At 39.0% G+C, this 70816-nt stretch overlaps 6 protein-coding genes and 1 pseudogene across 7 annotated transcripts in view; 3 read left to right on the top strand and 4 right to left on the bottom strand.

Annotated features, from left to right (window-relative positions):
- The window catches only part of LOC144712440 (uncharacterized), a 699-nt gene extending 311 nt beyond the window's left edge, over positions 1–388 (bottom strand). Inside the window, exon 1 of the mRNA XM_078586712.1 lies at positions 1–388. This exon is cut by the window's left edge and continues 311 nt beyond it. Coding sequence (XP_078442838.1) covers positions 1–296 — 296 coding nt within the window. The 5' untranslated portion in view covers positions 297–388.
- Positions 389–3171: 2783 nt separating this feature from the next.
- Positions 3172–14603, bottom strand: SUT2 (sucrose transporter 2). 2 transcript variants are annotated; one of them, XM_078585927.1, is made up of 14 exons: positions 14037–14603; positions 13838–13903; positions 5918–6016; positions 5774–5838; positions 5617–5701; positions 5500–5533; positions 5317–5416; positions 5102–5177; positions 4595–4855; positions 4384–4527; positions 4069–4287; positions 3929–3992; positions 3803–3846; positions 3172–3436 (listed from the first exon to the last, which is right to left on the bottom strand). In XM_078585927.1, exons 1-14 carry the CDS (start codon positions 14334–14336, stop codon positions 3266–3268), a joined length of 1728 nt encoding a protein of 575 aa, XP_078442053.1. In that variant the 5' UTR covers positions 14337–14603; the 3' UTR covers positions 3172–3265. The 2 variants fall into 2 exon arrangements, with proteins under 2 accessions (XP_078442053.1, XP_078442054.1); XM_078585928.1 differs by lacking the exon at positions 14037–14603 and having other exon boundaries at positions 5774–5813; positions 13838–13888.
- Positions 14604–16310: 1707 nt separating this feature from the next.
- LOC144711759 (clathrin light chain 2-like) lies at positions 16311–19272 on the top strand. The gene is made up of 3 exons (XM_078585785.1): positions 16311–16898; positions 17860–18013; positions 18725–19272. The coding sequence occupies exons 1-3, from the start codon at positions 16420–16422 to the stop codon at positions 19103–19105; spliced, it is 1014 nt and encodes a 337-aa protein (XP_078441911.1). The 5' UTR covers positions 16311–16419; the 3' UTR covers positions 19106–19272.
- Positions 19273–39228: 19956 nt separating this feature from the next.
- Positions 39229–39957, top strand: LOC144712512 (secreted RxLR effector protein 161 pseudogene; annotated as a pseudogene).
- Positions 39958–47443: 7486 nt separating this feature from the next.
- Positions 47444–49902, bottom strand: LOC144711912 (S-adenosyl-L-methionine-dependent methyltransferases superfamily protein). The gene is made up of 5 exons (XM_078586052.1): positions 49638–49902; positions 49417–49559; positions 48775–48959; positions 47843–47956; positions 47444–47778 (listed from the first exon to the last, which is right to left on the bottom strand). Exons 1-5 carry the CDS (start codon positions 49878–49880, stop codon positions 47597–47599), a joined length of 867 nt encoding a protein of 288 aa, XP_078442178.1. The 5' UTR covers positions 49881–49902; the 3' UTR covers positions 47444–47596.
- Positions 49903–51192: 1290 nt separating this feature from the next.
- LOC144712329 (UPF0426 protein At1g28150, chloroplastic) lies at positions 51193–52453 on the bottom strand. Its single transcript, XM_078586573.1, has 3 exons — positions 52336–52453; positions 52101–52244; positions 51193–51543 (listed from the first exon to the last, which is right to left on the bottom strand). Exons 1-3 carry the CDS (start codon positions 52387–52389, stop codon positions 51367–51369), a joined length of 375 nt encoding a protein of 124 aa, XP_078442699.1. The 5' UTR covers positions 52390–52453; the 3' UTR covers positions 51193–51366.
- A 232-nt stretch (positions 52454–52685) lies between these two features.
- Positions 52686–58669, top strand: MIA40 (Cox19-like CHCH family protein). The gene is made up of 4 exons (XM_078586355.1): positions 52686–52789; positions 57416–57447; positions 57951–58076; positions 58293–58669. Exons 1-4 carry the CDS (start codon positions 52747–52749, stop codon positions 58467–58469), a joined length of 378 nt encoding a protein of 125 aa, XP_078442481.1. The 5' UTR covers positions 52686–52746; the 3' UTR covers positions 58470–58669.
- The last annotated feature ends 12147 nt before the right edge of the window (positions 58670–70816 follow it).

Here is a 70816-nt window from a genome sequence, read left to right as displayed (position 1 = left end):
GCGGGGGCCTGCGGGCCGGGCGGCGGCGCGTGGGGGGGCTGCGCCGGGGCCGGTCGTGGGTTCGCCGCGCGCGGGCGGCGGCTCGCCTTGCGGCAGCCGCCGACGGGAACGTTCCTCAGCGCGCCGCCGGCAGTCCAGTGGCGCTTACACGACTTGCAGAAGTGGCGCGGCTGCGCGCGGCTGTAGTTGTTGAAGTAGCAGAACTTGGTGTTGGTCGAGTCGCAGCGCGGGCACTTAAGCTGCTCGGCCTTTGTTGGCGGCGCGTCCGCCGCGGGTGCGCTCGCGGTGAAGCCCATCGCCGATGCAGAGCATCAGAGAGGAGAGAGAAAGAAGAGAGAGATAGAGAGAGAGAGAGAGGAGAGGAGAGGGCGTGTGGGGTTGCGACCCGCCCCCCTTCTTATGAGGCGGCGATCCAGAGGGAATAGATTCCACGTCTCCTGACAGTGGAGAGAGAGATGGGGAATAGAATCGGGGCGCTGTTCATGGGCCCGGTTAGAGAGAGAGAAGGCCAAGGAGTAGAGGCTGGAATGAGAGGGAGAGAGAGATCATGATGATGATGGTGGTGAGGTGAAGAGGAAGTGATGGAGAGAGAGATGTGGTTGTGGGTTCTGGGTTGGAGATGGAGACAGGGATAGATGGATAGAGAGAGAGGAGACGATGAAGAAGAGAGGATGCTGGTGCTGATATGGAGATGGAGAGAGAGGAAAATGAAGATGATGATGATGGTTTTGGAATGGAGATGAAGAGATGGAGAGAGAGAAAGAGATGCATCTGTCCATCACGCTTGGCATAAAGAAGAGAGAAAGACTGATGTATTCTCCAAATAGATAGATAGAGAGAGAGAGAGAGACTGCTGTATTCTCCACTCTCCAGATAGATAGAGAGAGAGAGGCTGCTGTATTCTCCAGATAGAGAGAGCGAGACTGCTGTATTCTCCTGACAGATAGATAGATAGACAGACAGACAGACAGACAGACAGACAGACAGATAGATAGATAGATAGATAGATAGATAGATAGATAGATAGATAGATAGAGAGATAGAGAGATAGATAGATAGATAGAGAGATAGAGAGATAGAGAGATAGAGAGATAGAGAGATAGAGAGATAGAGAGATAGAGAGATAGAGAGATAGAGAGATAGAGACAAAGAGAGAGAAATGCGAGTTGTTTTGAAGAAAGAGAGATGGGGAGAGAGAGATGTAGATGGATAGAGCGAGCGAGAGAGAGAGAGAGAGAGAGAGAGATGTGGAATCCAAACGTGGACCTGTTTGTTGGTTGGCCAAGAGATCGATAGAGAGAGAGGTGTAGATGTAGATGCGGACAGCCGAGATGGCGATCGCAGGAGAGACAGATGGGGAATATAAACATGGGCCAAACTGTAGACATAGGGAGAGAAAGGGCGATAGTGTCATAGTGTTACATGAAGATGCGAAAATGAAGATAGAAGAGAACACAAGAATACCGACCTATCGATAGGCCTAGAGACATTGATGAATGAAGAGAGAAAGAGAGAGAGAGAGAGAGAGAGAGAGAGAGAGAGAGAGAGGGCTAGAGGGAGACTGCTGTTCTCCGTCTCCCGTCAGCAGATAGAAACATGGACCTATCGAGAAACCTAGAGAGGGAGAGAGAGATGGACCCACATGTCGGATAGGGATGGAGAGAGACTGATGTGGACAGGAGTCGTCTTCCTGCGGCAGAGAGAAAGAGAGAGAAAACAGAGACATGCACCCATTACAGGACATGGGGTTAGAGAGAGATATAGACAACGCTTAGAGAGAGAGAGAGAGAGCAGAGGCATGCACCCATTACAGGACATATGGACTAAGCTTAGAGAGAGAGAGAGCAGAAGCATGAAGCCATTACAGAACATGGGGTTAGAGAGAGATATGGACTTAGCTTAGAGAGAGAGAGAGAGCAGAGACAGGCACCCATTATAGGATATATGGACTAAGCTTAGTGAGAGAGAGAGAGCAGAAGCATGAACCCATTACAGGACATGGGGTTAGAAAGAGATATAGACTAATCTTAAATATATATATATCTATGTAGAGAGAGAGAGAGAGAGAGCGGAGGCATGCACCAATTACAGGAAATGGGGTCAGAGAGAGAGATTTGGAATAAGCGTAGAGAGAGATTGATGCTGACGGGTGGGGTAGAGAGAGAGATGGGAGTGTTTCCACCGCCCACATGGTAACTGCCACTGGGGTCACGTGCCTGGGGAGGGGGGCCGTCAAAGTCGATCCTTTGCGTGTGGAGTGAAAAAGAAGCCGGTCGGCTACCATCTTAGACCCGAAACTCCACGCACCGGGTACCGTCCGGATCTTCTAGATCCGCAACAGCGTCCAAGATTTTCGGATCTACGCCATATGACAATTTTGCCCTCTTACAAAAGCAGGCTTTGCTCAAAGAAGAAGGGATAACATGGGAAATTTCGGCGGGGGGAGACCGGTCAACGCGGGATTCGAGATTTTGTTGGACTTTGGAGAGGATTTGCATGGGAAAAGAATAGTAAGCGCACGGGTGGGGCGGTCTGCGTGGTGACGTCAGCATGACGTCGGGGGTTTTTTGTCTAGGACGAGGGTGAGTGCGCGACAGGCCAGCTGGGGCCCGCCGTCCACGTCGACAGAAGGTCGCTGTGGCTGGCGCTGACGTGGCCCCTAGCCAACTATCCAACTGCAACAGTGCGAAGTCGGTGGTGCTGACGTCATCTGGGGAAAATAACGGCGCCAGTCCTGGGTTCTACCGTGGGCCCCGCTTTGATGCGGCGGCGGTCCTTCGTTATCAAATAACTGTATTTCGCCAGGTAGATTTTTCTCTCTCTAGCGCCCCCCAGACCTCTCTCTCTCTCTAGATGTCCCTATCAGAACCGCCTCACAAGTGGGGGCGCCCCCAGTTTACCTTATTTTACTAAATTTAATGCCAAAAAATGTTGAACTCCTATGTTTGTTTTTCTTATTCTTTATTAAAAAACAAATAAAACCGCCCATTGGCTCGGCCGGAGGGCTCCTGTGGTGAGCAGGCGCCCCCACTTGGACTGGCCAGAGCACAGATTGAAAATTCGAACCGCACCGCACAACAACAGTCCAATGACCGTGATAGGACCATCCCGCCCCCAGAACTGCTGACAGTGACGTTGCTGGCCGGCCCAAGAGTCAGCCCATTGGGCCTGTGAAAATAATTTTTACAGTGAGATAAATTTTGCTGTGAGTTTTAACCAATATTGGAGAATAAATATGGTAGATTAGTGGGGAGTTGACCGTGGGTCAACCGAACCCGTGGAAGGATGACGCGTGGGAGCCGCCGGAGAGCTTCGGCAGCTTCAAGAAGGAGATTATGCCAGCGGCGAGGGCGAAGGCTGCCGCCAGGGCAAATGCGGGGATATTCCCTCCCCCAAATAGTGCATCCCACGGTCCCGCCCCAAGGGACACAATCATCTGCCACCATTCAAATGAATATGTACTTTAGCTCAAAAGTTAGGTTGTGTGAACCTAGATTAATAAGGTAATTAAGGGGTACCATAGAGAACTTAAAACCTCTGATGGTCAAACCAGATTTATGAAATTAAACGGTTTCCATCTACCACGATTCCAGTGAGCAAATAATTAAGTTATTCAGCTATGAAACGGGTCGGAATGAAATCAAAACTCATGGCGTGCCAATCTAATTTAATTATTATTCAACGAACAGCAATGCATGAAAACATAAAACTTGGCATGGATGAAATAAAATTAATTAATCCAGTTCATAAACAGGCATTCTTATAAACTTAAATTTTGTGACGGGTAGACTAGCTGACATGCCTGGGGAACGACGATGGCGAGATTCAGAACTCCAGTGGCCAGGCCTGAGGGTAAAAAATGGTCTCACACGTGTTAGTGAAAGGATTAGGGTTTGGGTTTGAAGGATGAATGTAGGAGGGGGAAGACCTTGCCCGCCACCACTGCCAGCAGTCAACTCCGCGGTCATAGAGTATGGAACACTGTAAGTGATCTGCAGGAGGGTACCATCAGCTACACGGGCAGTCAACGGAGGAGAATCAGAGTAGAAAAGGCGGCAGGTGCCTTACCGAGAGAGGAAACCCGAGAAGGGCAAACAGGACCAGGGCCGCTGCTTTGTAGGGCCCACTTCCTCCGGCTACGTGCTGGACCCCGTTTGATAGCAGAGATATGATGGTTGTTGCCGTCATGCAAATACAGACAACAAAGTTGCTCAGCGCCCAGACTAGGCCCGGGCCGAGCCGCCGACACATGGGTTCGATGACGAGGGAGCTGAGCATGAGGACCACCTGGTCATGTGCAAAAGCCGATGGTCCAGTAAGCATAATAATGTGGCCAGGGCAATGAGAATTCAATAAGTGGAGGGGTTTTGGCTATGCTCTCACAGAATTCAGAAGCAGGCCAAATGCTCCGGCCCTAACGCCCTGTTGATAAAGGTCAACATCCTTGACATCGCCTCTTGGATTTCCATGAAAAACTTCTCGTCCCATCCAGTCCGTGTCAAAGAGGAAAAAGGGGAACCATGAAAGCTGTAACATGCCCATTAGTTATTGGTCAACGAAGATTAAAAATGATTTCATTGAAAGACATGCATACCCAAGTGAGAGACATGGCTTGGAGGACCGAGATCATGCCATCTGGCAGATGACGCATGCTGGTCAGAAGGTTGACCAAGACTGATGATGGAGATGGGTCAAATTCAACATTAAGCTTTTGACTTCTTGCTTCAGAGCCATTGGCAGTTTGAGGGTCAACTTTCAGAAGAGGGTCAGAATCCGAAGAAGCATCCTGGGACTTGCGAAGTGGGACTTCTTTTGCAAAATAAAGGGTGACTCCAGTGCATAGAATGAGGAACGCCTGTCTCGAAGGAAAAAATCAAAGAGTACGTCAGTTAAAAAAACATCGTCATTCGTTTCTGGTACGTTATGAATGACATGACTAAGACAAGGCTGCAATGAGATGATGACAAGATGAGTACGACTTTGTCATCAGATAATTTGTAATCCACTCGCCATCATCATCATCATCGTCATCATCATATTGGACATTAAACCCTACTGGTAACAAAAGAGAAATAAAACAACAGCACAATCTTGCACATACCACGGCAACCAAAAAGGCTGCTTTAAGGTTCCCGCAGGCTTCACAGCATGCTTTTGTTCTAAGGAAAGGAAACCACCTTTCAAGAAAAAAGCAAAAAAATCTATCAACATTTCGGATTGCAGAAGTCTTCAGATATATATAATAATGAAATCAACGAATATCTAAACAAGACTCAATGATAACTATTTAGTCATTAAACATGCATAACTTGGTACCTCTGCCACTGCCCGCTGGAACCAGCAGAAAACCCTAGAATATTTCCAACGGCCATCCATGAGCAGAATATAGCATTCGCAATGTTTTGTTGATTGGGCCCTGGCAAGAAGGAAGAACATCAATTATGAAGCACAGTTCTAATCTGCTCACTAACAAAGACAGATTCTGTAATGAAATTTTACCTGACAGATCTGCCAGAAGGGCACGAGCTGGGCCCTGAGGCAGACAATTGGAGGATTACAATTAACTCCTGGAGGATGAAATAAAATTATGCAGATAAATAATATATTAAAGCATACCTGAACTGTATTGTTAGCAAGATCTAGCATCCAAAATCCTAGGATAAATACAGCAGCTGCACGCCACCGAGGGCCTTTGTAATCTCTTAGCTCAAAACGAGGTTCAGCGTGAGAAGATGATCAGAGAGATGAAATTTAAGCAAAGGACGACGGCTACCTGCAGTGTTCCTTGGTATCCCCCAAGATATATCCTAGGTCTGCAGAAAAGCCAATTATAGTCACCTAGAATAAGAGACTGCAAAGAATCAAAAGAAGAGAACTCCAGCAGAGGCGAAGAAGAAGTCAATTTGTTGTTACTCACAGCACAACATATGAGAAGAGAACCAACGAAGATGAAGGGTCTCCTCCTTCCATACTTTGAATGGCAATTGTCACTCCATATTCCAACACACGGTTGAACCTGGAGAGGAAAGATGTAAGCCAAATTAAAATGTCTCCGAGTACTGTACTATTAATGGGATGATTTGAAAGGTAGAAAGTATGCAGGTCGTACGTATATAGGAAACAACGTTTCATCATCTGAATGAAATTGTTTATCTACATCATTGCATCTTAATGAAAATATGAGCGGATTCGAACCAACAAGGTAATGTAGATGTGCAATTCATCACTCAAATGTAAAATCAGACCGCCAATATACGATTAAAAATTTGTTTAAACTTTAAAAGTGAAGTAACCAAAAATATGGTCTGATTTTAGAACATTTCGTAGAAGGCCACTCAAAGTTGGATACGAAACAAAAGAGAGAGAGAGAGAGTGAGAGGAACAGAGTGAGAAAGAGAGAGGGAGAGAGGGAAAGGAACAGAGTGAGAAAGAGAGAGGGAGAGAGGGAAAGGAGCAGAGTGAGAAAGAGAGAGGGAGAGAGGGAAAGGAACAGAGTGAGAAAGAGAGAGGGAGAGAGAGGGAAAATGAGTGAGAGAGAGAGAGAGACGAGAGAAGGAAAGAATAGAAGATAGAGCAGCGTGGAGGGAGTCCCACCACCCTGGAGTTGGTCAAAGGTTGAACAATCTAAATTTAGATGCCATTACTTCAGGGGGATTCCTTACCCTTATATAGGAGAGAGAACCCTTAATAAAAATTAATTACATGTGAATATACAAGCCCTTATCCTAATGACATTGGCAATGAACAAAATCAATTTTGTCCTGACCAAGCTCATTCCCTTTGAAAAGGAGTTAGGGAATGTAACGCGATCCCAAATCCTATGTCTTTATATCCTACAACGTTTATCTCACCACTTAATGAATTCACTACCTAACTAAGATTGGACGAGTAGTGAAAAGCTTCAAAGAAACAAACGGAACTTCCAGTTATTTGAGTGGCTCCCTATAAATAAGATAACACATGTTGAAAATAAAAAAAGAATAAAATGTCTTTAGATTAGAGAAGCAACTGATTACTTTTAATGAATCTCAGCCAATTTTATATGGTTTCCCCTTATCTGCTATCCAACTCTCACACCAACGTTCCAAAGATAAGAAAAAAACTAAGTCTTTTTTGGACGTCAGAATATAAACACATTTGATGAGAGTCGAGGTTTTTGCGTCTAATGGGAGGAAACGTGATGCCTAATGCACAAAACTATCAAAACCATGTAATTTTAATTATGCCAAACTTGATCCTCTATCAGCACCGGCCTTCTCTTCCTCCCGTAACTCTCTGCTCATGTTGATCTGGCGGCTAGGGTTTGGACCAAACAGCAAAACACAATCAATAGTTGAACAAGATAGATTAGCTTAAATCAATAAATAGTAGGAGAGGTGGGCCCCTTATAAACTTAAGTGACTTATTTCCCAGGTGGGAATAAGTTATTTAAATGAGACAGAGCGGGCCATGTACTCCATGGATCCACATAGAGAGAAATGACAACAGTGGGCCACTTATAATCAGCGGCCCATCAGTACAAGAATAGACATATAACTAAGGCATAAATAGAAGCCTGTCTTAACCCCCCCCCCCTCACAAGTTGGGTGTGAATATTGATCATGACCAACTTGGAGACAAGTCTCTGTCAGGGGACCCTTCGTGAAGATGTCAGCAGCTTGCTTGAATGACCACACAAATTAGAGTGTGACATTTACAGTTATATTTTTTTCTTTAATAAAAAGGAGATCAATTTAAATGTGCTTGCTCCTGCCCTGTTGAACTGGTTTTGGGAGGCGGCGATGGCTGATCAATTATCACATCAAACTTTAATATCACCTTGAGAGAATAACCTAAATTTTTCCAGGATGCCATTGATCCATAGTGGCTTACGTACACCATGTGCTAAGGCTCTGAATTCTGCCTCTGCACTGGAAAGAGCTATCAATTTCTATTTCTTATGTCTCCATGTTACCAAACGGTTTCCAATGAAGGCACAATAGCCAGGTGGACCTTTTTCAGAAAAGTCTGCATCAGAGTTAATTTTTGCAGACACATCCCCATCTCTGGTGAATAAGATACCCCGTCCCACTGTATTTTTAAGATAATACAATACTCTGCGCTCCGCCTGAAGATTAACCTCACATGGGTTATTCATAAAATGGCTCAAAGTACTGATATCATATGAAATATCAGTCGTGCATGATTCAGGTAAACGAGTTTAAGTTTACCAATCAACCTTTCAAATAAATATTTAGTTACAGGAAGGCTGCCGTTCTCCTTACAGGAAGGGTGACATTAATGTCAACTGGGTTCCCAGTGGTCTACAATCAAATATACCTATTTCATGGAGCAGATCCTGAATGTATTTGTGCTGTGAAATGAAGATACCTCTTTTTGAGTATGCAACCTCAATACCCAGGAAATATGTGAGGGCGCAAAGTGCTTCAATATCAAACATCTCAGAGAGATTCAATATCCATCCACATGGACACTATGGATTGCCATGGAGCCAGAGGAACTATGCTTAATAAAGAGTGTATGATCAACAGTGCCCTGATGATATTCCAAACTTCTCATAGCTGAGGATAATTTTCCAAACCAGGCCCTTGGTGACTGTTTCAGTCCTTAAAGTGCCTCTCACAGTTTACACACAGCTCATGGCCTATCAGCTAATTGATAGCCAGGGGGAGTGGTCATATACACTTCCTCCTCTGAATCATGAATTTTCTGCCAGAGCAATCAAAATTCTGACAGTGTTGAACCTGGCTACTGGTACCAAAGCTTCAAAGTCATCAATGCCATACAATTAGGTATAGCCCTTGGAAATCAGTCTTGCTGTGTGTCTTCCCAGACTCCCATCAACCTTATATTTTGGTGCACATGCCCATTTACATCTAACAACCCTTCTTCTAAGGGATAATAAAACCAGGTTCGAAGAATAATTCTTCCTTATTGCCTCCATTTACTCATCAATGGTATCATTTGACTCTCTCATTTCCAGGGTTTCCTCAACATTCGTGGGAACATTAGTCTCTTTTAGGGCACACAATAAGGCCAGGTATTGTGCAAAAATATGTTTATTATTTTCCCCCTCTCTCTGCAAAATCGGTTCTTCCACTCTCTCTTGTACCTGTAGAGTATGCTCTGTGACCAGACGCAACTGTTCATCTAGCTCATCACATCTTGGCCATCAGACTCTGGTTGACCTGCTAGAGAAATGGGCTCACCCATACTTTGACCCCCTTTCCGCAGACATAGGAACTCAAACTCCTGCTGCAATACTTGAGAAACTATGCTTGTGTCTTCCTTCCCATGGGTAAAGAGCATCTGCTTCACTCTGAATATACATCTTTTGTGAGCAAAAATTTTCTGGACTCTGGCTGATAGTGCCTGTGACCCGTCTGGGTATCATAGAACCCATTGAACACACATCTGATTGTCCTCAGATCAAACTTTCTAATACATTATTGGAATGTGGCAGCCAATAATGACAACTGTATTTGGACTTCTACAAAGATTCTTCATATTTCAATGAAGCAGAGGTTCAGTGACAATCCAACAAGCGATATAGAAAGAGTGAGAGAAGAGAGGAAGAGGGAGAGTTTCCGTTGATGTCTGTCGAGCACGTTGTCCACAGTCCAATTGGAGACTCCAATGGGTGAGAAAGAGGAGGCGATTAAAAACGAGAGGTAGAAAGTATGAGAAGCAGAAATGATGGCGATTAAAGAGAGGAAGAGGCTCACGAGTTACTCTTGTCTTTCCAGAAGTCTTGCTTCCCTTAAATAATATGGGTTGAGTGTCGCTGGCCTAGGCCTATGATGCAGCCCAAACACAATCCACAAGAATCAAACAATTAATCACATGCAACTGTACAGTCAATTCATGATCGTCTTGCCACAACATCCAAACCTCCTTCAAGATGCAAGGAAGAAGCCCGCTGATGAACTTGATCGCCGACCGGTACAGTCTCCTCAATCGAGTGAGCGAGATGCAGCCTCTCGCCACAACTACACTAACTCCCTTACTGACAACCTCAATCATCAGGCATAGCCCTCACCGTAAGCTTACTCTGCCTCCCTCTTTCCTCTTCCAGTAACCTCTAAGAAGATGATCCCCATAATCCCCATCGTCCCACCCTATTGTATGTTACAAGCATTGGAGTCGGCACGACTCCTTGTCTTCCTTTTTACATATGTTTTCCATGGGATCTTAACAGCCTCCTTGGCCAGATAGAAGGGTCAAGATACAGTACCGGCTGCCATTTGGCATAATAATGGCCCGTTATCATATTACTTTCCTGCCTCCATGTAGACATAAGCAACACATCTGAATACCCTGGACATCAGTACGGCCCTCAATCTCACCAGAGGATATCTAGAAGACATCAGGTCAATCGAGCTCTTGTACCCCATTACCTTTGCTGAAGTTCTCTTGATGTGTTGGGTTGCAGAACGACACCACTTGGGCATATTTGCCTGAAAGAATAGGGACCTGACTTCTGCAAGTATATATCCAATCCTCGGTAAATCAGCTCACAAAATTGCCCAATCACAGATGATAATTCTGCCTTGGACTTCAGGAAGTACAAGCATCCACAAAAATCATAAACCATTTATGCCCCGAAAGGCTGGTCACTGACCATGGGCTCCACAAATCCCCATAAGTGGAATTAAATTTCAATCATTAAAACTTTTAAAAGATGCCACCCGGCAAGCATCACAACAAAGGTATCAAAACCAACTCCAAAAACAGAAGGAAAACACAGTTTGAGTAACTCAAGAGAGGGATGGCCCATTCTCTTTGCAGCAGCATAACCTGATCCACGATCAGCGGAGGCTTCATGGATGTGAGACTAGTGGTAGGGAGTCTTCGAGGAAAAGCAAGACATTCTCTCTTCGACACAATGAAGTCCTCTTCATCCACTGTCTTCAACTAATTTCTGCAATGAAATCCCTCTTGCCCTGAGGCCAGGTACAAGCAATAGCCACTTGACTGACCCAATACTGAGTTCAATATTCCCACTTCCTGAACAGTCAGAACTCCACCACCAACTGTGATTACCTTGTGTGGTTCAGTGACTGGTAAAGGGTCATATGGTCATATGACCCTTTAAAAGGTCATATGGTCAGTCGCCCCAGTGTCCAGGATCCAGGTGTTTACTCTAGGGACTTAAAAAGTTGTTACTCCAACCAAGACCAAGATTTTACCTGACTAAGCCAGGACATGGAGCCCAATAACCCTCTATAATTTTTTACCTCTTCCCATATTGTCTGAACATTCTCTGCAGGGTCTTCACCTGTTACACTCCCCTGGTTTTTCCCTGAGGCGGTTTCCCCAGTTTCTTGAGTTTCCAAGGTTGCTACATATACTTTCCAGTATTGCTGCAGTGGCTGCTGATTTTTTATTACTAGTTTTCAGCAATTATCGTTAGGATGATTTTGTTTCTTGCAATAGACACAGAAGAGTGTGCCCCTCAATTTAACTCTGTGTGACTGTTTTTGGTTTGATTTCCTACCCTGCTGAAGTTTTCTAATCGAGTCTGCCTGGACTGTCCTAGTATCACTTTTCTTAATGGTTTTAAAAAAAAAAAAATCACTTTTCTTAATGGAGAATGCTCCAGATGGTTCCCCTGCTCCTGCTGCACTTGGAGTTAGCTTGTCTCTTCTCCTCGTCCTGCGGCGCCATCCAGGTCTGAAGGGCTTCGAACATTTTTTGTATTCTGGATTGAGGCCCATGAGAAGGGTAGCGTGTCACTGCTTCAGAATATATATTCTCGCATTATATTGGGGATTCTGAACTGGCCAGTAATTATCAATCTCTCTCCAAACTCCCTTCGGCTAGCGAGCAAAAATCATGGCAGCCGCATCCTCTTGCTTTATGTGAACAATTTGTATGTTTATTTCATTTTTTCTCCAATCCATTCGTTGCTTGGAGCAGCTATTGATAATCTAATTCCAAATCTGCTTGACTGATTATGCATAGAGTTGGTTGTCCAACATATCTGGGGCTATATTCCCAGAAGCCATTGGTGGATCAGAGACTCCTCTAACTTCCAAATTTTCTACCATGGATCCCCTGGCTTCCAAGGGTCTTTCACAAGGTGATATCCAAGATACATGCTTTCCAAGGATCGGTCCACCAACTTGCAACACTTTTATGCATTGAGTCCAATGAACTTAATCTTGATAGCAGGGAGCACAATAGTGGCCCTGTCGTGATCTGTAATGCCCATAGTTGCAGAGGTCTTTCTCTGATCATCTATTTCAGATTTTGGGCTACCTTTTCACACAAAAGAGTCCTCTAGCAAGTAAGATTATGGGGCAGGAGGCGATGTCATTTCTGGAGAGAGGGCAGGCGCTACATACTCACCAGGATAGCTTTGATACAATGTCAAACTTGATCTTCAATCAGCATTGGCCTTCTCTTTCTCCACAACTCTCTGCTACTGTTGCTCTGGCGGGTAATGTTTGGACCAAACAGCAAAAGACATTTTCACTGAACAGGATAGTTTCGCTTAAAAGCCATACATAGTGAGAGAGGTGGGCTCCAGATAACACAGGTGACTTATTTCCAATGTGGGAAATAAATTTCTTAAATAAGGCAGAGTGACCCAAATACAGAGAAAAGACAATGATGGACAGCTAATAATCCATGGCCCACTGGTACAAGAATAGAGACTAAAATAAGACATAACTAGAAGCCTGTAAAACAAATTATTATTCCTACATAAAGGGTCAGCACAACATTCAGTCATAAAACCAAGGTTCCTTTGATCTCCACCCCTCGATTCTTGCTAATAACATTAATATTTCCTCAAGGGTAATCAGACGTAAACCTAATCCATCAGTCAATTTAATATTTTTTCTCTTTCATATTCCCTAAATCTTCTGTGTAGTTGGTTTTGTCCCTCTATTCAGTGGGATTCCATCATGAGCCTATTTTTTATGAAGATCTTCTGTCGGTATTTTGTGGTCCATTCACGCCAACAATTTTGGGATTTTGATAAGGTCTCACAAAAAAATATGTAATAGTTCTTGCCAGCCATGAATAGGTAAGCAGTCTTCAAATACAACAGATAAGACATTGAATTAAATGAATAGCACATGAAATATTATTTTCAAAAAGTACAAAGATTAGAGAAAGTGAATAAAATCCTAGCTATTCCTAACATATAATTCCACGCACATGGGGAAACTTTTTTTCAAATATGAGTTGCATCTTTTTTCAAAAAAAATAGAAGAAGGTTCAACCGGTGCAAAAGATTACCGCGACAATAAGTTACCTTGATACATATCATCAGAGAAAATAACAATACCCAGTCATACTTTAATATAATTATCTAATTAGCTTGCCAAATGAAACGCCCGAATCAATAGCAGTTAAAATGAGACGCTAATTAAAAAACGTTCAGAGTCATCAACAACTGCTTCTAAATAACTAGCGGTCATTTTTCCTGCCTTTTTCCAAAGGAGGCTCATATCCAAATTCTAAAAATGAGGCAACTGAAAATAATAAAAAGGAACCGTGCAGATCGTTCGCGCATACTTTTCACTAGGTTTTATTTTAGAAACTGGTGGAAATTTTCACGAGTAAAAATACCCTTGTCCATCCACCTAAGCCTCGCTGGGTAGTTATCCTACAGCGTTGGAAAAACAGAATAAAAATCCCCTCAAATTCTGACGAAAATGAACGCAGTGGGAGGCTTAAAAAGATTTGTTTCAAAGGAGAAAATCAATATATTGTCCGTCTCTAGCTATGCGAGGACATTGACACACATTCCGGACAAATTTAAGACTTCATAAGTTGTGGCCGATTCTCAAATAATCTCAAATAGCTAAGAAGGGTAAGAACTCACAACAAGGCCAGTGATAGGTCCACAGAGCCAAATGAATGAAGAGAATGCGTGTTGAATACCGAGAGTCTGCATCCAAGAGAGAAGACATAATATAATTATAATTTTTTAAAAATTAAGGAATCGCGTTGGACGCATAATGACAAATTATGAGCAGCATTCATGAAGCGAGAATCTTCGAGCATCTGGAGGATCATCCTACTTGGATATACGGAGTAAGCAGCGAGAGTTGCAAAGCCCAACCAAACTGTACTCCCGCGGCCACCATACAGGCAAGAATGAGCGTCTTCAAGCTGCTGAATTTCGCCTCAGGTAACGCGGCGGGAGGTGGAGAGGAGGAGTGAGGGGAAGACGAAGAAGGCAACGACACCGGCAGATCATTCGATTTCCTATCTGAATCAACACTAATTTCGTCGCTTAAATTCAGATCCTGAACACTAACCAACTCCAATTCGGCCTCCTTCAGGTGCCTGTAAGGCACGCGGTTCGAAAACCTGTCCATTGGAATCAAAAAACGGCCGCGCGATCAAGAACACAGTCTGAGAAGGATTGGCGGTTGGCAGATCTTCCCGGCGCCGCGTGAATCGTAGATCGAAGATGGACGCGGCCTTCGGAATCGAAACAACTGAGTTGATTGGATCTACTGCGAGCTGATCGCGAGGGCATCTCCTTCGCGATCAAGATCGAGATCCACCGCGAGGAGCGGAAGCCTTTCCCATGCTGATGGCGGTGTGGAGTTCATGAAACGAAGTCTTTCAACAAATCGTGCCGTGTGGGTCGTATTTATACGGTTTCCAGCTCCCGTCGGTGCGGTTCGAATTTTCGAAGTGAACTTCGCGCGGAGACTCTCGGGCGGAGCGTTTGTGCGATTCAGGGGGCGATTCTTTATTGTTTCTCTCTCTACCCCCTCATTTCCTTATCTGTCTCTTTGCTCGTCTATCTTAATTTTCTCTCTGATTGGTTTCTCTGAGGCGGTTATAAGTGTGGCATGGTCTTGGTTTGCTCAAAGATTGTTTTGGTTTGGTAAAATTTATAAGTTAGGTCACAAGTATCAGAGAAAATCAATTTCAAAGTTTGAAAAAATTAGTGAAATTTTTTGCCAAAATAAATTGAAAGAGCTAAATAATCAACATAAGTAGGCAAGTATACCATTTTGTTGCAGGCTTACAACAAAATGAAAGACAAAACCTGTATTTTTTTGCTTTTATAATTCATATTCTTATTATTAGTTTCATTTGTATTTGTATTATTTTTGTATATGTATTCATATTTGTATTACTTTTTGCATTATCCAGAATGTGTTTTGGTGTAGTTTGTGGAAGAGGCTCACTTTCAATTATGTAGTTCCGACTTTAGGTAAACCCCTGAATCCCAAACCGGCAATATAGGATCAAAATGATTTTATCAAAGTTTGGTAAAAAATGGCCAACCCAACTCACCGCGCAACCGGTTGGGCCATTCCTAAATTCACCCACGTGGGGAAAATTTTCATGTCAAATGGCACAACCATCCCTTGATTGGAGTAGGGATTAAGACATAGTCCCAACCATGTTGGGTAAATGGTTCTTTCTCAAAATTCTCATACAAATCATTGTTTTACATATTTTTTAACATTAAATTTAATAAAATAAACTCATTGGGAAACTTGCGCGTAGGTTCTAGGTTAGTAAATTGATGATAGTGAATGACGATTTTGGACTCACTGTTGATTTTTGTTAAAAAACCTAAACCAACAACTAAATTTCTGTGCGGTCTCGGTCTGGTCAAAGATTGAATTTTGTTTAGTATAACCTATATTTTTTGTCACACGTATTCGACATAATCAATTTTGAAGTCAAACAAGTAAGTCAAATGCTGGGTCAGAATACTAATTGAAATAGCTAATCAAATTATCATTCATGTCATGGGCTCACCACAAAATCAAGATACAACTGTATTTTACACTTTTACAATTTATATTTGTATTTACATCTATAAATACAAAATCATATTTATATTTCTATTAATAATCTTAATAGCATTGCATTGCATTGCATCACGTTCATGGGGCAAATTTCCATGCCAAATTGCAAAGCCATTTCTAGACGAAATCAGGATGGAAACACGGTCCCAACCGTGTTCAGCTTTAGTCATTCTTTTTATAACTTAACGGTATTTTGTTAAAATTCTAATACAAGTTATTATTTTAAAAATTCTTTTTTAAAATTTGAAAAATAAAGCTAATTGGAGAAACAGAGGAGGGGAGAGAGATTTGAGCGATGGGCGGTTCGAATTTCCGCTCCAAATTCGAACGGCTCACAGCAGTGTTGGACTCTCGAGCGATGGGCGGCTTTAAACAATTTTTTAAATAACATGTTTAATAAAGCAATTTACTGATTTAACTCGTACGTCTCCGGGTAGATGGTCCCGGGTTCACCGATCGGACGGCAGAGAAGGACGATGTGCGGTTCTAAGGTCTTCTTCTCGAAGAGAACGTGATAAAGCTATTTAGAAATTCCAGATCGGAGAAGGGCGGCGACGAAGAGGAGACTCTGATCGAGCGCGGCGCAGATCGAGATCAGATCGAGAGCAGATCGAGAGCAAAAATGTCTTCCTCGTTCGATGCATTCAGCGATGTCGGAGATGAATCGGCGACGAGGGGATCTGATCGACCTTTCGATGATGGATATCTTGGATACGATCCACGCCTTCCCTCTCAGCGGTTTGGATCATACAACGGATTCGTCGGCGATGCAGATGGTAAGGATTTTGTTGGAGGAATTCCTGTAGAGGAACCGCCTCTTGGTTTTCCTTCGGATCATGGCGGATTTGGGGTGGACGAGGATATCCCCATTCCAGTTGTCTCGGGAGACAGTATTCCACCCTCGCCGGAGAACTTTGGGCTGCGATCTGAGCTAGATCCGGATTTTTCCTCTGTTCCATCTCCGTTTACGATGCCGGAAACGAATGGGAAGCCGTTCGGAGAGGTGGATGATGGTGGGTTGTTCGTGTCCGACGGCCCGATCCTTCCGCCTCCCACCGAGATGCAGTCCGAGGAAGGATTTATCCTCCGGGAGTGGCGCCGGTGCGTCTCGATCTGATTGCTTTACGAATTTGAATTGCTTCGAATCTCACTGATTTCTCGTACATGCAGATATTCGGTCGTTCAATTGCGATTCTTCTTTTGTTTTCCTTCATTTCCAATACTTCAATCGTCGTGGGTTCGACGACTACATAATTATACATGTTCTTAGGGCTCCAAAATTTTCACTGCCTTAATGCTTGCGGCGGATGTAATGTTAACATCATTTTCATTGAAATTTCTAAATACGTTTTCTTGTGTCTGGTTCTTCGAACTCATTGCTCGTTCCTGGTGAAATTTCTTTAGCCTCCTTGGTTATGAATTACTTTTTTAGGACGATAGTTAAACCTAAAAGTTCATCTTTTCTTCAGATCGCCGAATCCCCAATGCATTCTTTAGGGATTAGTTTATTGTTTCCAGTTTCTCGTCTACCTCGCGATTAAAATGGTTGAATTCTCATTATTTAGGCTTCAAATCTGTTCTTATCCTTCGAGTTGTATTCGGGCATTTTAAATGAGGCATTTAGTTTCATGCCTTGAGTTTCCTGGCCTACTTTGTTCGCCCTTCAAAATGTTGAAATTCCCATTAGATCAAACGAAAAAATGTTCATGGACAAGGACCTTCCCGTAACGTTTTTTTATCTCTGGCAGAGAGTAAACTAATAAGTTTTATTTATTATAGTGTGCTATATTTTTTATCATGCATCATCAAAAAAAGAATGACGTATGTGTGACAAAGGCCGTATGTAGTCCTCACATTAAATGGAAAACATTTAGATTACTCCATGGCATTTTCTTTGCCCTATTCTGGAAACATTTCTTTTTGTTCCCTGATATACGCAGAATTCTGAGCAGGGATCGTGATTCATACTTATCTTTAATAAATGGATAGAGGATGTTGATCTATGTAGAGGGTAATTTTTTTTCGCATGGGAGAAGTTGCCAGAATTTTTTTTTCTACCCAGACAAAACGCCATTCGACTTGAGGAGAAGGAGAAGAAAGAGAGAGAGCTCAGAGATCAGATCCTCGATGAAGCTGATGATTTCAAGCGGGCCTTCTATGAGAAGAGGCGATTAAACTGTGAGACAAACAAAACACAGAACAGAGAAAAGGAGAAGGTATTCTATCTATCTGTTTATAATATATTTATGTATATTTAGTTTTCTATGTACCTATCCATATATCTTTCTAATCTATTCAGGTATCTAATCCATCTAATCTGTTTAGCTATATATCTATGAGTTCTGTCTAATCTGTTTAGCAGTCTATCTCTCCAACTATCTATCTAATCTATTTAGCTATCTACATATCTATCTAATTTATTTAATTATCTATTTATTTATCTATCTATTTACCTTTCTCTTTATCCAACAAACTATCTACTCTATTTAGCTACCTATCTATCTACACTCTATTCTCTCTCATCTATTTAGCTTTCTATTTATTAATATATCAATCCTACTGTCTATCTGCCGATGCATCTATCTATTCTGTCTTATATATTCACCTTTCTTTTGATCGATTTCTCTATCCTACTATCCATCTATGTCTAGTTTGTCTTATATACCAAACCTATTTAGCTATCTATAAATCTCTTAGTTGTCTATTAATCGCTCTGATCTATTTAGCTATCCGTTATATTTCTATGTAGCTCTCTATATATCTCTTCAATTTATTTGCGCTATCTTTTTACCTTTCAAAAAAAATTGTTACCTTTTTAGCAATCTATCAATCCCTCCAATCTTTCCATCTATTTCTTTAACTATCAACCTATCGACAAAACAAGAAAAAAGACCCATTGACTTTTCCATGTTTATGGAACCCAACAGCTCTTCCTAGCGAATCAGGAGAAGTTCCACGCCGGTGCTGATAAACAGTACTGGAAAGCGATAGCGGAGCTCATCCCGCACGAGATACCCAATATTGAGAAGAAGAGAGGGAAGAAGGATCAGGAGAAGAAGCCCTCAATTGTTGTGGTTCAGGGCCCGAAACCCGGAAAGCCCACTGACATGGCCCGCCTACGCCAGATCCTCATAAAGCTCAAACACACCCCGCCACCGCACATGAAGCCGCCTCCGCCGCCGGCCGCTGTCCCTGCCGCCGCCGCCGCCGCCGCCAAGCCCAAGGAACCCGCCGCCAACGGCTCTCCTGCTCCAGCTGAGGGTCAGATTCCCGCTGATGTGGCGCCTGCTCAACCGGCATCAACTTAAGGTACTTCATTTTTCTGGCGCCCCTTTTGATCTGTAATAAGACTTTGTTCTGTTTACAGTCTCTTGCAGTTGACTCTTGGGTGATCTCTTATTTTTCTTTTTCTTTTTGGTTATATTCTTGTAGATCATGCCTTTGGTTAAAGTTTATGGGCACTACTATTTCATTATTCGAACTTTTTGAATTTGGGTACTCAAATCAGAATCAGAGTTGTTTTAATTTAATAGAGTGGTTGCCGGTAGATCTCTGGTAGAAGATGTATTAGTCACAAAAGGCCACATATTGAGGAAGCCACTAGTCTACTTCTGGGAAGTCTATGATTGGGAGCTTCCCAGGAAGATCTGTCACCTCTATGTGTCAAAGAAAATTGAGATTCTGATATGGTTTATAATAATCTTGGATAATCATACGTTAATTTTTAAAAAATTAGCATTCTTGCAAAAAGTTAATCTGAAAGACATGGAGAACTCAGAATCCATCAACATTATCTACTTAGAATAATTTCTTAGGGTTAATAGCACGAAATGTTCTAAACTTTTTCAAAAATCTGAGATATAATCTAAACTTTTTTTTTGGCACGGTATATCCCAAACTCTCTAAGTTGACGCCAACATAACCCGGTGATGACGTGGAATCCATCGTGGCTGCCAGGTGGATTTCCGGCCAGATTTTGATCTGGTGGAATCCACCTGGCAGCCACGATGGATTCCACGTCATAACGGGGATTCCACCTGCCAGGTGTTTTCCGATAAGTGAGAGAGAGAGGCATTCTAGAGAGAGAGAGGAGAGAGAGAGGCGTTCTAGAGAGAGAAAGAGAGGCATTCTAGAGAAAGAGAGGCATTCTAGAGAGAGAGGCATTTTAGAGAGAGAGAAAGAGACAGAGACGCATTCTAGAGAGAGAAAGAGAGGCATTCTAGAGAGAGAGAGAGAAAGGGAGAGTGAGGCGTTTTAGAGAGACCAGACCGAATCGAACCACGCGGGGGAGAGAGGAGGCGCAGAAACAGAGACATAGACAGAGAGAGAGGGGAAGGTTATCGCCGATCGTCTTAGATATTGGAGAGAGAGAAAGAGAGTGAGAGGGAGGGAGAGAGAGAAAGAGAGTGAAATTTATTAAGGGTTCAAGAGAGAGAGAGAGGGGACAGGGGAGGGAGAGATTTTCTGCTTGGGGATTTTCAAGGGTTCAATTAGAACATATTCTAGATTCGTCGGCAGATCATGCTCCCAATCGTTCAGAAGCATCGCGACGCGTTTGATTTGCAGACCGAGTACAACGGTGTAAACAGATGCTTGATTCTTTCTATTACAGACGTTGCTGCCTCCTGTGAACGGTGATTTCTTCATAGAATAAAATATCTGACGAGGATTGAAGGGAATCACAAACTCCAAATTGATTGACTGGATCAAATGGATCTGATCCCGACGTACACTCCCATAATCGCCGACCCGTGTCCTTGAGCAAGCCTAGAATCATCATGACGTCGAACGTGCCGTCCCGCGGTCAAGCGGGGCTCTTCCCCCCATCTCTCTATGTGGCCATCTCTCTCAGACGAGTCGCTCCGGGGCTACTGGACGACGTTCAATCCAACGGATGGCTCGACCCCATGGCCGCTTCGTCCCCTCCAAGAAGAAGGCTTTGCAAGGACACCTTTGCCGACTCTCTACAAGACGATCCAGAAATTTCCTACCGTCTTTGATGGTAACTTCTCTCGATCCTCTTCAATCTCTAAAGAATCTCTCGTTTCTTGCGTCTTAGTGGGGTGATTCTCTTGGCAGCTCAAGTACCCTTCTGCATTGTCGGCCTTCGAGCAAATCGTGGAGAAAGCCAAGGAGAAAAGGGTGGCCTTGTTCCTTGACTACGACGGCACGCTCTCGCCCATCGTCGGCGACCCCGACTGTGCTTTCATGTCCGAATCTGTCAGTTTTCTCTCATTTCCCTGCTCATTCCCTTATTCTCTTTTCTCTCTCTCTAGAATGCCTCTCTCTCTAGAACGCCTCTCTTTCCCTCTCTAGAATGCCTCTCTCTCTCTAGAATGCCTCTATTTTGCTCTCTAGAATGCCTCTCTCTCTCTCCTTCTCTCTCTCTCTCTTGAATGCCTCTCTCTCTCTAGAATGCCTCTATTTTGCTCTCTAGAATGCCTCTCTCTCTCTCTCTCCTTCTCTCTCTCTCTCTCTCTTGAATGCCTCTCTCTCTCTTATCGGAAAACACCTGGCAGGTGGAATCCCCGTTATGATGTGGAATCCATCGTGGCTGCCAGGTGGATTCTGCCAGGTCAAAATCTGGCCGGAAATTCACCTAGCAGCCACGATGGATTCCACGTCATCACCGGGATATGTCAGCGTCGACTTAGAGAGTTTGGGATATACCGTGCCAAAAAAAAGTTTAGGTTATATCTCAGATATTTGAAAAAGTTTGGGACATTTCGTGCTATTAACCCAAATTCTTACTCTTAAGTGAAGAGTTAGACTGCAGAGAATACAAATTTGAATGGTATGTCTACCCTGCACTGCCAAACCAAGTCTCAAATGATCTAACATTTGCAGACAGTCTGCTAGATTGAACAATATATAGATGGATTATATGTCCTACAACCCTAGATTATTGTCAGCACACCAGGCCCATTAGGGGCATTTATATCATTTGGCACGCATGGGACATTTCTGTCTTTTTCCTCAGTTTATCCTTGCCTAGGGAACAATAGACAAAGGCATGTCTACTTCATTCTCCTTGGAATTTTTGGATCTTTCATTTTTTTTAAGAATTAAAACAAACTAGTGAAAATTAATTCGAAATAGTTCTAGGTTGATGAGAAAATAAGTTTCCTTAACCATAGTACTGATTCCTTAACCATAGTGCTTATATTCAAATTATGTAATAAAATAAATTAGCCAAGGCTTCGACAAGGCCAGTGACATTGTGGTGGTAGCATGAATGAAGTGATGCAGAAGAATATAGCAATAGTGCTGATTGCCACAGAGAAACGAGGTTTCCCTCAAAAGATACCTATCACAGACATCAAAATTATCAAAACGAATAGCATTAAATCATACTATAGTGATCACTAGTCTTTAAACACACATTTTAACTATTCCTAGTCAAAGGATACTCAAGACATACATCCAAATTTCTAAAAAGAATCACACTATCTAATCATACTTATATGATAAGTATGGCTAATCACGTGGAAATTATTACAAAAACATGAGTGATAGATGGTTGATGTTATTTAGAGAAAGAGTTCACTTAATTGATCCAAATGAATCCATGAATGTCATTATAACTAACTATAAATCAGGTGAATTCATGTCATGATCGTGTAAGTGGTCCTATGACCAAAGACACTAAATATAAATTGTGGATAGATGGCTATATTTTGACTATGATTTATAAGTAACTAATCATGGGATTTATATTAGTATTTTTTCAATTATAGTAAGAAGTACACAAAGATGATTGGATGGTCAAGATGGGACCATTCGTCCTTGATAAGAGGACATTGACTCAAATAAGAATATGCATTGTTTTTCCTGGCAATTGTAGTTGAGATAGTGTATAAGAGGTTTTCCATGATAAGTACTAATTGGAATGATTGATTAGTCTTTGATGGTTAACCAGACCATTAGTCATCAGGAGTCTTGTGTAGATGAAGAATTATACATATACAGTAATCGATGATGTTAAAGGTTCTATGAGAGAATTTATTTACTAATTTAGTATCTTCTAGAGAATGAAGTGTACCTTGGCACCCTATGGGCACAAAAATTAACATGTTGATTGTGTTAATTCATCTATACGATAATATAGCTAAATAATAAGTTTGACCAATGAGATTTATTGGACCATTAAAGTTATCAACTAGACAGATATGCTGGAATAGAGGATAACACTCACAAGATCTATAGATGACGGTGGATATACTTAATTATAAGGACTTTGAAGAAAAAATCCAAAATAAATATAAATAGGGGCACACATTTTCAGGCTCATGCTAATCAGTTTTGTGCACCTACCTTTCTGGTAAACTTCTCAAAACCTCACTCCCTTTAGTGTGATTGAACGCCAAGAAGATATACAAGATATTGAAGGAGGATTGAAGAAAATGACTTGGAGATACTTCGTTGCATTCATCACACTGATATGCTGAGAGTGATACTGGTATCAATTCCACACAATGTGATAAGATCGCCTGGAGTTTGATAGATCAACTTTGAATTAATTTTTCATATTCCGCTGCATGAAATTTGATCGAATAATCAATTAAAGCCATATGATCCAACATTGACACAGCTTAGAGCTTGCCTTGGAAGCCAGGAAGAGAGTGGGCCATATGAACTTTCTAGTTGAGAAATTCTCTTGATAGAGGTAGAGTCAAGTGATCTTTACCACCTCGACCTACAAGATAGCATTCACCTATGTCGAGATCTTAAGAACATTAAATAAAACTATACCACTTACAAAGAAATATATTTGTTAACCAAGGTTCAAAGTTTCTACCTAAATTAAATACCTTATATTTCATCCAAATATTTTGACTCGACCCAATATATTCCAATTCTCATACACTATCCAGTATATTTCAGTAATCTTAATTCATTATTAAGATTACTTTTCTTTCAAATAAGCTCTCCTTTTGTCGATTCAATTAAATATTTTAACCTCAAATAAGTACCATCCTTCTAAAATTCTCAACCAATGATTTCAACTCTAACTAAATCAAACTCTATGTATATAAGAAAGCTTTCAATTAAAATCAAGTCAATATGAAAAATAATTTAATTATAATCAATGATACCCTCAATTCAGTATCAAATATGCAAATGCATCACTTCGAAGAAAGGTAAATACATAAATAAGAATCTTTAAATAAGAGTTCCCCCTACAGGTTATACTCAATATAATTATCTATTCTTATAAATTATTATAAGTCTATCAAATTACGTGTGTATAAAAATATAATTTTATTTTTTCTAGAATTATCTTTGTCTTTGAATCAATCTGTTAAAAAAATAAAAGTAACATCTACAAATATATTAATTTTACTATAAAAATATAATATTTTGTTTCAATCTTATTTAGACTCTTCAAGTAAATCCATTAAAATTACCCTGAAGTTTCTCAATTCCTATTCAATATGTTATCTTTTAAATGTTATTTATAATATACTTCGTAAAAATACAAGAGGAAAATAAATATGCATGTTTTCACTATGTAAAGCTTAACATTTTTTCCCTTACTTCTCAATGTATTTTTTATTTCTTATTTACATTTATGTGTTATTCCTTTATTCCAGCTGGATAGAATTGTAGATGTCGATAGTGGTGGAAATATATGTCGCCAAAAAATAGTAACATATTCCATATCTCATACAAAGTTCATTGGTACAATATGTTCATTATAATGCACCAAGAAATCAAAGTATCGACAATCCCATAGCAATTGCTGTGGAGACACTAAGATCATATAGTGGATGGTTCTCAGAGAAAATATTCATTGAAATGACTCCATATAAATGGTATTATACCAAATTGTCAATAAGCCTGATTTACATCACAGTTGTATAAAAGGTTTGTAGACCTGACGCCAAAGATGGCATGCGGATGGATGTTTATTCTTTGACTATGACCTATGAGATCCAATTCATGAAATTCCAAGTCATCTCAACTCATGTGCAATAAGAAGTACACAAAGATGATTGAGAGGTTAAGATGGGATTTCTGACCTCAATATTAAAGGAGACAACAAAAATAAGATGATTCGATAAAGTCCTTCACCAAAGTAAGAGAGTTATATCATAGAATATTTCCCTAATAATTTTCTAACACATAAATAGGGTTGGATAATTGATTATACTCTTAAGTCATCCTAGGAGTAGGGTTCGCCCGTCCCGATATCCGTTCGATATCCGATATCGGACAACCAATATCCGATATTCGGACTAAAGAGGGACGGTATAGGATCTCGGATATCGGATATCGGCCGATATCCGTCCCTTAGGTGGTGGACGGATATCGATATCGGATATCGGAGGGGTAGGGACGTGGCAGATCTCGGATACCGGATATCGGTTTCGATATCCGGATATCGAAAATCGATATCCGGCGAATTGTTTGTACAGTTTTTGCTATCACATACCGGAAAATTTTAAATTCCGGGAGAGTATAAGTACGGGCAGCCCACTTTTTAATTGAAACGCATTTGAGCCGCCCCGTGGCCCATTAATAACGATGTTAACATTTCAAAATGACCTTAAGGAGTGTGGTTGTAATTAATAGAAATAATAATAATATTGTATTAATTGAATCAAAAAGTAAATACAATTTTCATTTACGTGAACAAACTCACGTGTTGTAGTTAGTGTATTTGACAGTGTAGATGTAGATAACAAAACTATTTATAAACGTGTTGTACTGAACAGAAAGAGTAAAAAATATTAATAAAATTTTTTAATTGAATTAAGAAGTGAAAAAAAAAATTATTTTAAGTGAACAGAATTACGTGATGTACTTAATAAAAATATTAATAAATATTTGTTAATTGAATTAAGAAGTAAAAACAATTTTTATTTTAAGCTAACAGAATTACGGGTTGCAGTTAATAAAAATACTAAGAATTTTAATGTTATCTTGGGAAAATTCATGGCATTTGATATTTAGTTAGTGGAATTAATAAATTAATGGAGTTTTCACTTTAAGAGAAGTAAGTCACGTGTTGTAGTTAGTGTATCAAGGAGTGTGGATGTAGTTAACAGAAATATTTATTAACGTGTTGTACTGAACAGAAACAGTAAAAAATATTATTAAATTGTTTTAATTGAATTAAGAAGTAAGAACAATTTTTATTTTAAGTAAACAGAATTACGTGATGTACTTAATAAAAATATTAATAAATATTTGTTAATTGAATTAAGAAGTAAAAAAAATTTTTATTTTAAGCTAACAGAATTACGGGTTGCAGTTAATAAAAATAATAATAAATTTGTGTTAACTGAATTAAAGAGTAAATACAAATTTCATTTACGTGAACAAAGTTCCGTGTTGTAGTTAGTGTATTTGGGAGCATAGATGTAGGTAACAAAAATATTAACTAACGTGTTGTAGTTATAAGAAACAGTAACAAATAGTAATAAATAATTCTTAATTGAATTAAGAAGTGAAAACAATTTTTATTTTAAGCTAACAGAATTACGTGATGTATTTCATAAAAATAATAATAAATTTGCGTTAACTGAATTAAAGAGTAAATACAAATTTCATTTACGTGAACAAAGTCCTGTGTTGTAGTTAGTGTTTTTGGGAGCGTAGTCAGTGTATTTCGGAGCGTAGTTAGTGTATTTGGGAGCGTAGAAGTCACGTGTTGTAGTTAGTGTATTGAGGAGTGCAGATTTAGTTATTAAGAGTAACGAACATATTAAGTTAATTGAGTTTATGGTGTTTCATACATAGTTAATTGAATTAAGAACTGGAAACGATTTTCATTTCAAGCGAACATACTCACGGGTTGTAGTTAATTTTCATTTATGGCGTTTGATAGTTAGTGAATGGGATGAAGAAATTAATGGCAAGTGCATTCAACTGTATTGTCGTAGTAAATTCGGGATATTTAATTACATGACTGGCCAGCGCATTAAAACTCTACTAATACAAAAGACACCATACAGTAGTGTTCGCCGGTATCCGGTTTTTCGATATTCAGTCAATAAATTTACGGGTAGGCTATGAATGCAGCCATGTCAAAAAAACATAAGCCCAACGTCTCTGTCAAAGATTTCTGCTCACCTGATCGTCACCTGCGTTGCATAAGAGAAGTGATAAGTAGTGATAAATATGTATAAATAACATTTGGTTGAGTTATGTGACGTGTACCTCGAGAACAGCTAACCCCACCATCTTCATCGTCCTCAATATCCTCGCCTAGCTCGACGTCATTGTACCAACGTTTGTTGTCCGCACGGAGCCAACACTTCACGGTGATGAGTGTTTCAATGCTTATCAGCGAGAGACGAGAACGCTTGTACGTGACAATAGCGTTGCCAACTGAGAACATGCGCTGGCGGGGCGCCGTCGCATACACGGATAACAAGTCCTCGCGACGGCTGCAAGCAAGGGGAACGCCGCTTCGCCGTTGCCCACCAAGACAGTGGAGTGTAGACACCTCGCTCGCACAATCTCCGCAAGGAACTGGTCGAACTCATCCCAGGCCGACCGCGTTGTCAACGGTGCCGGTTCCATGTGTCGCATAGTGGTGCTAAGCCACCCAACCAACTCTACACCTCCTCGCCGCCCCCTCTGAGCGGCCATTCTCGGAACACGGCTCGACCTATCACCGGGCAACAACGACTGTACGTACGCGATAGTCGCCTCTCGAACCCCCGGGCGGAGCATTGACCCTTTGTGGATTGGGTCCATCAACGCTGCGGCAGTGATCGCCTCATTCGCCCACAATATCTCCACGTACTGTTTAAGTTTGGAAAGCATCGCTCTACACGCCTGTGCCATATTCGACCGATCTCCTTCGTGCAAACGTCGAACAGATGTGAAGAATGTGCCATCTTCAATTTGCTCTACCACTTCCTCCATGTGAACCCTCAGGCCGTCAATGAGATGTAGGACATCGCAGATCGCTAGCGTCACGGACTTGCAGACATGGTCTGTGGATACGGCAAAACGGCCAAGGATGCGACAGAACTGTCCGACCAATTCCCACTCGTCCTTCGACAGCTTCGAGGACGTCGCCTTCCGGCCAAAAGCCGTCGAGACTTTGTCCAGCACATCACGCTTCTCTATGGCGGCCGTCAGCATATCGTACGTGCTATTCCATCGGGTGGGGCAGTCTAGGACAACCATGTTGGTGTCCTCAACTTCGGGGTCGTCTTCACATGCTTGGGTGTACAGTTCTCGTCGTTGCGTAGAGCTTCGAATACTCCGCACTAAGTTGCGTACCTTCGCAACTGCGTCACCCAGACATAATGGCTTGCGCGGCCCGTCAACCTCATCAGATACTGAGTAGACATCTACGAGTTCATTGTCCTGGTCGCTTTCATACTGCTCTGCGGTCATCATCACATCGCCTTCTTCAGGTTCCACGCTCTGGGCCGAAGGAATGTTGAAGCTTTTCAACGCCGCTTGCACGATAATGTTTAAAATATGTGCGACACAAGGGACGTGCCTCCTGGCAGTAAACGTCGGGTTCACGCTCCTGACCTTCCACGCCAACAAAGCCAACATCTTCTTGTTCGCCGTCGCATTGTCCGTAGTAACAGCATAGACCTGCATAATTACGTTAGGCAAGAAAACTAGCAAGCTCTACTAATAGAATGATCAACACGCTGAGTTCTGGCCTTCGTCCACAAACAGAACTCATCTAGTGCTTGGAGAACAATGGACGCCATGTTCCCCCCGTCGTGCTTGCCGACGATTTCACGGATGGCAAGAACCCGCTCTCTGTACGTCCACGTGTCGTCCACCCAGTGGACGGTGATGCCTAGCAACCCGGTCCCGTTGTCCGCAGTCCACGCGTCTACAGTCAGTGATACTCGGGCCACGGTCTCCCAAAGCTTCCTCACACCAATCTTCATTTGGCCGTGCATTTGGATGGTCCACCTCTTTATGACCTTCGCACTTGGAGGATCCAGGTCTATAAGCGTAGCATACCGCCACATATCCTTGAATGTGACGTTGTCAACGATGCTCCATGGAGAATCTGTTAGGCATACGAACCGCGCAATGCAGTTCTTCGTCTCGTCTGGGGTGTGCCCCCTGATCGGCCCCCGTCGGCTTGGCTCTCCCTGTTGCCTGCTCTGTATTCTGTCGATGATGCGTGTCTGACCACGTTCTTCAGGGACTTCGCCCTTCAGTTCAGCATGACGATCTGGATGGCATGATTTGAAGTGGCGCCAAAACACATTTGTGCTTCTGTCCGCCTGCCTCTTAATGGGTCTCCTCTTACTGTGCGGGTTCAACTCCCGGCACAGTAAGCATATATAGTACCCATCTTCCGTCAGCTCAAAGTAGTCAATGATGAGGGAACGATTCATACGAGGCTGACTCTGTACGACACGGGAAGTTCCCTCCTCTGTACGTTCGGGACGTACGACTCCTGACCCAGCTCTTTCTTGGGCTGGGTCACTGCCTCCAGTTGGATTCATCTTTCTGCACAATTTCAAGTTAACCTACATGTTTTGGACCAATTAAATTCAAATCTAGATACATTAATAATCAATCGAAACAGTGGAAGTACAGAAAACTTGGCATAATCAAAATCACGACCTCCATCTTCATCATCGTAATTAAAATATTCCCCACAATTTCGACGTTTGTTTTCAGAATCGTGAAGTGATAAAATATGCACGAAAAGTAGATCTAAGTTAACCATAAAAATCACATTGCCTAGACTGACACCTAAACACCAAATCAACAATAAAATCCAAAGTGTAATAAAGGATTTTAGGTGAAGAAATACCGTTGAAGAGCTCTTCTTCAGTTGTAATAATGCCCATATGTGGGTCTTCTACTCTGCCGGTCCTCAATCAGACAAGCTCGTCTTCAATTAAGAGAGGGAGAAGAAAAAATGGAGTTATGAAATTGAGAGAGGGAGAAGAGAAATAGAGATATGAAACTGAGAGAGAGAGAGAAGATAAATAGAGTTATGAAATTAAGAGATGGAGAAGTAAAATGGTGATATGAAATTGAGAGAGGGAGAAGTAAACTAGAGAAATGAATTTGAGAGAGGGAGAAGTAAACTAGAGATATGAATTTGAGAGAGGGAGAAGAGAAATAGAGATATGAAATTGAGAGAGGGAGAGCAGTAATAGAGTTATGAAATTAAGAGATGGGGGAAAAAATAGTGATATGATATTGAAAGAGGAAGCAGTAAAATAGAGATATGAAATTGAGAGAGGGAGAGGAGAAATGGAGTTATCAAAATGAGGGAGGGAGAACAAAAATGGAGTTATGAAATTAGTAGATGGAGAAGTTAAAAGGAGATATGAATTTGATAGAGGGAGAAGAGAAATAGAGATATGAAATTGAGAGAGGGAGAAGTAAAATAGAGATATGAAACTGAGAGAGAGAGAAGAGAAATAGAGTTATGAAATTAAGAGATGGAGAAGTAAAATTGTGATATGAAATTGAGAGAGGGAGAAGTAAACTAGAGATATGAATTTGAGAGAGGGAGAAGAGAAAGAGAGATATGAAATTGAGAGAGGGAGAGGAGTAATAGAGTTATGAAATTAAGAGATGGGGGAAAAAATAGTGAGATGAAATTGAAAGAGGGAGAAGTAAAATAGAGATATGAAATTGAGAGAGGGAGAAGAGAAATGGAGTTATGAAATTGAGAGAGGGAGAAGGAAAATGTAGTTATGAAATTAATAGATGGAGAAGTTAAAAGGAGATGAATTTGAGAGAGGGAGAAGAGAAATAGAGATATGAAATTGAGAGAGGGAGAGCAGTAATAGAGTTATGAAATTAAGAGATGGGGAAAAAATAGTGATATGATATTGAAAGCGGAAGATGTAAAATAGAGATATGAAATTGAGAGAGGGAGAAGAGAAATGGAGTTATGAAATTAATCGATGGAGAAGTAAAATGGAGATATGAATTTGAGAGATGGAGAAGTTAAATGGAGATATGAATTTGAGAGAGGGAGAAGTAAAATAGGGATATGAAATTGAGAGAGGGAGAGGAGTAATAGAGTTATGAAATTAAGAGAGGGGGGAAAAAATAGTGAGATGATATTGAAAAAGGGAGAAGAGAAATAGAGATATGAAATTGAGAGAGGGAGAAGAGAAATGGAGTTATAAAATTGATTGAGGGAGAAGGAAAATGTAGTTATGAAATTAATAGATGGAGAAGTGAAATGGAGATATGAATTTGAGAGAGGGAGAAGAGAAATAGAGATATGAAATTGAGAGAGGGAGAAGTAAAATAGAGATATGAAACTGAGAGAGAGAGAGAGAAGAGAAATAGAGTTATGAAATTAAGAGATGGAGAAGTAAAATGGTGATATGAAATTGAGAGAGGGAGAAGTAAACTAGAGATATGAATTTGAGAGAGGGAGAAGAGAAATAGAGATATGAAATTGAGAGAGGGAGAGGAGTAATAGAGTTATGAAATTAAGAGGGGGAAAAAAATAGTGATATGATATTGAAAGAGGAAGATGTAAAATATAGATATAAATTGAGAGAGGGAGAAGAGAAATGGAGTTATGAAATTAATAGATGGAGAAGTAAAATGGAGATATGAATTGGAGAGATGGAGAAGTAAAATGGAGATATGAAATTGAGAGAGGGAGAAGTAAAATAGGGATATGAAATTGAGAGAGGGAGAAGTAAAATAGAGATAGGAAATTGAGAGAGATATGAAATTGAGAGAGGGAGAAAACAAATAGAGATATGAAATTGAGAGAGGGAGAAGAAAAATAGATCTACGAAATTGAGAAAGGGAGAAGTAAAATAGAGATATGAAAGTGAGGGAGGGAGAAGAAAAATGGAGTTATGAAATTGATGGAGGGAGAAGTAAAATAGGGATATGAAATTGAGAGAGGGAGAAGAAAAATAGAGATAGGAAATTGACAGAGATATGAAATTGAGAGAGGGAGAACAAAAATAGAGATATGAAATTGAGAGAGGGAGAAGAAAAATAGAGCTACGAAATTGAGAAAGGGAGAAGTAAAATAGAGATATGAAACTGAGAGAGGGAGAGGACGAAGAGAGACAGAAAATTGAGAGAGGACGAAGATAACGGGAGAGAAAAGATAGAGAAAAAGAGGAAGCTGAGAGGAAAGATAGAGAGAGAGCTGAAAATCGACTTACCCCTGTTGCCTTCTGCCGCCGTTGCTCGCCGTTGCCCGCCGGTGCTCGCCGATGCCCGCTCCCACCGTTGCCAGAAAACAAGGTTCAAAACTTTAAAAATTCGAAATACGTAACTTATATGAAATTTCATAAAAGAACTAACTTATATGAAATGTTTATGAAATTCGATGCGGATATCGAAAACCGATATCCGCATCCGATATCCGATACCGTCATCTGTCCCCCTGAGACGGGAGATGGATCACGGTATCGGTCGGATATCGGTATCGGATATCGGCACTGTAGCAACCGATATCCGATACCGATATCCGGTATCTGGATATCGGAAAAAACCGGTACCGGAAGTTTCCGGTACCGGCATCCGTCCAGCATCCGTCCCGATACCGGTATCCGGCACCGGCATCCGTCCAGCATCCGTCCCGATACCGGTATCCGGTACCGGCATCTGGACGGGCGAACACTACCTAGGAGTGTCAACCTGATGAAAGATTATAAGTACACGATAATGGATGGCAGTAAAGTTCCATAAGAGAATTAATATAATCCTTTGTATCTTCTAGATGAAGGGTTGTATCTTATCAAACCGAGGGATAGAAACTCAAATTTATGAAGTTAAATGGATTCGTGATTAAGTAGTCCACATGTTTATATAGATAATTAATTAGGTTGGTTAAAAATGTTACTAGGCCAATTGGAGTCATTAACTACACTAATACATGGTCCTAGACGATCACACACAAATGGTATTGTGACGTAAGAAGATATACTTAATTTTTAAGGGTATTATGAAAATTTCAAGTTAAGTATACGTAGGAAAAGGCCATGAAAAAAATTACCAAGGATATAATTCTTCGTGTGCGCTTCCTTCTTCTCCATTATTTCCTTCACTCCCCTTTGCTCCCAATGCAATCTGAATGACCTAACAAAAAATGTGAATTGATAATGGGGATGATCGAGATGAAGAATATTTGTTGTGGTGGGAATCACATAGATACATATACATATACAAGTAATATATTAATATCATGTATTTATTACATTTATTTGTGCTAAAAAGATAATATAAGTGTGCTTTCAAGCTTAAAATGATTACATCTATTTTTAGGATGTCATTATTATTTTTTAGGATTTTTTGGAGATCATATTCATGAAGAAAATAATTTTTTAATCTATAATATATTTCTTAGAATGTTCTGACATTAGGTTAATGGAGATATTATTTTTAAAAGTCAAAATAAATATTAATATTTTTCATGAATTATAATTTAGTTTGGAAATTTTAATACATTTATGACTTTTCAAGACTTCCTAAAATTTTTAAGCCTCTCTAAAAATACGGAGAGAGAAAATCGAAGGGCTGAGAATGATTCAACTTCAAATTGCGGTATTCAATGATCCAAAAAGATTTTTGGGATTAAATTTTGAGCATAGTTTTGTCTTTCCCTCCTCCTTTCATTCACATGTTGCCTATATATAGATCGTTGAGTAATGTAAAAATCATCATAGAATTGCTTCTACTAAGTAGGCCAAGTTAAATAAAGTGATTACAAGATCCATCAAGTTTTCGTAGTGTTTATCATCCCTTGAAGTTGGAAAGTGAAAGATAAAGGGAGGGGCTTACCTGCTATCACAATTTGCCTTAATCCTAATGAAATATGAGGATCTATGCTGAGTCGTCTTGCACTCGCTTCATTATCTTCTTCTCAACATCATAAACATCTATCCATAACATCCATCCACGTTCATCAACACCCATCCACATCCTTTTCATCCATAACATCCATCAATATCTAATTTATCCACCATCATCATTCACCACACCCACATTCAATTCATTTATATCAATGTATAATTATTTCATCTTTCTATCTTTAAACATGATCCTTATCTTCTGACAATTTTCTGGAATAATAAAATATATATTCTCATACAGTCATCATAACATAAAAACACATTAACATCCAAATATTTTTTCCTTATGGAAATGATTTTTTCGCGACACTAACTTGTTAAATTCTTCTATGAGTGAAGTTTATAAATTATTACTCATCAACTCAAATATTAATGAAAAATTATTATGCCAAATTTTTGTTCGTATGCTGCTCACTTGAGAATATGTACGCTTCTCACTCAATAAACTGAGAAATCATGGATTTGATATGTACCAAGGTGATTAAACCCATTATGATTCTACTTTAATTCATATGTTGCATGAATTGTCTTAGTTTCAAGTATCATATGGGGTGAGGAACAGACATGAAAATCAAAGGGTTGAAGTACTATCGTCTTAGGGGAATGCCGAGTGAGCCACCCATCATCCACCCGCCAATGAGTGAATCATGTCTAGAGTTTTTAATCTCCACTAAGCGAATCCCTATTGGGCTAAAAATGGTCATGTTTTCAATTCTTAAGCACACAATCACCTTTCCTTGAGCCACCTTGAAACCCCTTTTGAAACCTATATGTGTATCCTCTTCACCCATTTTACCTAGCTTACCCCTTACCATTAACCCAATTTCACTCATTCTTATAGGTTCCCATCTATTCCCCGCTAGTCCTAGATGCTTATGATATGCTTACTGATAAGCCAAAATAAGGGTGAATTATGCAATTTTATAATCCCTTATCGTTGTATATTTAGCTTATACAATAAAATTTCTAAAACCCTAACTTAAGATGTATAGTGATAAGTATGGATATTGTCCAAGGGAAGTTAGTAAGGAATTCAAGTAGTGATCTACTTTAATAATTTTGACCCTAATTAGACTTAATTTAATCTTCAATGAAGATAAAATCACTCTAATTAGATGAAGAGTTTAGAAAAGGGGGGTAGAAGAGATGAGAAAAATAGAAGAATGAGCTCTAGATTTACTTCTTTGATCCAATAAAAAGGATCAACGGGGTCAATTAGAGGGGATAGAAGAAAATATGATTTGGTTTTGTTGAATACTCTATATGTTCCTATTTTTCTTTTTCTCTCTCAATATATTTCTTCTCTTTTTTCTCTCTCTTCTGTTGTTCCCTCTATATGTACCTTCCTGAAGAGAACCCTAAAGGAAGGCGTTTTGTTTTCTTCTACACTTTCTCTCTCTTTGTATCTTTCTCTCTCCTTGGATCTTTCTCTCTCCTCAGAGCTTTCTCTCTCCTCAGAGCTTTCTCTCTCCTCAGATCTTTCTCTCTCCTCAGAGCTTCCTCTCCTCTGAGGATTCTTCATGGTACCAGAGCCTTCTCCTCGGAGCCATCTAGCCATCTAGCTCGATCTACGCTCGATCTATTGCCATCCAGCTCGACCTTCAAGCTCTACCTGTCTGGTGTTCAAACTTGACCTAACGCTAACAAGGAACCTTCGACATTCAAGCTCGACCTGCTCAGTGTGTTCTCATCGCCTACCACCTGTTCGACATTTGTCCTGAGTCAACATTCCTGCAGATTCAAGCTCAATCGGCCGAAGTTCTCGGCCTTCATTCCTTGGCCTTCATTATTCGACGTGTTCTCATCGCCTACCACCTGTTTGACATTTTTCCTGAGTCGACATTCCTGAAAATTCAAGCTCAACCGGCCGACATTACTCGGCATTCATTTCTTGGCCTTCATTGCTCGGCGTGTTCTCATTGCCTACCACCTGTTTGACGTTTGTCCTGAGCTGTACTTCGGTCAACCTTCCTGCAGATTCAAGCTCAACCGGCCGACGTTTCTTGGCCTTCAGTCCTTGGCCTTCCATTTGGCGTTCCTCGATCTTCATTTGCCATCAGCATCACTTGGCGTTATCAGTGCCATCTTGATTTCTCCAAGTCAGAGTATCTCCTCGCTCCTATAACCTTGCCGAATCTCCGTCGACAACATGGCGTCTAATGATTCTACTACCTTTGCTGCCTCTTTGCCACCGGGGCTGTCTCCTCATTCATCCGAATTGAGTTCTTGGCACTATTCGTTGCCCTGTATACCTTCTGAATTTCGATTCACTGGGTTGAATCTTCTTCAATGGCTTTAGTATGTTCAAATTACTTTGAAAGAGAAACGTATGAAGCATCTTTTGGAAGAGTCGCCGCTTGCCACTGCCTCGCACTATGATCATTGGCTTGATGTTGAGGGTGTGGTTCATAGGTGGCTTCTCGACAGTATCAGTCCATCATGTGCTGTAGAATTTTTCTCTAGACTCAGCCAAGGAGATATGGGATGCTGCTCAAGAATCTCACTGTAAGCAAAACAACTTGGCCATTATTTATGGACTCGTGACTCGCTCCACTAATTTAGTCTAGGGCCCCAGATCTGTTCGAGCTTATAGCCTGGAATTGACATCTCCATGGGTTGAGTTGGACCACTACATGCCTCCTGACCCCAACTCGGTTGATCGTGGGTGTGTTCTCCAACTCTGGGTCTTCAAATTTCCCACGAGGCTGAACCCCGAGTACGAGTCTCTACGTAGCGAGCTTATTCATCGGGAAAAGGTTCCTACCTTGAGGGAGGCCCTTCTTGTCCTTCAGATGGAGGAGACACGCCTGGGCATATTTCACTCCGAACCTATCTCAGCAATGGCTCTGCAGCCGTTGGGGAACTCACGACCTACACCTACTCGGTGTGGGCAGCCTCATACATCCTCTTCCCCAATGCTGCAACCTCACGTGATTCCCGCAGCCCCATGGAGATTCTTCTCTTTTTTGCAATTATTGCAAGAAAAGAGGTCATACTAAGGAACGTGCTACAAGTTACTAAAAAAGAATGCTCACCAAAGTCACTTGGTGACCACTTCGGTGCCTCCGATCAATACCCCTGCCTTCAGGGGACCATCGACGGCTTTTTCTACATCGCTTGTTGGGGCACCCTAACCGATTACCGCCGACACATCTTCTATGTGAGATCAACTCAGGTGCGATGAAGAAATTGACCAACTCCGGCAACTCCTTCAGTCTAAATTGGTTGACTCTACTTCATTGGTTCATCAAGGTACACATTTTTCCTCTTCCTCTTCTCATATGCAATGGATCATTGACTCAGGTGTCACCGCTCACATGACTCCCTCCTCAAAGTGTTTTCTCACCTACACCCCCTCTCCTAGCTCTCATAAAGTCCATACTACATCTGGTCAACTCCTACTTGTGGCCGGTTTTGGGAGTGTCCAACTCTCTTCCCATCTTACCCTCAAACATGTTCTCCATGTCCCCTGCCTTACCCTTAGCCTTGTTTCCCTTTGTCACCTTGTTCAAGATCTTGGCCAAGACTTATTTTTCAACCCTAATGCTTGCTTCTATTGTGATAAGGTGTCGGGGCAGACGACTACACTTGCTGAGGAACGCGGTGGTCTCTACATCCTTCACCACTCTTCACCTATTTCTCCTTCTGTCCCTGCTGTTGGTGCGGCTCTCTCCATTGTGGCCTAGGACCCTCTTTGGCTTCTTCATTGTCGCTTGGGACATCCTTCCTTCTCTATTTTGAAACTAATGTTCTCTCATTTGTTTCATGGACGTCCTGTGGACAGGTTTGTTTGTAAACCATGTCGGTTAGCTAAACATACTCGGGCAACGTATCCTCCTTCTGACCCCTCTTCGCATTTATCTTCTCCTTTCTCCCTCATTCACAGTGATATCTAGAGGCAAGCCCCCATCTCTAGTACTTCTAGCGCCCGCTGGTTAGTGATATTTGTGGATGATTCCACCCGCTTTACATGGGGTTATCTCCTAAAAAATAAATCAGATCTTTCTGCAACTATCATCTCGTTCCATGCCCTCATCCATAATCAATTTGGTACGTCTCTCAAACGCTTCCGCTCCGATAATGCCCGTGATTATGTTAACTCCACCATTTCCACATTCTTCACCTCTCATGGTATCGTCCATGAAACGTCATGTCCTTACACGCCTCAACATAATGGTCTTGCGGAATACAAATTTCGCCACATCTTTGATACCACTCGCTCTCTCCTTCTTCACATGAATATACCCAAATATTTCTGGGGTGAAGCTTCTCTAACTGTTATCCACCTCATTAATCGCCTTCCCTCTTGCGTTCTTTCTCATCTTTCCCCTCTCGATGCCCTACATCGGGTCTATCCCAGAGTTTCCTTGAACACTAATCTTATTCCACGTATCTTTGGGTGCACCTACTGCATCGCTAATCGTCATATTTCTCAGGATAAACTTGATGCTAAGGCGCTCCGTTATGTCTTTGTGGGTTACTCTTCTCATAAAAAAGGATATAATGCTATCACTCTTCTACTCATCACCTCCTCATGAGAAAATATGTTACCTTTGACGAGTCTACTCCATTCTACCTTCCTAGCTCGTCATCCTCTCCTTCCCCTTCCTCTTCATGCGATGAGTCCCTTGATTTGCTTATTCCACTTACACCTTCCTCCTTGTCTCCTCTCCCTGCTACTCCTCCATTGCCTCTCCCCACCTCTACTCCTCTACAAAAATTTGATGGGACCATTTACCATCATCGTCGACGTCGTCCCTTGACTGCCCCTGCCCCGACACCTGCACCACCCTCTCCTCCCTCCTGCAATGCCTTTTCACCGGCCCCTCCAACCTCTCCACCTCCGGCTGCCCTAAAGCCTTCCCCTACCTGTGACGAACTTCCCATTGCTCTCCGGAAAGCCCCTCAATCTTGTACCTCCACTTCCCATTACCCTTTGGCCAATTATGTTTCCTTCCATCGCCTCTCCACGTCTGATCAAGCCCTTCTCACCCGTCTTGATTCGATTGTCATTCCGAAGACGGTGGCTGTCGCCTTGGCTTCACCTGAGTGGTGTCATGCCATGGAAGAGGAATTGGCTTCCTTGGAAAAAAATTGAACTTGGGATCTTGTTCTTTTGCCTTTGGGCAAGCACTTGGTTGGCTGTCGATGGGTCTATACCATCAAGTACCAGTCTGACGGCTCTCTCAAACAGTATAAGGCTTGTCTTGTGGCTAAAGGCTACACACAACAGTTTGGTATTGATTATCTAGAGACATTTGCCCCCGTTGCTAAGATGAACACTGTTTGTCTTCTTATTGCCCTCGCGGCTCATCATGATTGGTCTCTTCAGTAGTTTGACGTCAAGAAAGCCTTTCTTCATGGTGATCTCCATGAAGAGGTTTATATGGCCTTGCCTCTCAGCTATGCGGCTCCTTCTTCTGCACCCCCCTTGGTATGTCGTCTCAAGAAAGCTCTCTATGGCTTAAAGCCGTCTCCTCAGGCTTGGTTTAGTCGTTTTACGCACTCAATGAAACTCTTTGGATATTCTCAGTGCAATGGTGATCATACCCTCTTCTATCATCATTCCTCTTCTAGGGGAGTCACATTGCTTCTTGTGTATGTGGATGACATTATCATTGCGGAGAATGACTCACATGCGGCGGCTGAGTTGGCAGCTCATTGCTAGTGAATTTGATATCAAACATCTTGGCCTCCTCCGCTACTTTCCTGGCATCGAGGTGGCATACTCTGCAACTGGAATCATCCTTTGCCAGAGGAAATATATTACGGACCTTCTTCAAGAGCTTGGAAAGGCGGACTCCCAACCCCTTACCACTCCTATTGAAGTGAATCACCGGCTATCTTTGGTGGAGCATGATGAGGTTGTTGACGAAGGACAATATCAAAGATTGGTTGGTAAGCTGATATATCTAACTCACACTCGCCCTGACATCACTTATGTCGTGGGCGTGTTAAGTCAATTTATGCATTCTCCCAAAGCTAGTCATATGCATGCTCCCAACTGCGTACTTCACTATCTTAAGGGTACTATTGGTCTTGGTCTCCAATTCAAGCGTAATGGTGGTCTCCAATTGGAAGTCTATATTGATGCCGATTATGCTGGTCCTCATGTTGATCGTCGCTCAATGACGGGTTACTGTACCTTTCTTGGTGGCAATATTATTACATGGCGTAGTAAGAAACAATCTGTTGTCTCTCGCTCTAGCGCTGAAGCAGAGTTTCGTGCCCTGGCACAAGGTCTCCGCAAGGCGTTATGGCTCACTAATCTTCTTGCAGAACTGAAGCTATCGCGTCATCAACCTACTCATTTTTTTGTGATAAGAAATCAGCTATCAGCATCGCCCATGATCTAGTGCAACATGACCGCACTAAACATGTTGAAGTTGATCGTCATTTCATAAAAGAGAAGCTGGAGTCGGGACATTTTTGTATTTCCTACACCCCGTTTGCCCATCAACGTGCTGATATTTTCACCAAAGGACTGTCTACCCCACGTTTTCAAGAATTGTGCGGCAAACTGGGAATGGATAACATCCACTCACCAGTTTGAGGGGGAGTGTTGAATACTCTATATGTTTCTATTTTTCTTTTTCTCTCTCAATATCTTTATTCCCCTTTTTCTCTCTCTTCTGTTGTTCCCTCTATATGTACCTTCTTGTTTTGTTTTCTTCTACACTTTCTCTCTCATCGGAGCTTTCTCTCTCCTCAGATCTTTCTCTCCTCGGAGCTTTCTCTCTCCTCAGAGCTTCTTTCTCTCTCCTTAGAGCTTCATCTCCCCTTAGGATTCTTCAAGTTTTAGTTTGTATTGGGGTATTTTTTGTCAAAATTAAATAACTATTAGGTCATAAGGGCAATCTAATATCTCCTAGAAATTAAAAAAAATTAAAAAAAATTAACGTGCAAATTGAATAGGTAGGTAAATTTCACAATCTCTCCTCTCAATCTCCGTAAGGGCTTGTACATTGTGCTCAAGCTTAGCGATTTAGAAATTTAGACCAAGATTGAGAAGAACGATGAAGAAATGCACTAAAAATCATAATTTTCCTTATAAATATATCCTTTTACTACTTAAAAATTCATTTCTTCGTAGAATAAATTCCAAAAAATTCCCATAAAACTTCAGTAATTCGTCCCCACATTAATTAACATCAAAATTAAAATTTAAACCTGGCATTTTCATTTAAACAGAATTATTCCAGGCTTAAATAAATTCCAGAAAATTCATAAAATTAGCAGAAACTTAGGGAAAAATCATAAATTACTTGGAAACATTAATTACATGTAAATATATGATAACAACCCTATTTTAAACTCTTTAAATGCATACAATTTGGGCTAATTACTTGAGTTAGATACCAAATTTAGGGTGTTATTACTTATTCCCAAGTTTCTTTTTCTCTTCCCCTTTGGAATATCACCCTCTTACGATATCTTTTCCTTTGTATCCCTCTGTGTTTACGTCTATGTCCTCTCATCTTAGTTCATCTTCCTTGTACTAGCATGGGATGCATATAATGTTGTGTTTTTGATCAACCATTATTTACTCTCATATTAAGCTTCAAATTATGTTCACCCCAGTTAGAAAAATGAAAAAAAGAGAAGAAGAAGAAAAGAAAAAGAAGAGAAGAAAAATATTGTACGTTGTTTCTTATTATTTTGGAAGTATTTAATTTTTCTCTTCATGATTGTTGATCAAGTTATCATCCATGCTTAGTTGATGTATTCCATCTTCACTTATTTTCTCATACCAGCGAGGTGTCATCTACTCTTTTCGTGTATGTGTGGGAGTAATTTATCTAAGTACTCTAAGCCCATTATTCATACTTGACATACCTTTCATCTGTTCTTTTGAGCCATCCATCTTTCTCTTCTCTCTTTACACATAGTTAGATAGGAGCCTCGTCACACGTGATTCCTTGATACACAATTGATATTGTGTTTGTATGAAAAGTGAATAATGACTACCTCTTACTCTCAGGAGGGAGCAAACTTAGTGTGGATCCATCGTATGTGAGTGAATGATAAGAGCACACGAGGGAAAGCATTGCCTAGATTATAATATAATACCCGGCGAGAAGTAGGCTTCACTCCTCATGGCCACCAGCTCTTTCCAAAATCACAAGGGAGTCTCTAATATGCATTCTAGCATTACATGGGTATAATCGTACTTAAAGGTGTAGTTGATATCATAATTACTTTGAGCTCATGTTTTAAAGACTATAACGTGAATGGATCAACAAAGAGATCTTAAATACCGTTGCTAAGGAATTATCAATGATTTAAGTTGGGGCGGTCTGGTAACATGCATTTTTAGTAGCTTAATATGACCATATTTATTTACATGTTTATTTGAATTGAATTAATCATAGATTCATGTTATCAAGCTTAAAATGATTAAATTCATTTTTATAACGATATTATGAATTTCTGTATTTTTATATATTTTTAGAGATTTTTCTTACATAATATTTTGAAAGAAAACACTTTTTGGAGTCAGAATATGATTTTTTTTGGAACTTTTTGACATTAAATTTGGAAAGATATGATGTTTCTAAGTCAAAATATTTATTTATTTGTATTTTATTGCCTTTTATTTTATTAAATATGAATTTTAGAATATATTTTGGGTTTTTTTTACTTTTCCTGGCGCATATGACGTGGGCAAACCATAAAAGGAACTGTTTAAGCAACAAATGTGTTTCGTGGCCCAAAAAAGAGATTATTAAAATATTAATATTACTCTCTCATTTCTCTGTCCTTGGAATAGTCAACAATGATGATCAGTTGACGTAGCATCACCACAGAGCGCCACATGTACACGTGAAGCACACATGTACACATGGCACATAATGTCACATTTCTATTGGCCTAGAAGGAGAAATTGCTGATCTGGTGCCGCGTCATCTGCGTATTGAATAATATATTTAAATTATAAACTATCATTAATAATTTTTTGTCTTTTTCCATGGCAACACGTGGCACAATGAGAGCCATCGATCGCAGATGACGAGGAAGAATCTGAGCCAATCATCGCATTTAATACCCATAAGAGACAAAACCCTAACCGAATGATGTGATGGCACTTACAAGGATGATAAGAGAAATATTTGAAGTAGATCAATGGCTAGAAATCATCCCACTTCTAGGCTTGATATCTTACAATCCAGTACTTGAATCGAGCTGAAATTTTAAGAGCAGCTTCGTCTTTTTACCCTCTATCCATCCATATGTTAGATCTATAAATTGAGCCCCCATCTTTGTAAAAAACACCTTTAAGCTCACTTCCTCCTAGTGAGGCTGATTGAAAGAAAGTGAAGTTTTGAAGGTCCATCAAGTGTTCCATGGTGTATCAAGAGCTTAGGGAGGTTCAACAGAGAAGTAGGGAGGTTGATCTGCATCAAGAAGACGTCTTGATCTCGGAAGATAGAAATCTAAGGTTAGTATTTCACCTTACATTAAATCGTTTCCAACACACTTAGTAAGTTTATCCATCTTCACCATCTATCACCCTCATCCATTACCATCCTCAATCCACTCCGTCATCATCCCCTACCCATCCTCACCTTAACCTTCATTTCACGTTCTCTTTATACCATGACGATCTCATCATACATCTCTCTCCTTCCTATTTAAACCAACACATATCACTACGTCTCTCATTCTACCAACGGTCTACCTCGTTCTTGCCATCTTTATCACAGTATCCTCTCGCGTTTACACCACCTGCCACGCCATTGTTACGATCTCGTCTTGCTCTCCTTTATTGTCCATCTTAATCCCAAATTAGTAAAACCTAATTAGCCATTTATCATATTATTATCTACTCTCATCATGTGTTCACTAACGTATACATAAGTTCTCTCATTTTCACCTCACCCAATTGAGATCCTACTTTCCCTAATATATGTTCTCTATGGAGACGACCCATACTCATCACTAATGAATTAATTTATTTATGAGTACCAGTTATAAATTTTATTAATTAAACTCAAATTCTCAACGATGAAGTTTTTATCCAAATTTGAGTTTATCAGTGAAATTTATAAATTATTATCGATTAACTCAAAGATTAATGACAAATTATTATGCCAAAATTTTGTCGTCCATTGCTCATTTGAGAATATCTACACGTCTCACTCAATGAACTAAGAAATCATGGATTTGATCTATGCAAATGTGATTAAATCCATTATTATTTCATTTTAATTCTTATGCTACATGAATTTTATTAGTTTCGTATGAATCACAGCCTAAGAACTCAAAGGATATTTTCTTAAAATTCAACCCTAAAAAATTAATTTAGAAACAAGTATGAGGTATCCATTTTAAGTCTTTGGGTGCTTATGCTATACAAGTCAGTAGGATATATCATACTTATTAGTATCTTTTATATGTTTGTTTAACATATGTATTACAATAAAACATGGTATTTTCTTGATCAATAAACGAGTTTAGTTTATTGCCTGACATATTGACCTTTGATAAAGTTCCATTTAATTTCCAATTGCTAATGACTTGATCACTTCTACGTCATATTATTAAAATAAACTTAATACTTCATAAACTCCTATCATGTTCACATATATAATGTGTAATTAGTGAGCCACTTGAAGTGCCTCTTTCAATGGCAATTTTCCTTATTTTACTGTAATGAAATGTTTTAGATTTTTTGGGGGTAGTTGATAACCATAAATAATATGATACTTTAATTGAAATTTCACGTATTTTATAGGGTTATTTGCATGGAAATCATAACAAAGACATTTTATTATGGCTTATAATGAATTGTTACATATTTAGAATGAATTAATAATGTTATTGATTTATTTGTTATTTTTAACACGAATTCTGACATTAATTTATCAATAAATTACTTTATAACTTATAAAATATATTTTTTATTTAAATATTTTATGTACTCTTCCGAAGGTTTTTCTAATTTTTTCAGTTTATCTTGTCTTTTAAGAAAAATAATTTATAAGACAGAATATATACTTCTTCAATTATATACATATATTTTAAGGGTATAAAAATATAATTTATTTGATTAAATCCACTCTGTCACATTTCGCCGTCCAATTCTTCTGGATTGTGTCCTTTGAGTGTTGTCAGCCGATAATTGGATGCAGGTAATAATTAAAACGTGTGTTCCAATGTGATTTATATTCTTACGTGTTAGATTTTAAAATGCACGAGTAATAAAAAAAAGAACACCACTTTTTCGTAATAAATATGTGATCATCAGCAGGGCATGGGACATCATAGAGTTAATGAAGCAAAATTTTCATTTAATGCACCAAATTCCTTACTTCGTAAATTTTCTCAGGTACACATGGAAAAATCTGATCGGTGCTATGATTGGCAATTTAAGCAGAAATAGAGGAAAAAGATGGCAGTACATTATTGAAGAATATATTAAAGTGCAGATCAAGAAACTATCTTTGGGAGATCTAATGAATCTGCACCATATGGGTGATCATGATGAGGAGGGAGGAAAATAAAATCCTAGATTTCTCCAACTTCAAATCACATATCTAAAGATCCACATGGAGTTCCAGGCTGCAAAGACAAGGGTAGTTCTATATTTTCCTCATTTATTCATCCGCGATCTATGATCTATGATTTATAAATAGACTTCCATCCTTAGAAAATGTGTCCTTGAATTTTGTTACCAATTACAATTAACGAAGTGTTCAGGTCATTGAAAATCTCCTTTGTGTCTGTTCTTATGTTTGACAGATTGAAGGAGCAATAATTTTTTCAAGATACGTGAAAAAAAGCTTCACTTGGTCAGTTGGACATGTGAAAATGATATTAGTGTGATTTGCCTTTTTAAATTCATATTTCATTCTCTTTCCTAGTATGTCTTCATCGATAGCATAAGTATTCACCATTACCCACATCACCTCCAACTCCGCCACTTGTTGACACATATCCACTTCCATCTTTGTTGCCACTGGTGGTGGTAAAGAAAACAAAGCACAAAGATAATTGAATAGTTTGAAAAAAAATCTCACAGAGAAACTGATATACCTCGAATAAGTTTATCTTTTCTTATCATTTTAAGGTTCAATGATTTCCATACAATACATTATTTAATAATTTTCTAAAAATAATCAAATTATTTAAGAGATTTTTAACATCACAGATTAAAATTAGCAAATCAACATGTACAATACTATAGAATTAAATAAATATATAAACTTAACTTAGAAAAGCTTCAAGTAAAAAAAAATGACTTTCACAAAAAGATCCTCCTTGATTTCGCAAAAAATATTGAATTCCAGATAAAAACTCACGCAGCATACACGAAACCTTTATTGAATGGATGTCATATATTCTATCAGAGATTAATAGTTAACTATAAGCTGAAATATGAAACTAAGACAAGGCTCAATCATATGGAAGCAAACAATCAATAATGAAAGCAGATTAAATTCAGATATATTTACTATTCGGCCTACTAAAGCTGATCTAATTGGGATATCAGATAATTAAAGCTTTATCTATCCAGCAGACGTCTCTGTTTGACTCAATAACAAGAGAAATTCATGATGACAGCCTTTTAAATTAGACTGAAAAAATCAGTCTTAAATACAATAGTAAAGTTAGTATATCAATCACTTATCACTATTTTGAAATTGAATACTCTTCTGATTCACAATACACACACACACATATTAAATTGAAAGGGTGAGAAAATGCACCAATGATCTTTTAGTACATCCAGTCCCAAGCTCTAATCCGAATTTCCGGTTGATAAGGACCTTTGACTCTACTAGTATCACAAATACTATGAAATGAATCTGTCAATAAATTTGCTATGGCATGAGACAATACAAATAATGAAGGATATCGAAGAATGTCCAGATGGAGATTGCAAGTACAAAAGAGATGATGAAAGAAGAGAGCTAGGAGGATCTCCCAATCACTGGCCAGTCGCGCCCAGGGCTTTCTAAAACCGCAAACAGTGCTAAAACATTGTCCTACAGCTCAAGATATTGTAATTTTAGTGAACTGGAAAAACCAGAGAGGTGCCACACCAAGTTCAGGGTGCTCCGGCGGGCAAACCCTGGTGCCCTTTGTGAAAAATTGCCGTAAGATATTTTAAGTAGTTATTCTACGGTTTCCAAACATTAAAATATATTAAACATATCTCAACAGTATCATTACAAATCTTCTCAACATATATTATGTTTTCCCTCATCCCATTCGCTAAAACTAAGAAACCACTGCTTCCCTCCAAATTGTTTTTTGTTTTCATCCATAAAAAATAAATATCTATATATATAATTACATGAAAAATCTTGTAATTGATTTCTGGCTTAGGCTGTTCGACTTTTAGGCAATTCTATACTTAGTAAGGAAGTATTATAAATTTGTAACTTAATCTAGGAATTAACGACTTATGCCCTTCTTCCTTGACTATCAACTGGCCCTGTAGTTGGGAAGCTCATATTATCAGTTAGTAATGTTTCCTATTTCTCTAATGCGTATTTGAATGCAGAAGAGGTCTTAAAAGGATAATGAAAAGGCATAACTATTTTAAATATGGTACATAACCTTTTTTCTGTCTATTTAGGGTAAGCTACCGGTCAAAGAAGGTAGGCCCAGCTAATAAAATTCTAGCTGGAAAAAAAATGTAAGTTTCTTGAACTTTATTTATAGCCTGTCGTCCTGCTTTCTCCTATTTATTTGAAATCCACACATGCTTCAATGATGGGTGCGTGTGACATCCTTCCTCTTCTTCTCTCATAAGTCCTTGGGAGACTCATATCACAAATTTTACTGATCAAAATATGTTTATTTCTGAACAAATAAGCAGGTTTGGTTCGAAGATTTAAGCGGCTATTGGATTTCTCTTTGCTTCTCTAATTGTGATAACAATCATGATAGTGATAATGATGACAAGGACATCTATAATGATAATCATATTTGTGATTATATTATAATGACAACGAATGGAGCCAAGTAAGAGATAGTTCTGCCGTGCTAACCTCCTATCCCATGAGTCCTCTTGTCGAGGAGTCCTGCCTCTGGATGATGCAGCTTCTTCACCATGACGAAGATGGCCACTCGGTGGCTGATGTAATCAGGATGCCACTGGGTTTGATCGACGGTCCCAATAACAAACTCCTCCATGGCCATTTCCAAGAAATACTCCAATACCGCAGCTGCATAAATCATCATCAGCTTCTAAATCGTAAGAGGCGATGAACTGAACAAAAAAAGACTCACCATTTCGGAGCTCCCCAGCGAGAAAAATTGTGGTGAATCTGCCGGAGAGTTGTTTAAGTGTTGATATCAAATCCACCACTGCAGACTCACTGTAAACAACATCTGAGCCGACAACTGCAGAGGCCACTAACAGAGATCAGTTTAGGGTTCACATCCTGATGAAAATAGTGTGTGATGATGATGATGATGATGATTATGTTGACCAGGGATCGACCATCATCGTCATAAATCTGCTAAGTAAAAAAATCGTCATCATCGTTAACAGGGTTTGATGCCTTGACGTTGACATGACATTGATGACATAGACAATTTGTCAAAAGCATTTAGAAAAATGAAGGTTGATGTAGTCAACTTCATAGTCAACCGACCATCACTGGTCAATCACATCATCGTCTGCCTTGCCCCACCATCGTCAACATCAACAGGTGATGCAGTCAACATCACAGTCAACCAATCATAATCCCAAAATCGTCAACCGTCGCGTCATCATTAAGGAAAATGAGGATCAATGACTAAAGTGGCTAGCAAACAGAGACCAATAGGGTTAAGCATAACTGGACTACAATGAGATTAATGAGAGGTCAACGTTTTGTCTTTGACAGCATCAACATCATTGTCTGTCATAATCTAAGTCAGATGTCCGGCGATTAAAAATTTCCCATCGTAGTCATCATCAATGGCATTAATAACAATTGATGATTTTAAGAAAATTTACTGAAAATGAGGCTTTACGATGATGGGCCGTGTCCCATCATTGTCAACATCAACCATCAAGGGTGATCCTGCCAATGTCACCATCAATGTCCACCATCCAAAAGTCATCAATTGTCATGTCATTGACATCATCAACAAGTTTCGTTGACAATGATGCGACGGTTGACATAGAACCAAGCTGTGTGTGCAGCTGAGAAGCAGATTAGCTTTGGTCTTACCAAAATCTGGCGGGGGGTTGGTAAGATCTGGATCGACGTCTTCACCCCAAGTTAGCTCACAAACTTGGGCCGATCCATGTTCATGTTGTCCTGTGGCATTTGCCTCAACGTTCTTCTTCAAAAGCTTCAACCTATCCGGTAGATCTGTGAGCACTACTCGCGCTCCCAGAAGAGCTGCCACACATCTGAAACCACCAAAGAAATGTTAGCGCCAGTATAGGTTTGGCATTCATTAATGGGTCAATCAACGTCATTGATCCCCGTTGACGTTGACGCTGACTTCACAATTGACAATTTTTGGAGGACTCCATTGGTGGTTGATGTTGACGATGATGGATGGCTGGCACATCTGTCATCGACAACCGCCATTTTGATAAATTTAGTTGAATTTTTCAACATCATTTTGATGTTAATGCCATCAACCGCTGCTGACGATAATGATGACGACGATGGGAATTTTTGAAAAATCGCCGGAGATATGACTATGCTAGTCATTGGCGCTGACACGTTCATCGAGAAAACATCCATGAACAGTCAACATAATTCTCAAACGTCGTCGTCATCCAGATGTGCCCAAACCTAGAACCAAGTAAAATCTCAGCGACATTAAATCAAACATGTTATGTGGATCGATGAACTCACCCGACCAATCCGCAGCCTGAACCGAGTTCAACGACCCTGTTCCCCTGAAGAACAAGCCTTCCCGAATCCACGGCACTTTCCAAGAACTTTGCAAGAACAATTCCGCTATCCCACATCACGGCTCCCGTGACGCCCGGGACGCTCTTCCAAACATCCGCAGGTAATTAAAAATAAACTAAAGCGAAATCGTGAGATCAAGATATAGAATTAGAGATAATTACCATGGAAGAAGGCGTCTGAGAGATGGTGATTTGGTGGCCGCAGGCATCAAGACGGAGATCCGTGGAGGATTGAGAAACGAAGAAATTAGGCTTGACGAGAGTAGGCTGGCGAATCGCCCACAGCAAGAAGATTGAACCAGCTGCATCATCCAACAGCTGAACATCCGCCAAGTACGATCCGATCCTCACAGAGATCTCCGTCGCGCCATCGCCTTCGTTTCCGCCGGTTGCAATTCCCGCCATGGCCAATCGATTTTGATTTTCAAATTCAAGGTTTTATAGAGGCAGCTGATTTTGGGCAGAGACGTGGACGATAGATAGCGAGCCACGTAGCCGACTCACTTAATAGGCCTCGATCAGCCAAAGATTATTGGGTCGAGTCATTTCCAATGGTGAATCCTTTGTTCCAACAGTCTAAACACAAGTAATTAATAATAAAAGATGGCAGTTGCGAAGATCACGTTTCTTTCAAGTATCTAGTTATTTATCTTGGCCCTCTACATTGTTATAAACATGGCCAGTTTTCAGTTTGACGACAGGTTTTCTGAAATTATAAATTATTGATGGTAAGTCAATTATTAGGGTTATCTGAACTTTTAAAAAATATGAATTTTAATGTTGTGTTTAATATGAATTTTAAACTGTTGTATTTAATGTGAATCTTTTTGTGTATCTTAATGCCTGTATGATTCTGGGATTGGTGACTGCCCTCCAACTGTATGGGTTGGATTTATGTGACTCTGATAGACTTGTTCATCTTGAGTGGCATATTCTCTAAAGAGAAAATATTATATAAACATACATACATATATATATATATATATATATATATATATATATATATATATATATATATATATATATGCGCGTGTGTTACACACACATCTGTACCAAAGGGTTTTCATTTATTTTATATACATGTATATATACATACATATATCTCTATACTTAAATTACGATTTCATCATCTCCTATTTTTTGCTAAATCTACATAAAACCACTTACACGATTTAATTGCATTAATTCTTGACTTTACATCTATAGGAACAACAAATTACATAAAATTGACTTTATTGGATTACATTCGTCAACTTACATTGCTGCACAAATAATTCTCATTGAGTTTCTGTAAATCCATGTATCTTTAATGTCTCATGGGAAATCATCAGTATCTTTCTCATCTTTATCCATATCCTTATCTCTATCTCTATCTATCTCTATCAGTTTCACAAATAAAACAACGACTTTAAACTAATTATTATCTGTTTCATCACACATACCTATTATCAGTTCAAATTAATCAATGAATTATTTTCACAGTGATTTATACTAGAAATAAACAATACACATTGATTGCAAATATAATATTTCTAAACATACTGGGCAAATTAAAGAAAAGAAGATCTTAAAAAGGCGACTGAATGGGCTTACCGGGATGCCCGGGTTGGTAGCCCAGGCCCAATCACCGACCCAGCAGATTCAATTAAATTAGCCTAATCATAGGCGACGAAAAATCAAAATTGGGTTATCTTCAAATCAATTGTGAGGCAGATACTTCGAAAAGAAATACGATAAATATGAGACAGGAGATAAAATACGAGACAACAGTATTCAATAGTAACCTAAAATATTTACCACATATGGCCACATAATACAGGAAAGAGGAACTCGTGGAACAACCTTGAGATGTATTTCCATAAATCAGGGGCTGATTGGAGATTGCGACTTCTTAATCTATCTGGATTTCTTGGGGAGAATCTTCGTCAGAATCAGGATCAGCAGTAAGTTCTTCAACGGTGGTTCCAGCTGCCTCAGCTGTTCTTGCAATCCAATCCTTTAGAGGTTCCTCATTTAAGTCAAGCCTCAGGAGGCCAGCGAACATGCCACCCAAGAAAGCGATCGGTTCCTGGAAGAAAGAATTTTCTGTTCATCATGTTCGTTTCGGTCAAGAAAAATCAGAATGTTGGAAACGGTTTTTATTTTTGTTAATCCAGGAACTTTTTTAATCCTCAATAGAGAAATACAGATTGAATAAAGCGTGATGAGGAAGTCAACTTGAAACTACATCAGATTGATTATTGCTGGTTTCGAAAATAAATCCCAAGAACTAGAGAATCTGGAATTATGTTGACAGATTCTACGAATCAAATGGCCGGTCATTTAAATATAATTGAATTTATTTGAATAAAACCCTAGTGCATAACAATCGAATTGCATCTCCGAATCGATAAATTCCGGGAATCAAGAATTAGACAGCCAGAAAACAAACCGAACATTCGAATCTTTTGAAGAGGACTTGGCAAGAAGGGATATCCAATCAGTCCAATGGTTTCAAAAAAAAAAAATTCCAATCATTACAAGCGCGACGCATCGGCATTAAATCGATAAGCGTGTCAAAAAAAAATTCCAACGAAAAACAGGGCATCGAATCGAAACATGGAAAAAGAGGCGAATTATTACGACCTTCAGTGCTTCCTTGGCGATAGGGTCATCCAAGGGGTTTAAAAAGGCTTGTATCTTCCCGGAGCCCGTTCTGATTCCCGTCGATGACAAAGCCCGCGAATTGAGAAGAAACACAGAGCGATTACTCGTCCTACAAAATCCGCACTGTCCTCAACAAAAAAGAGATCGCCAAATGAGAAATCATGAGCGAATAAAGAAAATTTGAAATTTTCAGTTCATAATCTCGTCTACATACCTTCAAGGGCTGGTTGTGGCGAAGTGAAGCGGCGGTGGAGGCACTCGCTGCCATATCTGGCCGAGCTCAACTCAGGGCGAGAAATCTTCAGCTTCGTGGACAGAAGAACCGCTGAACCGGCTATTTATAGTCGAGCCTGTTTGGGCTGCGATCGCAACGATTTTAGAAAGGCCCAATGAGCCGGCCCATTCTTACTTCTAACTTATTAGTAGTATAATTATGTTCAAGTCCGAAAACACAGTATATTTTTATAGTTAGGTCCGCCTGTACCAAGCTTATTTTTTCTATACCGTATTAATGGCATAATTACTTTATTCTCCATTCGAATTTATAGTCGTGTCTCTCTTTGTTTGGAAATTTGGTCTTCGTCGAATTGGGCTGGGCTGCCTCGCAGCTGTGCGCAGAGAGACAATGGAGAGCTCTGAATCTACGTCCATGGAGGCTTTACTTGCAGGTTGATTGTCCTGTTCACGAAGTTTTTTTCTTCTCGATTATTTGTTTGATTTGATCTGTTGTTTCCTTTCTAGCCGTGTCATTCATCGTATGTAAGCGTTTCATATCCGACGGCGAAGTTTTTGGTCTACTCTGTTCATCAATCTGTATGATCTGTTGTTTCCTTTCTAGCTGTCTCATTGATCCTATATTAGCGTTTCATATACGATGGCCAAATTTTTAGTCCACTGGATTCAGCATTTGATATGATCTTTTGTTTCCTTTCTAGCCGTGTCATTGATCGTGTGTTAGCGTTTCATAGCCGATGGCGAAGATTTTGGTCTACTTAATTCATTAAACGATGTGAATTGTTGTTTCTTTTCTAGCTTTGTCATTGATCTTATATTAGCGTTACATATCCACAGCAAAGTTTTTGGTCTACTTGATTCAGCAATTGATAAGATCTATGGTTTCCTTTCTAGCTGTGTCCTTGATCGTATATGAGCGTTTCATATCCGACGGCGAAGTTTTTGGTCTACTTGATTCATCAATCGATATGATCTGATGTTTCCTTTCTAGCCGTGTCATTGATCGTATATTAGCGTTTCCTTGAGGCTGTATAATGCGTCTGTTTGCGTGTCTCGATTTCATTTGGTGAATTTTTCTGTGGACTCTGCTATTTTATTTAGTTCATGCGGAGTTCCGCATCGTTGCGCAAGCAGCTTCAAGTCGCGTGGTTTTCTTTCTTAGATGATGTAAGTTTCTTTAGATTGCGCAATCTTATGTGAGATAAATTGAGAACGAATAGAAGCGATTAAAGGAAGTGAAATGCGGTGTTTTTATGTGATAGTGATAACGTCAAATGAGTCTGAAGGCGGTGGCAGGCACGTTGTAATGAAAATTCTGAAGCACATAAACCCTTGATAAGAAAAACTAAGGCAGTTTTGTATTCTTGGAGTAATTCATCCAACACCTGTTTGAGCGTCAGGATGAGACACTAAATAGATAATAAGTTGGCGCCTAGATCTCCAAAGTGAAAATTATCTTCTTTAGTGTGGTAGGTTTTCTAATCGCATTCAAGAAATCCATTTATAAATGACTAATTTTCCCTGCATTACATTTTTACATTATCACAGGGTTTATGGGGAAATTGCCCTATTTTAGGTGTTGCATCATTTTAATATATGGTTTCAGTTGCATGATTCATGGGGTACCCTGCTTTCCTGTGTTGTTGGTGGGACATGTAGCATATTGTGATATATAATGTAATGATTAGTCAGTCCCAGAAATCCCCGGAGTTGTTTTATAGTCTTCGGTATTGGCCAGCTCTGTGCAGCCTTGATTTTCCCTGCATCAGTGGACTCTCCCAGGGCCGAGATGCAGTGCCGCAAGAACTCAATATCATGCTGGTAGAAACAACATTTCTTCAAATTAACCGTGAGCTCATTGTCTTTCAATATGTCTAAGACCTGCTTAAGGTGGGTTTCATGTTCTGCAGCATCCTTGATATATACTGTAATCTCGTCAAAGAAAATTAGTATGAAGCATCTCAATTGATTTTTAAAGATGGAACCATCAGATACTATAACATGGCGGGAACTTCTGATAATCTGAAAGACATCACTATAAATTCATTGTGTCCCAGATGAGTTTTGAAATCCATCTTGGAGATATCATCATCATGCATCTGGATCCGATAATAACCCAACTTCAGATCTAATTTAGAAAAACTAAAGCTCCTTGTAGTTCTTCTTGTAGCTCATCCACTGACGGTATAGGGAACCGTATTCCAGTATAATGTCAAATTTCCCCATAGCCAGAGGTAAGAAGTCTTTTAGTATATCTGAATTTGGCATATGGAGAGTCACGTTCAAGCATATCCCTCTGGAAGATTTGAGGAAACCATCTCCCAGCATTAAGTCAAACCTTGGCCCATCCAATATTGGAATAGCTGCAATAGGTAATATAGATGGTTTAATAAAATTATGTGTGGCCGCTCCATCTATCAACACTAACACGAGCGCTCCATTTGTGTAACCCTTTAGCTTTAGTGTGCCCAAGGATGAAAGTCGTTGACATAGTCTGAGATTCACTCAGGCCAAAAAAAAAGGCTCCTTCTGTAATCAGTCCCATTTCATCAGAGTTTGCATTGGGTAGTCGAACTCTTCAGCTAGTTCATTCAGTTCATCCCCTTTTTGGATCAATATCAGATTGAGAATTTTTTACAAGGATGACCTGGTGTGAAGCGATGGTAGCATAATCCCTTGTATTTCCGATGCTGGAACTCCGTATCCATGATCCATAAATTTTGACACCTTGGAAATTTGTCATTGTTATTCTGCATACTAACTGAGGAACAGAGTTGGATGAACTACAATTTCCATCCAAGTTATTAGTAGGCCGATTGAAGTTGGCCTCCTGCTAGCGAGTAGATGTTCCATTGCGAGCTCTTTGACCCTGCTGATATTGTACTCGCAAATTTGCATAATGGGGAATATTCTTCCAGGCTCTGTATAAGACACCCTGGTCAGTTTCACCTCTGATGGATAAATCCTTCTTGCCAATTATATGATCTGCCCTTCAGCACTTCATTACCAGTGGTATTTGAAAAACTGTAGCTTCAAACTCAGTGCAATATTCATGCACTGAAGTCGTTTGCTTAATTTAAAATAAACTCTGATACAGTGAGTGTGTCGACATCCCATACCTCTCTATGAACTGGAGCTTAAAGAAACTAAGTTAGTGGAGGTTCATCCTGATTAAGTACAATCAAATGCATTTTTATCTTTGTCCACCCGAAAGTGTAAATGAAAAGAATGCTCAAGGCTTTTCAACCAAGGTTCATGCTGGTAACCGTCGAAAATGGGGAGATCTCCTCGTTTAAACCTCGATTTATACTCTAACCTCCTTTCATGAATTTGATGGTGATCGATGTGTCAATATCATTTTGGTTCATCCTCTCCATGAGTAGTAGCAGCAGCTATCAGAGCCTTTTTCTTCATTCCAGCAGATATAGCAGCTAATTCTTGCATCAGATGTTCTAGTGCATTCATTACTCACTTCTGATCAGCTGCGAATTTAGTAGCCAATCCCTCCACCTTTCTTTCTGATACAATCCCGGCTTGTGAATGTGATTGATCCACCCTTGTAGCATGCTTTTGGAACCAAAATGATATTCCAAACGATCAGTTTTGTCCACAGACATTTACACAGAGATGAGAAGGGGGGGAGACGAGAGGGAAGAGAACGGGAATGGTTGAGAGGATGGCAAAGGATTCCAACGAACGGTCGTTGCTCAACAGGTGTACGATATTGGGCCTGGGAGCACAGAGAGGGAGAGTCATTACCGGAACGGAGCAGAGGAGAGGGTACTGGAGGGACTTGCAAGTGATTCTTCTTCCTGCCCTACCTCCAGGGAAGAAGGGCTTAAGTAGGGACATAAGGGGGTTTTGCGTGCACTTCCGGGTTGGGCCGCTGTCGGCTCTTCTTCCGGGCATAGTTGCGCAGACGGATCATATTACTTTCCAGGTCAGACATGATTAACTGTAGATCTGATACGATCTCAAACCCCCCCAGGGTATCTTAGCCATTTTAGCCCATTAGTAGCACTTTAGTCGTTTGATGTTTAGGTTAGATTGCTTCCTTTTTCTGTAAGTATGTGTAGTCCTCCCTTTAGCATGGCAGTCAAGACTTAAAGCAAGATTGGCCTCTTGGCTCACTATCTCGATCCTCCAGTGTCGGTTCTGTCCCCTTGGCTGTCCAGCGATCCCCTATCCCCGTGATTGTCTCACCGGATCTTCAGCCGACTCCCCTCCAATCTGATCCCTACCCCTGCCGTTCCGTTCTCTTCTAGTCTTCGACGATCCCCATCCCTGTGATCGTCTACCCTTCACTGCGTCATCAGGTGGCCTGTCCCTGGTCGATCCCTGCCTCCTCTGTTTGACCCTCCCTATCATTCCCGTTTCTACTCTCCTACCGGAGAACTTCTATGTTGCCTCGCCTCGACTTCCCTCCCAATACAAACCGAGATCAAGGTTCTTATCAGTACCATATAGGCTCTAATACCAAAATTGATATGATCACAGGTGTGGAAAAATAATCCTGTAAACCGTAGTCAAGAATTACTATAAGAGGAAAGATATCCTAGAATTTGGTGTCCAGATGATAGATCCAATAAAGGAAAAAGCAGAAAGAATAGAGAGAGTCTCCTGCCATCGTTCTGGCCGCAGCCTCAGACCAAGAGAATGAATCGATCCCTTCTGCTCACTCTGTCAGTTAATTTAGAGTTCCCGCTCCCGCCTTCCCTTGTTTGAATTCTCAAATGTGTGGTCTGGTACACATGTGACTCCTCTTATCTTCTTACGCGATTGATGGGTCCCTGGTTGGACCATAACAAACTTGCCCTATTTTTTGGTGTTGGATCATTTTAGTATATGGTTTCAGTCGTATGGTTCATGGTTTGCCCTGCTTTCCTATCTTGAATCAGTGTCAAAATTGAATAAAATCACTAATCGTGACTTGCTTTGGATAAGTTCACATGCAGGTTCATGACTTTCAATATTTTTAAGTGTCATTTATCAAATATAACAGGTGTGATACTCTTGTCTACTGCTTATTTATTATCTTCATGGATTTCTCTTTTCTACAGAAGCTGCAGCTTTCAGTACGGATGATAATGAGGTTGGTTCCATCTTGAGACAGGGAGATGGGTTAGGCACTCGTCAATGCTTGCATCAATGTGACCGTCAACGTCAGTGTCAATGCCCCTTGGTGATGTTGGTGATGAGGTTGATAAATTTTAGGGTGCTCGACGATGACGATGATATTGATTAGGTTAGCACTGACAATTGACAGGGCCAAGGATGGGGTATCATATACATTGATGCTATCCGTCAATGTCAGCCACCAACTTACTAAATTTCTCATTAAAATAATCAACTACTCTGTAAACCTCAACCCGTCTAGTTGAGTTGAAGAGGATTGATGTTCATAAAAACATTCTTCAGCATAGATGGTTGACGGTAATAATGGCCTTCAATGCTATTTAGGTCGTCATCTGTCATCATCAACGTCCCATCAAACTCGTCGGGAGGTGATGGACTCTACAGGGGGATAGTCCTGCAATCGACTGCTCCAGAAATGTATCGTTATTTCTCATTACGACGTTTAAATTTCTGATGCAGTCTGTAGAGGAGAAGGTGAAGAAGGCACTTGAATGCCCCTGTGTAGCCGGATTAAGAGCGGGTCCTTGTGGAGTACAATTTTCTGATGCATTTGCCTGTTTTTTAAGGAGCACCTCTGAAGAAAAGGTACCTTTCGGCCTAGATTTGGGAAAACTTCCCTTCTCACATTTGTTTCTGCACAAACTCAAACAATTTTAGTGTTCTCAGCATCCTTTTCCCTAGTCCATGTCAATGATTTTTTTAATAGTGCGTGCCTTATTTTAAAAAACTATTTTATTTTATTTTCTCTTTTTTTCACTGGATTTATGAATTCATTGTAGCGATTATGTATGGTTTTTCCAGGGTTCAGACTGCGTAAATCCCTTCATAGCCTTGCAAGACTGCGTTAAAGCATACCCAAATGCATTCTCCAAGGATCTGCTTGGCTCTGAGGAGAGTAAGAAGGAAGATGATGTGGTTTCTGCTAGCTTCAGAATTATCCCTCCCTCTTGGTCTAGAAAATCCAAGAATAGGAGCTAAATTAATGAGGTAAATTTGTTACTTTGTCCGGTGGAGTTTTACTGCTGCTCATTTTACTATTCTTTGAATATTTCATCAACCATCTGAACAAATATCAGAAGCTTTATACGTTGATGAATTTTAGGGGTTGAATAGTGCCAATAAGGACAGGGAAAAATTTTGGTGTAGATTTGGAAGGGAACTTGAGTTTGATTTATTAACGAACACGTTTCTTATATTTATTTGTATTTTAATTACTTATCAGAAGAGGGGGATCTAGAAAATATGTTTCAATAGACTTTTTTTATATTAAAAAAGCCACTATTTAAAATTCCAAAACTTCCCCCATTATGTCGTTTTATTTAGAAAACACCTTTATTTCGCACTTATGGCTGCTGCTTGCGTTCGTTGTCATATCATGATAAACATATAGTTAATGTATAGATGCCTGTGAACCCGATAGAAACTCTATAAAAATTTGAATGCCATTTTTTTTTATTTTATAATGTATATAACTAATTATTCCTCGAAGAAGATTATTCTAAAGGGTATATGTATAAATCTTGATCCTCAATACCATTTCCGCACAACAGAACACTTGGAACAATGCTATATTAATCATCATAAATATCTAAAATACAAACGCTTTGTCTCTAGATTATATTTGAGGAGGCTTCCCTTAGTATATTGATTGAAGATGTAGGTGGGACCCTTGGGAAAGTTTGCCATTGATTTTTTTTGAGATTTATCGCCCTTTATATCATTCGTTTCTTCTTTTTTCTCCCTCCTCTCTCTCACCTCCTTATCTATATCTCTCTTGATCCCCAACACCATTTCCCTACAGCAGAAGATGAGGATTTTTTTTACCTAATCATGATCATTTCCAAGATATGATCGGTTCATCTCTAGATTATATTTGAAGAGGAGCCATCGGTATATTTATTGAAAATATAGGTAGGAACCTTGGGAAATTTTACCATCCCTTCTTTCCTATTTACACTTTTTTAAGATTTATTCGCTTTATATCATTCTATCATTCTTTTCTCCCTTTTTCTCCTTCTCTCTCCTTTACTTTATCTATATCTCTCTCCCCCTCTCTCTCCTCAATATTCAAGAAAAAAATAATGATCAGAAGCTGCCAGGTAAAGAATAAATAGTGAAAATAACTTGGAAAAATAGGCCAACCAGGGGATGAGCAGATGGTCTTAGAGCAAGAGAATGCCTTCATTTAAAAATAATCCAGATGGGTGGAGTACAAGTTGGCTGGGAAATGGTCATCAGTAAGTATACAACACAAAATCAAAGGCCCTGGCTTCGAAGCCGATTTTCCTCTCACTGTTATTTTGGCCTGAGATTAACCCCATCCTATCTTTTATCTAGAGCTGCAAGAATTCTGGCAATACCAGGCCCAAAAATAACAGGTCATAAGCACCTCAGAAGCCTAAAAGCAGATTTGGATCAATCAGAGGTATTAAAACATACCCAAAAAAATTATGAATTCCTGAATGAGATAAAACCAGGGAACATATTCATCAGATCTTTCAACTATTTTTTCAATAATCCCTTCAGTTATCTTTAATGCCATAAATCTGTTATTAAAAAAAAAGCTCTCATGCAATAGTGATCTGGAAATTATGTTTGTGATGCCCAAACTCACAAGAATTGAGATGCTGGCTCGGACTTTATTTCCTATAAACATAGGTCGCTTAATGGTGATGAGGATCCAAGACTGATCAACACATTGATATAGGTTTTGTGGAAAAATGATTAAGAAAGATGCGCCCGTTTACGAAAAATATATTGTCGTTCTCTTGTTTGAAACTATTCTAATGATATAAACCTGATTTCATTTCCATCACCATCATCGGTACTTCTGTCGTGTAAGAAATCCTGCAAGGAACCATCAATGAATTGTAACCCTGGTGTATACCCAACATGTGTGTAGTGGTAACAGAGTAATATCAATTTTGAGACCATATTTATTTCTATGCCCTGATTTTTAATGAATAAATGAGTTCAGATCATGCTTCTTCAATTGCTCTTTTAATTTCCAAAATAAAAATACATTTATTATGTTTTGCTGTTCCTTGCCAATGATGATTCCTGTGTTTCCTTTTGCTGATCCTTTTTCTTGATGGATATATTCTTTTGAGAAACTTTAATTTGTAAATTTTCACAAGTGTTGTACCTTAGTGTTTCTTCCTCCTGCCCTGAATGATAACTAAGTTCATTAAATGACCATTTTCCCGTTGATGTTTGAAATTCATGAAAAATGATTATATTATGAAAGGCAGAAGTTTTTCTAATGGTAATACTAATCAGCTCCCAAAATGCCATTACTAAATGTTCTGAAAATGATTATTTCATGATATAGTTCCCATCATTTCTCATATATTTGATTTTGAGGAAGAGAGACATAATTTTAGATTCTTCAATTAGAGAATTCTTTGACTCATATAGGAAGAGCCTTGTCTTTTGCTCCTTTGTTCTACCACTGAGACTCTGAATATATTTTGTATTTTGTGTCCTATCACCGAATTACTAAACTAATTTGTACCCTCTTTTTTCACTCTCTTATTTCATTTTGGAAACATCAAAAATATTAACACTAGGCTATTACATCATGATTGCATGATCTAAGTTCATAATGTCATAATTATTATCAAAACTGTTTTACATAGTTAGAAAATTTTTCCATTAACATCACAATGGAAGTTATTTTTATTAAAGCCAAATACTTCTAAAATTTAAAATCATAATATATGAAAGTTTCACCATGAAAAAACATCTTTAAACAAAATGTGGAGCAAAGGATTTAACATGACATTGATGTTTATTTACTTTTGATGAAATTACCAACTTGTAAGTGATCTCCCCTGTAAGAGATCTAGTGCAATGTAAATGTTTTATCTTTGTATTCAAGCATTAAGTTTAAAGTGATTCTATTATCATATAAAATATATATATCGAAATCATTTACACTTATATATACACATATAAAAGATGTGTCGCTATAGAAATTTGACAAACTATTTTCCATATTTTCCATTATTAAAGTGCCCGATCAATTAATAATAAAGTCAGATTTGATACAGGCTAGTGTATTATATTGAGAAAATAACTACCAGGGCTTTAATTTTATTTTCATTTGGGCCAGCACATATTTTAATTTTCACCCATACAATTTTTTAGAAAATATACTCTAAGACCATAGATATTTAAGATTATATATTTTATAAGCTGATACTATTCAGAGAAATCTTTGGATATCTTTTAGGAAAAGCCAATCTCTCACTGTTTAGTAAACTTTATGTTTGGTAATGATAAAATTCATTAGAACGTCCCTGGATGCCTAATTTTAGGGTTTTTTAACTCTGTAAAATTTAATGATATATCATGATTATGCAGGATAAGTTATGAATACAGCTTTTTTGTAATTATGATGCTTATGGACTAAACCCAACTTGAGTTTTAATTTTAGTGTCATCAAAGAAATTTATACTAATTCTTACTTTTTTCATGGTTCTGGTCTGGAATATATTAACATTAATAAAGGAATGAGGTGGGAGAGATTGGATATGATAACTACTGGATTGCTCCCACATGGATGAGGGATGCCCTTTCCATTTTTACTGATGAGGAGGCCCACCTGTACTATCTCCGGATGTCAGACAAATCCATAAGTATGGAAAATTCCATAGACCATTTAGTACAATGAGTTCCTGCCACTTGGAGCACAAAAATGGTGCCACTTAAACAGGAAAGCATGGTCCCAAGGACAGGGATAATCAGGATTATCCTTAAAATCCACTCAAGAGGAGGTGTCCATGACCCATTTTTTAAAAAAAAAAGACTATGGAACCACATAAAAGAGGTGATCATCCAAATGGAAAGAACCACTCAAAATCATGGCTACAAGGAAATGAATGATGAAGATTAGTCAGATTATATTCAAGAGAAGGTCTCCATGGTCCATTTTGAAAAAAAATCTGGAACACCAAATAGCTGGAGCACCCATCCAGGTAGACTAAGCCACTCCATTGAGGGGTACTTGTCCCATATGTATAGAGCAGTTATGCATGGATATGACTACTCTAATATTTGTCATTCATTTCAGACAAGATCAAGATTATCCAAGATTCACGAATGTGAGGAGTTAATAAAGACCCTACATAGCTTTCTTGCCCTTGGAGGGAAGATATTGTGTCATAAGTGATCTGGAGTACCCTTGAGGGTTTCTGAGATTGTGAATTTTATACTTAAGATATACTCTCATTTTGTCAGTATCCCAAAGTGTGAGGATTAAATCAGTGAAAATAATACAAATTTTAGAATGATATATTTAGTTCATGGGTAGATAAATGAGTATTTCTTAGAAAAAGATTGGAGAAATCTTTGGACGACATGATTAAAGCCATCATGGTAGATATTTGGAGGGTATAGTGAAAAATAGACCTGAAGGAAATTTATTTTTTCCTTGGTAAGCCCATCTCACCTTCATCCTAAATAAATGTAACCTAGGTTGGACAGTATTTGTCAGAAAAGCCCATCTTGTGGATTTAGTTAATCCCCAAATTCCCAATCTGAAGATCTACGTATGGCCATTCAAACGGCAGCTGACACTGTGATAAAATTTTAGCCCCACCCATTAGTTAGATTTTCACATATGAAGTTGTATATCCCCAACATTAAAATATACTTAATACGTGATAAATTTAATTTTAGGGATTTTACAGTCTTTGATTCAAATTAATTTAATAGATACATTTATAAGAATTTACATCAACTAATTGATGATGTGATAATAATTTATCCCTGCCCATTAGAAATATTCTAACGTATGGAGCTGTATTTCCAAAAAATTAAACGCTAATTTAATATATGAGTAAGTCAGATTCAGATACCTCTAAATTATTTTATTCAATTTATTTTAATTGAATGTAATTCTAAATTATTACCTCAATATTAAGGTCATCTCCTAATGGTGTTATTTATAGAGTTCATGTTATGATTTTGGGAAGAGAGAGAAAGAATTTATTAGAATAAATTAATGCAAATGGAAGAGAGAAGTATGAGGGTAATATAGTTTTTTAAGTAATCAACCACATTATTTAGAAAAATAAATATTCAATTAAAAATTTTCAAAAGAAATTATAACATTCCAAATATTTTATATTCAAGATTCTGGTTTTGGATTATGATGATAATCCGAAGGCAGAAAATAAACCTATTCCCTATGTGTGTTAATATCTAGGGACGAAATCATGAAAAAATTTGGGATTAAAAAACTAATATTGGGTCTTCATGCGTTAAAAATACCAGGAATTTTGTAGAAGCAATGACTCAAGACAAACTTCATTAAATAAAACCCTAAATATATCTATCTGTGTGGACCTTGGTAAAGCTATTTCACTCAGCCAGACACCACTGGAAATCTCTAAGAAGAGAATATATTGATGAGAAATATGTTTAGAGATGAGTAAATCTTTAATAGAATGCCTCCCTCTCTCTCTTTATAAATTATGGGTTTATAAAGATATTTCTTATTTTCCCCAGAAATTTTACATGTAATTTGGTTGGTACATCATGTGTTCTATCTCTTGTAAGCAAATGTTTTTGACCTTTTAGAGTCCTGTGAAAAACATTCCTGCACAGTCATCCATCCGGAATCACTCCCATGGCAGCAATTAGGGAATTTTACCCACCCATAGGATAGAATGCTACGTCTCTCACTTATTATTTATTTTCCATCATGTACTTCCATTTTCTCATATTATAAACTAATCTAATAGGTATCCCTTATTTCCAAACTGTTTCCTTCTTAATAGAGTGTTATTTAGAGAATAAGTCCATAAGATGATAATTAAAGGAACCAATTATTAAAAATACTTAATTTCATGAAGTCAATTACTGTAAGTCCATGATTTGAGTAAAAACCATTCATAAGTAAATAGTAAGTAGGAAATATATTTTCAAATATTAATCGTGGAATAAGGCCATGTGCTGTTTCATAAAATGAAACCATAAATTTAATAAAATTAAATTAAATAGTTTACAAAGTGAAATTAATGCACTATACAATTCAAATACCATGACATAAATTTAACATTTTTATCATAATAATATTCTATGATCAATATTTAATCCCCAGAAATATCAAATTCAAAATATTAATGCTTCATTTAGCATGTTGCCAAAATTTCTGATAAAAAGAGATTCAAGGACCTCTCTGAAGGTAATTAATGGATAAATAAATTTACTAATGACATAAAATCAGATATTGGGAATTATTCTCCATACTCTTTGAATGGAACTTTTTGGTTGTCACTGGATGTATATTCCCAGATATAAAAAATGCCCTTTAAAACCAGTGCCAAGTATTCTATAAAAAATAAAAATTTAAACTTTTTTAATTATCTCTGGTGGGTAAAATGAATCCAATTTGAGATAGTTTATTTATTAAGAAAAATGATGGATGATATTTTATGCCAGCCTTTGAAAGTTTCTCTATGTAATTAAAGTTGTTTCAAAATTTAAATTCAGATTACTTTTTTGTTGTTGAATGGGTTGGAACTTTTCTATTTATTTTCCATGCCATGTTGTTATGTTTTCCCATTGTTTGTGATCTCCAAGAGTTTTAATTCATGCATTTCCTTTAAGAGGAAAAATGAGGGGTTAGTCTGCTGAGAAAGGAAGAGGCTACACACCTTTCACTGACCCTTCTTGAGGACTATTTTTCCTTGATCCTTCTTGGATCACAATGCTCCAAGTAGGTTACTTCATCAATCATAATAACCTTTAAAACCCAATTAATTAATTCCAGATAAATATTTTGATGTCCAAGTTTATTTCTGGACTTAATGGAAGTGAAGCAGTTTTATAGAAAATAAAATATTTTGGCATTATGCCATTAACATCTATGCCATAAACTTGCATATCAAGTTTTTCCATAAAAAAACATATAAATGTTAATACATTTTTCAAATTTTCATGATTGAAATTAAAAACTATAATGCTAAGTATTTATTTGAGTTAACTTGGTCATTCTTTGGATACACTCTTAACCAATAATTTGCATATGTACAGACACAATAACTTAATTACTCTATAATAAATATAGGCCAAGTAAGGGTGAATCAAAAGGGAGGTAGGATACTAATATCATAAAATTTTTAATATTTACAAAATGAATATAAAGGTTATAGAAGACCAAGTAAACTGATACACATCTTTTGTGGCAATGGTTTAAAAAAGGTACATCAGCTGGTGGTGGGGGCCTCACTAGGTTGTTGATGGTAAAAGTGTGGGAATGAAAACAGTCAGAGAAAGGAAGAAATCATGGTATTATGCCAATGTTCCAGAGTGGAGGCTAATGAAATGCAAAAAATGTGGGTCAAAGTAGTGTGAATGAGGTAGCTGGGAGACACTTTGATGGATTGGAGAGAGGGACATAGAGTGTAGTAGAAATGGTGATGGAGAAAGGAGGTAGTGAGAAAACATACTTTTTGGATTGTTTGTGACCTTAAGAGATGAACTAGAGAAAGGTTTTTCTATGGATTTTGGTATGTTATATGAATTTTTAAATAAAATAGGTGCTTTCAATGATCAAGAATCTAATAAAGGATCTGTATATTGCACCCAGATCGAGGCATTTGGCATTGGGCAAGATAAAATACAAGGTCAAGGAATAAAGGACTCTTAATATTGTATTCAACTAGTTAGAACAACTTAGATCCGGACATAAGATTTTACCTCTTCCAAGAAACTTGCAGGAGGAGGAGAGAGGGAAGGAATAGAATTATTACAAATAGAGCACAATTGCTAAGACACCCTCTCTCATCATACCTAATGTCTCCCCTTGTCATTTCTTACTGATTTTTCACTCGTTGAGAGTTTTAGAAGTTTGAATTAATGTTCCTTTAGGAGATAATTTGAAGGTTATTGTGCTGTGTGGAAAACATCCATCTAACTTCCTCCTTGAAGCCCCTTTGCGTGTTTCTCTTTTATCCATCACACTCCATTTAAAGTGCTTCTCCAATCCTGGCATCACTTCAAATTTTATGATAACTTTAAAATTATTTCCACAACATTCTTGTGCGCATAATCTATAAAATTTTCATTGGTAACAAAACTGCTTGATCTGTATAAAATCAATCACAATTAGCCATTAAGATCAGTTGAAGACTGTTAACATATTGTGAATCCTCTTTTGATCTCCTAAGGATGCTCCTCTCTCTGTTACTCTGCTTGAAACAAACCAAAAAGACACGTTAGATACCAGCCAATAAAAATAGTGAGTGTGCCCCGCTCACTAATGTGACTTATTTTAAGAATACACTTAAATGTGGATCTTAAAGTGTGACCCACATTCACCAGTTCAAATATAATAAAAAGAAAAGGGATTATGTTCCACTTATAATATGTGGTCCATATACTGAAATAGATTGAAATAGAATGCCTTTAATCAACACCCCCCCCCCTCAAGTTGGGTTTAGATGTTGATCATACCTGGCTTGGAGACTAAATGCTTGAACCGTGATGCTCGTAGTCCCTAGATGACAATGTCTGTAGTATGTTCTTCAGGTCCGACAAAAATTGGATCGATGATACATGCCTCAATCTTCTCTTTCACAAAATGCTGATTCAGATTGGTTCAATCATGTTGAACTGAATTTTGCGCTATAGATATTGCTCACTGTTGTGACCACGAAAATTTATACAATTATTGTAGTGAAGAACAAGTTCCTCAAGTATTACCTGAATCCACATATGATATCATTCTCCACTAGAGAGAGACACCACCTCATATTTCTTACTCCAAGTCACTAGGCTTCCTCCGATAAATGCACAAAAACTTGTAGTTTAATGACTTTCAATAACAGAGCCATCAAAGTCTTCATCTAAATACATTTCAAGTACCACACCTTCATCCCTTGACATAAATATACCCTGACCAATAGTACCTTTTAGATAAAATAACACTCAGTGAGCTGCATTCAAATGAACTTCACGAGGGTCGTTCATAAATTGGATTAACTGATTCACTGTATACATAATATCTAGGGAGGTATGATTCAAATAAATTATTTTTCCCATGAGCCTATGGAAAAACTCCTCGTTAACTATTGCACTATCTTCTCTTTAATTGAGCTTCACTTACATGTCGACAAGGGTTTTAGCAAGTTTTGATGTAAGCATGTTTGTTTACTCCAAAAAGTCCAATAAATATTTATGTTGTGAGAAAGTTATTACCTAGCGTGAATATGCCACGTTGGTCCCTAGAAAGTATCTCAGTTTTCCCAACTCGTTGATGTCGAATTGCATGGACAAGTTCTGACTTAAGTTAAATCTTGTATATATCATCTGCAATAAAGATCATATCATTCACATAGGTGATCATGATCGTTCGCTGGCCATCAGAGTTACATTGGAAAAACATAATGCGATCCTCATTACTTTGCTAGAAACCCAAGTTCTTCATTACTCCAGCTAGTTTCCCGAACCAAGTTCTCGGAGACTCTGCTTAAGCCAATATAATGCATTTCTTAGCTTGCACACATTACCCGCCTGATTTTTCAGTTTATAACCAGGAGGAATATACATATACACATCTTCTTCTAATTCTCCATGTAGGAATGCATTCCTGACAACATATTGATAAAGATCCCATCCAAGTTTTTGCCAAAGTAATTAATATTCTTACACTCTTCAATTTTGCAACCTGGGCAAATGTCTCAAAATAATAAATTTCCTGAGATTGAGTCTAACCTTTAGGTACCAATCTGGCCTTATATTTTTCAATTTTTCTGTCAGCCCTGTACTTCACTATATACACCCATTGACACCCCAATAGTCTCTTCACTAGTGGAAGATATACTAGCTCCTAGGTTTGATTTCTTCTAAGAGCCTCCATTTATTCATCCATTTTCATTCTCCATTCAGCACTTGCTAGTGCATCTTCAATAGTCTTTAGAACAGATACACTCACCAAGGAATTTGCCAAAGCTATGTATTGAGAATTCAGCTTCTCATAGGAAATATATATTTTCAAGAGGATAACTTCCACTTGTCATGCAACTCCTCATACCTTTGGGTAAAGCAATAGGCCACCCCAGAATTTTCTACATTTTGAGGATCAATCACTTCTTTAGGCTGCTCCCTTTCTTCAATGAATAACACATCTTAACCATCTTATTGCTCTCTTCTAGAGGTGTGTGTATAAAATCTTCTTTTGGAAACCCTTATTCATGTCAATTAATTTCACTATGATGCACCTCATCCAAAGATACAATCTGGGAGTCTTCCTAGGGTCATTCCCTCTCCAACTGTCTCTCCTTTGAAATCACAAGAAATCGAAGTCTTGAGTCCACACCTCTGGCCTGGTTAACTTCACTCTCTTCCTCCCAGTAGAACTTATCTTCCTCATTAAAAATTACCTCAGCACATACATACCCTTTCTTAGTATTTGAGTACCCCACAAACTTACACTGTCATGCTCTGGGGTTGAGTTTTCTGGCTTGTACATCGTGGACATGTATCTATGCAGAACATCCAAAAAAATCTTGAGGAAAACTAGAGCCCAGTCTAATACCTGGAAAAAAATGAGTCAGAAGATGTTTCAAACTGCAAAGACTTGCCGTCTTTGCGTAAACCTGGTTAATAACGTAGGTTGTTGTTTGTACTTCTTCTCCCAGTAGAACTTTATCATATGTTCTTGTAAGAGTAGGTATCATGCTGAGGCTAGGATATAACCATTTAAATTCAGTTGTGAGCACTTATTTCTAGAGTTAACGAATCGTCCATGCATTTTCATGTGTGTATACACTACAGCATGAAATTTCAGTCCTGAACTGTTTATCAGTCCTGAACTGTTTATCAGTCCTGAACTGTTTGATCTTTTCATGAAATTTCAGAATAATTTGGGGAAATCTGTCTTTGACTTCCACATAAACAGCCATGTGAACTGAATGTAATAATCAACAAATATAATAAACCAGCTACACCTTGATAAAATCAATATGGGGCTTGCCCCCCTTACATCACTATGAATAATTTTAAATGGTTTTAAATACCTGACATTCAACAACTTAAAGGTAGATCGTCCATGCTTAAATAACTGACATGCTTCACGAAAAAGAGTTTTAAAGTCAATCTGGTAAACATAGTGGGGAAACATGCCTTTGACAAATTACAAGATAGGCATCACATCCATATATGAAGTAAGTAGACCTTCTCCCATGAGCTGATGGACTACCCCACGAAAGTAAAATACTTGGAAGCATGGTCTTCAAATAGGAGTAGTAAATATTTATTTATAGCAATAACATAAATATTTATTTCATTTATTTAAGATAGTTTCAACTAGTTTTCCTTCATTTCATTGGATCTCCACTTCTCATCCAACCCTTCTTGAAGACCTTATTGATCTTTGTTGAGATTGCTCAAGCTCCACGAAATAGAGAAAATAAGAAGAAGAAATGGAGAAAGAATGAAGAGAAGAAGAAGAAAAGAAGAAGAAGAAGAGTCAATGAAACAATAAGACAAGAATTTGGTTATGATCATTGTATTCCACGAAAGAAAAATGAACATGTATGTTCATATTTACAGAAAGTATGTGTGATAACAATATACATTAGTTTGTTCAATCAATCCTGGCCGTTACAACAATTTATAACAGCTATATCGGATTGAATCCTAACCATCAATCTATTTCCTGTCCATGTTTAATCCTAACCATCTATCTTTTCCTATTTATGTTTGATCCCATCCATCTATCTTTTCCTATATTTAATCCTAGCCACTAAATCTCTTAACGAGTATAGGATATGTGTTCATTTATTACTAGTCTACTCCTATATAAAATCCAATTGGATGTCACTCCCTGATGTGGCGAGTAAGAGTCCTCAACACCCCCCCACAAGATTTTGAAAGAAAAACATTAAGCTTGTACCTAAGAAAAGAAAAATGAGATTTTAAAAGAGGTTTGGTTAGAGTATCACCTAGTTGATACTCGTTGTCGACGAACTTTATCCTTAGAACTTTAGTTGACACTTATTCACGGACAAAGTGGTAGTCAATATCTATATGTTTCATTCAAAGCATGAAACACATGATTTGCTTCTAGATATGAAGCACCCAAATTGTCGCACCAGAGTGTTGGTATGGATTCAGATGGGACTCTAAGTTCTTTTAGCAATGACTGAATCCATAGTATTTCAGCAGTTACATTTGCAAGTGCTTTGTATTCAGCTTTGGTGCTTGAACTATAGTAGATTGATTCTTTGAGCTCCTGGACACGAGAGTTTTCCCGATGATCACGTTAATCTTCCATCCTCTTGGTCACCTGCCCAATCAGACTCACTAAACAC

Source organism: Wolffia australiana, chromosome 14, assembly GCF_029677425.1.
Source record: "Wolffia australiana isolate 7733 chromosome 14, ASM2967742v1".
In the NCBI taxonomy this organism is placed as follows: domain Eukaryota; kingdom Viridiplantae; phylum Streptophyta; class Magnoliopsida; order Alismatales; family Araceae; genus Wolffia; species Wolffia australiana.
This window is presented reverse-complemented; position numbering and strand designations above follow the sequence as displayed.

What these genes read in the sequence shown, in the direction of transcription:
- SUT2 (XM_078585927.1), bottom strand. Translation starts at nt 14,336, where the DNA reads ATGGACAGGTTTTCGAACCGCGTGCCTTACAGGCACCTGAAGGAGGCC. An exon ending in CTCTTCTCATATGTTGTGCT is followed by an intron (nt 5,839 to 5,917) that starts GTGAGTAACAAC and finishes CTCTTATTCTAG; the next exon opens with GTGACTATAATTGGCTTTTC. An exon ending in TGGCAGTGGTGGCGGGCAAG is followed by an intron (nt 3,847 to 3,928) that starts GTCTTCCCCCTC and finishes TTTTACCCTCAG; the next exon opens with GCCTGGCCACTGGAGTTCTG.
- LOC144711759 (XM_078585785.1), top strand. Translation starts at nt 16,420, where the DNA reads ATGTCTTCCTCGTTCGATGCATTCAGCGATGTCGGAGATGAATCGGCG. An exon ending in ATCCTCCGGGAGTGGCGCCG is followed by an intron (nt 16,899 to 17,859) that starts GTGCGTCTCGAT and finishes TTTTCTACCCAG; the next exon opens with ACAAAACGCCATTCGACTTG. An exon ending in AGAACAGAGAAAAGGAGAAG is followed by an intron (nt 18,014 to 18,724) that starts GTATTCTATCTA and finishes GGAACCCAACAG; the next exon opens with CTCTTCCTAGCGAATCAGGA.
- LOC144711912 (XM_078586052.1), bottom strand. Translation starts at nt 49,880, where the DNA reads ATGGCGGGAATTGCAACCGGCGGAAACGAAGGCGATGGCGCGACGGAG. An exon ending in CTCAGACGCCTTCTTCCATG is followed by an intron (nt 49,560 to 49,637) that starts GTAATTATCTCT and finishes GATGTTTGGAAG; the next exon opens with AGCGTCCCGGGCGTCACGGG. An exon ending in CAACCCCCCGCCAGATTTTG is followed by an intron (nt 47,957 to 48,774) that starts GTAAGACCAAAG and finishes TGGCCTCTGCAG; the next exon opens with TTGTCGGCTCAGATGTTGTT.
- LOC144712329 (XM_078586573.1), bottom strand. Translation starts at nt 52,389, where the DNA reads ATGGCAGCGAGTGCCTCCACCGCCGCTTCACTTCGCCACAACCAGCCC. An exon ending in GCCACAACCAGCCCTTGAAG is followed by an intron (nt 52,245 to 52,335) that starts GTATGTAGACGA and finishes TGTTGAGGACAG; the next exon opens with TGCGGATTTTGTAGGACGAG. An exon ending in TCGCCAAGGAAGCACTGAAG is followed by an intron (nt 51,544 to 52,100) that starts GTCGTAATAATT and finishes TCTTTCTTCCAG; the next exon opens with GAACCGATCGCTTTCTTGGG.
- MIA40 (XM_078586355.1), top strand. Translation starts at nt 52,747, where the DNA reads ATGGAGAGCTCTGAATCTACGTCCATGGAGGCTTTACTTGCAG. An exon ending in CATGGAGGCTTTACTTGCAG is followed by an intron (nt 52,790 to 57,415) that starts GTTGATTGTCCT and finishes TCTTTTCTACAG; the next exon opens with AAGCTGCAGCTTTCAGTACG. An exon ending in TCAGTACGGATGATAATGAG is followed by an intron (nt 57,448 to 57,950) that starts GTTGGTTCCATC and finishes TTTCTGATGCAG; the next exon opens with TCTGTAGAGGAGAAGGTGAA.